This window comes from Mirounga angustirostris, unplaced genomic scaffold, assembly GCF_029215605.1.
Source record: "Mirounga angustirostris isolate CCGP_5_RB_7025 unplaced genomic scaffold, mMirAng1.0.hap1 SCAF_8, whole genome shotgun sequence".
Lineage (NCBI taxonomy): Eukaryota > Metazoa > Chordata > Mammalia > Carnivora > Phocidae > Mirounga > Mirounga angustirostris.
In genome coordinates, this window is record NW_026991716.1 from 13693767 (window position 1) to 13765855 (window position 72089).

General features: G+C 45.7%; 1 protein-coding gene across 2 annotated transcripts; it reads right to left on the reverse strand.

Moving 5' to 3' along the window:
- Positions 1 to 11118: 11118 nt before the first annotated feature.
- On the reverse strand, positions 11119 to 29884 carry CD83 (CD83 molecule). 2 transcript variants are annotated; one of them, XM_045866348.3, is made up of 5 exons: positions 29728 to 29884; positions 29521 to 29636; positions 15990 to 16200; positions 13529 to 13635; positions 11119 to 12281 (listed from the first exon to the last, which is right to left on the reverse strand). In XM_045866348.3, exons 1-5 carry the CDS (start codon positions 29762 to 29764, stop codon positions 12156 to 12158), a joined length of 597 nt encoding a protein of 198 aa, XP_045722304.1. In that variant the 5' UTR covers positions 29765 to 29884; the 3' UTR covers positions 11119 to 12155. The 2 variants fall into 2 exon arrangements, with proteins under 2 accessions (XP_045722304.1, XP_045722303.1); XM_045866347.3 differs by having other exon boundaries at positions 11119 to 12284; positions 29728 to 29883.
- Positions 29885 to 72089: the final 42205 nt, after the last annotated feature.

The following is a 72089-nucleotide window of genomic DNA, read 5'->3' on the forward strand; positions in this document are numbered from 1 at the left end:
CAAGAGTGTTGCTGTTCACCTTTAAATACACACCTGAGATCAGCGTTCGTAACAGAGCTGTACCCTCGGGTCATTCTCACACACAGAAAGGAGGAAAATCAATTTCAATCCCCGAAGGACAGAATTACTGGTGCAGAAGGTCAGTAAATGCTAGCACTGCTCAATGGGCCTGGAACAAGATCCTTGTCCGCACTGCTTCGCTGCACACCCAGTGGAGGGAGGAGGGAAAACTGGAGACTCTCGTCCTCACCAGGGAAGAGAAAGAAGTCATTTGTACAAGCCACAGGATAAATACTTTAAACCGCGAAGGGGAAGAGGCAGACACGTGCACGTGCAATGTGGAGTCGCAGACTTATGTTTGCACCTAACACTCTAGAGAAATTGGCCAAGACTGGCTCAACCAACTGAAAATATTACTGCTGTAATTCTGTCAAGGTCACTTGTCAGGCTGGGTTATCTACTCCCCAAGGGCTTGCTGCACAGATCAGCCTTACCAAAGGGACATAACTCATGGCTGTATCTCAGGGAAACCTCCCGGGCCTGCTTGCCTTTGTGCTCACACCCTTCCCTGCTCAGGTCTCAGATTCAGACCATCTGCAGTCTACAGCGGGTACAGGCAGAGCTTGGAGCCTGTACCAGTGGTCATGGCAGTCCTGAGCCCTTCCAGATGTCTATGGACTGGTGCCACTTCTGCCACCTCAGAGATTACTACAGATGTTTTATTGGAAAGCTCATGAACGGTAACAAGAGCTGTTGCTTGGAGGGGCAGCAGAGGGAGACAGCCAGGCCTCTTCTATAGTGATGTGTCAGAGCTGCATACCTGTTTCCAGGAGCACACACATTTTCCCCCCAGTGGGAGGAGTAGGGTTTCATGGAAGGAGCCAGAGCATGGAAGACAAATAGATCTGCAGACCCAAGTCTGAATCCTGGCTCCACTCATGAGCTATGGGACCCAGGGACATGATTTAACCTCTCTGAGGTTCAGTTACCTAATCTATAAAGTGGGGGAAAGCTAATGGATGTGAAGTGCCTGGCACAAAGCCCGTGCTCCTCCTGTGTGACTCCAGCGCCTGTTCTCACAAAGGCTTGCCATGGAGCGTCTGTCTTCTCCTCCTCCCTTTAATGCCCAGAATCTCAGGGCTATTTTGCTTCCTGACATCACATTCGAGGTTTGGCCTGGCCCTCTCTTTACCAAGCATTTGGGAATTGGGGACCACGGGATTGGATTTTCAAGAGGAAAAAATACCCAGATTCATGCATCACGTTCCCAGCCAGCATGAGGTTCGGCAGGGAGGCAGGGAGGAGGAATGAGAACAAAGGCACGTTTCTTCCTCTCCCTTGTCCCCTTGTGCCCCTATCTAGTCCCCAGGACCTGGGAAACCAAGAAAGCAGGCCTCCCAGCCACATTCCAGCCAGGTGAGCTGAGTCCTCAGGAGGGTCACGAAGGACATGCAGGCTCTGAGGCTCAAGGAGGTGGCTGGACTCTTGGTCTCACCTCCTCCCACAGAAGGGATGGTGTAAGAACCCCAGGGAATGTCAACAGTACCCCTAGCATGATCAGGAGCCCTAGTATACCTGAGCAGAAAATATGGAGACCTTTTCTTTTTTTTTTATTCTAATTCAATTAGCCAACATATAGAACATCATTAGTTTCAGGTGAAGAGTTCAGTAAATCATCAGTTGCATATAACACCCAGTGGTCATCACATCATGTGCCCTTCTTAATGCCCATCACCCAGTTACCCCATCCCCCCACCCACCTCCCCTCCAGCAACCCTCAGTTTCTTTCCCATAGTTAAGAGTCTCTCATGGTTTGTCTCCCTCTCTGATGTCTTCCCATTCCATGTTTCCCGCCCTTCCCTTATGATCCTCTGCACTGTTTCTTACATTCCTCATATGACTGAAACCATATGATAATTGTCTTTCTCTGATTGACTTATTTTGCTCAGCATAATACCCTCCAGTTCCATCTATGTCAATGTAAATGGTAAGATTTCATCCTTTCTGATGTCTGCGTAATATTCCATTATATATATATATATATACCACATCTTCTTTATCCATTCATCTGTCAATGGCCATCTGGGCTCTTTCCATAGTTTGGCTACTATGGACATTGCTGCTGTAAACATTGGGGTGCACATGCCCCTTTGGATCACTATTTGTATCTTTGGAGTAAATACCTAGTAGTGCAATTGCTGGGTTGTAGGATAGCTCTATTTTTAACGTTTTGAAGAACCTCCATACTGTTTTCCAGAGTGGCTGTACCAGCTTGCATTCCCACCAACAGTGTAAAAGCGTTCCCCTTTCTCCACATCCTCACCAACATCTGTCATTTCCTGACCTGTTAACTTTAGCCATTCTGACTGGTGTGAGGTGGTAGGGGGACCTTTTCTTAAACAAAAACTCGTATTCATTTGCTGGCAGTGAGAAAGATGAATTGGAATTACAAATGCCCATCCAAATCCAGGATATGTGACAGCCAACCTCAGTAGGGTTCCTGGGGGAGATTACTGAGAGTCCTTAAATCTGATGGGTCAGGCCCTTCCTGGATTAAGAGTCTCAGAGAAGAGACAGAAAGTCAATCACACCCCAGCCTGTGATGTCCCATGTGGGCCGGGCAGGCCTCCTGCAGTGACAGCTGGGGTGTGTTCAAGAAAAAAATTATGCCTGACCCCTGCTAAAGATGGTCAGGCAGCTCTTATTCAACGGGGCCTACTATAGTGGGGTTTTGTAGTAGTGGAGAGAGATTGGACTCAACTCTGCCTCCAGGGACTAGTGGGAATTTGCAGTGAAGGAGAAGAGTGGGGGTCAATGGTTGGAAAATTCTAAGAGGCGACATCAGCAGTAGGGGGGATTCTTGCTAGACCAATTCCATAGAATCCCTGCTGAAGACAGGCCAGCCTGATACCAGCATACTATCAAGAGGTCAGACAGCAGGTGGAGAATTTTCACTAAGCTGACTTTAGAGGATTTTGATCACTTTGCTCAAACTGGATTCTACAAGAACAGAGAGGGAAGCCAAGGCTAGGCCTAGTCCAGCAGAAGGCTCTGAGGAGCCTAGCCAAGCTTTGGTCAAAGGAGAGTCTTTGTCAAGTGCCTGGGCCCTACTGTGGGCTTTGGATAATTGCAGGGGGACAAGATGTTTCTGAACACAGCACCGGAGTGGTGGAAAGTGCCCCAGTTCTAGGAAGAGAGGAAAGATATTTCAAAAAGTTAACTTACTTAGGGAGCTTTCATTGGCAGGAGAGGCCTTTCCAAGTTTCCTGGCCTCAGCAACAGCAGCAAGAACAGCCACAAATAGCACCTGTCAGCCTCTGACAGGTAAGCAGCAGGTATGGGGGATGCAATTGCTGAATGAGTCCAGCAGGTGGCAGAGCTAGAGTAACATGGCCATCCAAGAGGAAAACATGGTGGTGGCCAAGGGTAATGGTGAGCCAATCAGGACCCACAAGGAGTTGGGTCGGTGTTTGGGATACCAGCCATATTTGGTGGGGGAAACTCGGCATTAAAGATATTCTTATCAGGTATCAGATATTTTTATCTTTTATCAGGTCGTGGAATCAAGCCTTGCATTGTCAGGCTCCACACTCAGCAGGGAGTCAGCTTGAGATTCTCTCTCTCCCTCTCCCTCTGCTCTTCCCCCAACCCCCCACTCTCTCTCTAAAATAAATAAATAAAATTTTTTTAAAAAAAGATATTTTGGGGGCACCTGGGTGGCTCAATCATTAAGCATCTGCCTTCAGCTCAGGTCATGATCCCAGGATCCTGCTCCGCGGGAAGCCTGCTTCTCCCTCTCCCACTCCCCCTGCTTGTGTTCCCTCTCTCGCTGTCTCTGTCTGTCTGTCAAATAAATAAATAAAATCTTAAAAAAAAAAAGATATTTTTATCATTATCAAGGCTGATACTCATGCCTTTGGCTGTGTAGAGCCCTAGGGGAGGGGGGATGGATAAGATGTCATACTCAAAACTTGTTAGCATTGTTAAAAAAAAAAAAAAAAAAGAAAAAGAAAAGCTGATGAGCCACTTGGCAAAGACCGTTTTGGTTTGGGTAAATTAGAGGTGACACATTTAACTGGGTCTCAGAGATCACTGTCCAAGGAGGTGAGGTTGCTGGTTTCTCCCTTGGCCCAGCCTGATAGGAGCAACTTCTACTTTTTTTCTTTGCCCTGCTTAGTGCCCGGCCTATGGAAAGGATTCCATTGATAGCTGGAGCTGCCTCCAGTGGCTGCCCATCTCCAGGCCCCTAGCGAGTAACGCAGACAAGGAAGCAGCCCCATTGCCTGCAGCTGGCCTACTCTCGCCCAGCAGCTCTGGGGGACCCTAGACAAGGAGGAAAGAAGAATCCTAGGAACAGGGTTAACCTGAGGCCAAGCAAAGAAGGGAGTAACTTCTCAAACCACAGTCCAACGGCAGACTCAACTATGCAGGATCGGTTGAGCGGGCAGTCCCCCGACCCCGACCCCGACCCCGACCTCCTTCTCTGCCCCTCCCCAGCCTGCCTCTCCCTCTTCATTCACTCTCCATGGGAAGGAGAGCCACTTACTGAGCAGACACATATACTATGTGTATAGTACTACACATACAAGATGGCAGGTTTTGAAACAAATACCAACTCATTGAATTCTCACAACAAACCTATGAGAATATCATGACACCCACTCCAGCAGAGAAGTAAATCGAGGCACGGAGAGGTCGAGTGACTTGCCTAATGCCACAGAGCTAGTAAATAACAGAGCCTGGATTCTGAGTCACATCTGTCTGACTCCAAAGACCGTTTTCTTTCCAGAACAGTATGTAGCCTGGCAGGATTGGACTGCTTTATGTGTTACCCCTCCCAGGACAGTCTGCATTTTTTAAAGAAGAAGCCAAGGCGGGTGGGAGGGATGGGGTGGCTGGGTGATGGACACTGGGGAGGGTATGTGCTATGGTGAGCGCTGTGAATTGTGTAAGACTGATGAATCACAGACCTGTACCCCTGACGCAAATAATACGTTATATGGTAATTTAAATTTTTTTTAAAAATAAAGAAAGAAAGAAGAAGCCCAAAAAGGGCAATGCTGAACCCAAAGGCAACAGATGGTCTCTTGCCCCAAACGTCAGCAACCTCACCCACAGCAGACTATTTTCCCAGACTTTGGATCTTAAGTCCTGTAGATTATTTTTCTTTCTTGCAACACTTGATCTGGCTTCTGATGCATTGCTTGATTTTCTTTCTATTTCCTTATAGGGGTTAAGAAATAGGATGCATTAAATACATTTGCACAATTGCAATTCAACACATTATAATAGACTGACCTGCCAAAACATCTAAGTTGGCTGAGAACCATCAGCGTGTGCCATGTCAGAGGACACGGTGATGTCCCTGTCACTGGCATTACCATGTACCCACCCCGTCCTTGCCTCCCCTGTCACCGCCAATCTCTCCTGGAAACCTTCCTTCACTTATTTACAATAGTGGGATGAGTTTTTAAGTCAATGACTATTTTATGATCCTACATTTGGAACTTCCGATGCTTAGACAATCACGTGAATTTCCTAGGGCCACCATAACAAAATACTGCCAACTGGGTAGCTTAAAACAATAGAAATTGATGCTCTCGTGGTTCTGGAGGCTCAAAGTCTGAAATTCAAGGTGTTGGCAGGGCCATGCTGCCTCTGAAGGCTCTAGAGGAGACTCCTTCCTTGCCTCTTCTAGCTTTGGTGGTCGCCAGCAAACCTAGTCATTCCTTGGCTCCTAGACTCATCCCCCCAATCTCTACCTCCACCTTCACATGGCCTTCTCTGAGTCTGTGTCCAAATGTCCTCTTTCTCTTGAACCCAGTCGTTGGACTTAGGACCCACTCTAATCCAATATGACTTCATCCTAACTTGATGACATCTACAAAGACCCTATTTCCAAATAAGGTCATGTGCACAGGTACTTGGGGGTTAGGACCTTAATGTATCTTTTGGGGGGTGGGGCACAACTCAACCTGCAAATAACTTTTCCCACTGACAGGGCAGATATCAGTAATTGATCATGGAATTCTTCTGCTGAGCAGAGTGGACATCACAGTCCTTCACAGCACTGTCCCCAAAGGCAACAGATGGCCTACTCTCGCCCAGCAGCTCTGGGGGACCCTAGACAAGGTTATCTGCACTGCAAGATAACCAGAAGCAGCATCTCTGGGGAACCCGACCTGCCGTCCCGAGTGCCACTCAAGGAATGAGTCTATAGTAACAGCAGCCTGGCGTGTGGTGATAAGCATGTGTCCACACTGTTCAAGCCCAGGGCAGGTGACATCCTGTTCACTTTGTGCACAAGGTGACTCCCACTGGAGGAGAGGGGTCCAAAGCTGCTCGGTTGCCAGACCATCTCCTCTGCAGCCCAGCAGGTACTGTGGTGCATGACCCTAGCCTTGGCTTCACGGGGGACGAGATCCTATTGCTATTTCTGAGTCCACAAGCCACGTGCATCGTCACATGGCCCGGTTCCAACTTCACTCCATGCATACCTCTCTCCTCCCTCCACCCCCTGCAAATTGGAAATACTGATACACAGCCATCTCATGGGGTTGCAGGGCAATTTAATTAATGTTTATAAAGCACTCGAGGTCTTCAGATGAAAACTGCTGTGTAAGTGCAAAATTATTATTAGTTCTCAGCCTCCTGTCCCTTGACTTCTGACACGGGCTTTTGTTGTTCCTGAATAGGAACCATTTATGGGCTGTCCAGCTGGTTCTTGCGGGGAGAGAAGCAAGTACATACACATTTGCAGATTTTTTTTTCCCCTTTGTAAAAAGCATTCCAACTCTGCGGGATATCTTGAAGCTTTTCAGTGTCTGAATTTCTCTCTACGTGTCTCTACTAAGTACCATAATCTACAAGAGGAGATTGTAAACAGGCTACTTCGGAAAAGAGTGAGTGGGGGATAATGGTCAATTTGAAGAAATCGCCCCTCCTACCATGAAGAATAAAACAGTATCTTCCTTGAAGACATGAATTTAGATTCATGCAGAATCTAAATGAACCATTAAGTAAGGTCTGTCTCCCTTGCCCAGAGGGATTCTGTACATGTTCGTGCATTGAAAGGAGAAAAGAAGAGAGATTTGCTGGCAGGGTCCAAGTTCTGCCTCCTCCCTTCACCCTAACTTCTCAGGAACCATGGGAACAAATACGGCCCACCTAGATGATGTTTTCCTGATAGTCCTTTGTTACCTAACTGTGTGCCTGCCTGGGATCCCGTGGGGTAGAATGACATAAAGAAGTGGAAAGGAAAGACTAGGTCTGCAAGTGAAATGCCTTGTCTCTGAACGACAGAATGGGGTTTGTACAGCATTTGTCAAGCTCTGAGACAAGCAGCCATGTTACGTGGCACCATTTTCCATGTAACTGTATTCATACCCACCCCACGCTAGCCACACCCCACCTACTGGGCTCCCTGGAAGGTATCTTTTTTGGTTTATCATTGCGCTTTGTTGGCGGGGTCTGTCCGTCCGCCAACTGCCGGAAGATTTTATTTGTAAAAATTTGCTAAGGAGCAATTATGTAACATGTAATCAGCCAGACAAAAGTCTAAGGGCTCGGACCCAATGAAAGAAGCCTACGTCCGCTATGTGGCTGTAAGCACAGGAAAACGTCCACCTGCAGAGCTCGGATGATGTACTCCGTGTTTCCTGAGTCAACCAACTGCGGACCAAATATAGTATCAGATTCCATAAGGGGAAAACCCCAGACTGTTCTGCTGGGACAGGGAAACTGAGGCAGGAGTGGGCGAAAAGAGTGATAAAACCAGCTTTACCCATGCAACATCTGGTACTACAACAACACCAGAGTCCTATGAGCTATCGCATCCGCTGTGACACACGAGGCCCTTCTCTGTGGTCTAAGATGATTCAAGTTCAACCTGTGATGGAAAGATCAGGATAGAAGGGATAGCTTCTTTCTTCCTGTTCTATAATCTTAAAAAAAGAAAGCAGACCCAAGTTTACAGCAGCTAGGATCATAAGCAAACCCAGGAGCGAAGATAGAAAAGACAACACATAAGAATTAGCTCATTTCCATTCCTCCCTTTCTCTCCTATCCATGCTGTGTTTCTTTGGGCTTCCTTCCCTTTCTTTGCCTTCCAGATGGTCTTCCTGCTTCCCGCCTCCTCCAACTCCTTTGTTTCATCCTTCAGGTTATCGTCCTGGAAATGGATCTTATCTTACGGCTGGCCGGCTCAGAATCCTTCGATACTGTCCCACCATACAAATTCTCTACAAAAATGTCTCTATCTTCCATCATTGCCTCCTCCCTACGTGACCTGGGCTCTGGGTGCCCTCTGCCTACAGAACTCTCATGCAATTCCCTGTTCAAGAGTGTGCTCTACCTCTTGCTTAGAAATCGTGTCTTTGCCATTCCTACCGCCCTTCTCCTCACCCATTATTACCATTCAAAATCCTGCTTATCTTTCAAGTCTGAGTTCAAATGGAATCAGTTCTTTAAAGCCTGCTAAGGAGCTCCCACATGAAGTTGGACCCTCCTACAGTCCTTTGTGTTCCCACTCTTCTTTGTTTACTTGCCTCATGTTAACAGGTCGCTGTGCTTACAGCTTAAGGCTCATTTCTCCCTCCACTAGATTTTAAGTCCTTGAAAGGAAGGGTGTTCTTGCTTTTTCTGAGTATTTCAGAGAATGCCTACAATAGTACTTTGTCCAGAGTAAATGCTCAGCAAATACACTTAATGTTTAACTTTACCCATTCAACACATACATACACTCAAGACACTCCAGGTGGTAGAATCCTACGGGTAGTAGAATTTGAACTTCAAATGCAATTTAAAAATGAAAATTACAAAATAAACACACTTCGTCTTAAGAGGATAATAAATAGCAATAATAGAATCCGACCGAAGAACTGATTGATTGTATCTTAACAACCAATTCAATCAAATCTGGCTCTGCACACAATCAGCTGCAAAACTATGAGGGCTAATTGCTGTTGAATTAAGCAAACAGCTCCTATCCTAGGATTTTTAGGCCTTTGGCTGTTTTTAACATAGAAAAGATGGAGTATAGACAATGATCCAGTTAATCCAGCCAAATAAAGTTGCCAATGAGGGAAGGGCGGGAGAACCAGACAGCATTATTCTGAGACTCTCACTGTCCCTGAGCTATGGGGTCGAACACATGAGCCTCACATACTCTATGTCCACAGGCTGTGGCTGGATCCCTTCTCCTGCAACCCCGGCAGATAATCGGGCTCTGTTGGGTTCTGTGAGTGCAGCTCAGTGTTTCCTGTGATGAAACCTGCTATGAATTTTTATGAAAAAAAAAACCACAGGCCTTCTTTTGGAAAGATGTGGCGCTGATACTCATGTTTGTACTGGTGTCTTGGGACATCCCAAGGTGAAATTATTTGAACCTTAGATCTAACTCCAGAGACCAAGGAGGGTCCTGAGAATAAAGCTTTCCCTGGCAGTGGAGACGAAGAACAAATATGGTTCATGATCATCTACCTTCCTCAATCAAGGCAGTTCACTCTCCTTGATAAATTCTGCCCTACCCACCTTACCCTGCTCTCTCTTTCACACACACACACACACACACGTACATCTTTTCTCATTCCAAACACTAGGTGCAAAATGTTGAGTCTGATTTCAAATCTCCATCATGTTTTTCGCTCGAGTCAGTTCAAGCTAATGGGGGCGGCCCCGTCCCTGGTCTTTCCTGAACTGCAATCCCAATGGCCACGAAGCTTTTGGTTTCACTGTGTATTCATCCTCTGAAAGCAACACGACTCCTACACCAAGTCAATTCCTTGCTTTTGACAAAACCACTTTGTCTGTCAAAGGTTCATGGTCACCTTCTCTGCTTTTTGTTCTCTCTTGCTCTGATATTACTCTAAGGCTTACTATTTGCCAGACCCTGGGCTCAGCTCTTAGACCTATTACCTCATTTAATCCTCACAACAAACTTCTTAGGCAGATGCTGTTCTTATTCTTATTCTAAAGATCTGCCAACTGAGGCTCAGACAAGGCAGTCCACGACCCCGAGTTTTACAAGTACAACTTGTTAAGTGTTGAGGCTGGGCTTCAAACCCGGCTGAGTAGAGAGCTTGTGATTACCATGCCAATGGGCTCCCCAGCGCTTCTAGGAAAGCATCTGAGAATGGAGTGGATGCCACTGAAAGGGAATCTACAGCTTTTACAGACATTTTATGAGCATTCATCTTTATAAAGAGCCATTTTCCAAAGAGGAGTCACCTATGATACTTTTACAACAATTACAGCCACTTGTATTAGACTGTTCTTATCATTTTGAGGGTAATGGCCCTATCTGCAAATCTTGAGCGAAACTCTAGGAATCCCAGCTGCAGAGACCCTGACTGTCCACATCCTTCTGAAGTCAAGACCCTCCTTCTTTCCATCCCTCACCCCTTACCAGCAGTCACGCATGTGGTCCAGCTGGTCATGGACATCCTCGTGGCAAGGCAACTCGAGGACGGATTCAGGGCATCCTTGGGCACAAGGGGGTGCTGTTTCATAGAGGTCTGCCAGCCATAAATGCCCTCTCTCTCGGAGGAAGGGCTCAGCCAATGTTACACCTCCAGAATTTCATCTTGGGTTCTGGTTCTCAAACTAGTTTACAGACATCCTAGCACTGATCCCAAAGTTTTAGGAGTAGTTTTAAATCTAAAAAAGAGAAACACTCCCTATTCACATGCAGTCACTTCATGACACGAAGGGTATGACAAAAAAGCAAGAACACTGCATTACCTTGGCTTCCCTCTGACTCCCTCACATCAGTGTGGGCAATGCACACACTACTAATGGGATAAAATCTCTTTGGAAAGCAAGCTGGGAAAGGGCCAAGTTTGATAAGAGAAACGCAACAACTGTCAAAATGTCAATGTAACATTTTCTGGACTCCTTCCTCCCCACGGCCCAGCGGTTCCTGTGTGTCCCTATCTTGGAGTACTTTCGGCTGCTGTGTCACTGACCTGACCTCCTCACTTCCCCAAAAGAACTCGCAGAAGACTATGGAAAAGGCTTATTTGTGGTCTTCTTTGTTTGGAGTGATGGAAAACATGAAAAATGAAAGGCATTCTCTCATGCCTAGAACACCACTGTAATAACAAGGATAATGACCCAACAGAGCTTCAAATTTTTATAGTGCTTTATGCTTTTCCAAAGCATTTTCACATACATTATTGCAATCAACTCAGACAACAACCTTTCGGTTTACAACTGAGAAAGTAGAAATCATGAGGACCCTGTTCAAGATCATACAGTCAGGTAGTGGGACAACCGGGGCTAGAACCCGGATTGCATGATTGGTCCAGCATCTCCAACAGATCATCACCTAGCTGGCTGTCCTGTGGTCATGCTCTCTGACCTCTCTGACCTCTCACTCACACTCCCTACTGAGGTCACTTGTCCATCAGCCCTGACACCTAACCATAGATGTAGATTTCAAAAGGAGAACAAAAGACAAATCCTTCTTTGACAGGTATCTGTGGATATAAAAATAAATGTGGCACTCTTCTTTATTGCTTCTTTATGGGTGTCTTTCACAGATGAAAAAGCCCCATTGGGGAACAGTTCATCAGCTTGTTATTTCTATGTACACACAATACTCCTTAGTAAGAGCAGAGCCTTCACACCGGGAAATTATCTGCTAAATATTCCCCACTGTCTCACAGTTTGGCCTGTCGATTTCTCCCAGACATAAACCATCTGGGCTAGTACAAGAAAACACAAGCAAATTCAAAGAGATGTTTCCCAGATGTGCAGAGGACAGTGGTCCTCAAGAGTCCATCACAGGGCCAGCTCCGGGCATCTGTATTTCCCAAGACCCTCTTCCAATTGCGTCTCACCATAGCTTGTATATGACTGAGAAGATTTCCAAGAGGTTGACCAGATAGCTGAGGAAAATGCTAAGAAAGGTAGCTGTGAAGCAGCAGTGCTAGGGACTTCCTGCAGGTGGCCCCATGCTACGTGGTCACGTAATGGCTTCCAAAGTCCTGCTCACAAAAAGTGGGCTGGGCCCCGCTGTCAGGGGTTTCAGAAGGACTTCACAGGCAGGATGCCTTCTTCAGTGTGGCGCTCATTCTTCTCTTGTCCTGGGGGACGTCCAGGCGTACCACTCAGCCTTCTTTGACTTTTGGAAAAACAACCTGCAGAAATCCTGCTCATACCAGTTCTGTCTTGTGAAGAGTCACTGGCTCCAGATGTTTCTGTGGGGAAGTGACTGGGAGAAAAGCTCGTTCCATGACAGGCTTAGAAAAATCTGGAAAAATATTCTGTTGGTGTGCAAACTTCTGAAAAGTAAAAGAGGCAAGTCGAGAAATGAGTAATCGGGAAAATGCATTGTTCCCTAAGAGCTGGCTGGCCAGCTCATTCTGGCAGCCTCACTCAGTCTACAAGTGGGCTCCTACTATTTCACTGGCCGCTCCAAACTGACCACGGGATGCCCTGACTACAGGCTGGGGCCACTGCAAGCCCCTGCTGTTAGTTACCTGCAAGGAAAATCAATGCCCATAGAGACAGGCATTTGCCAACAAGAAACTAAAGTCACTCAACTTTAATATTGCTCTCCAGTAATTCTAATTATCTTGTGTGCAGAGAACTCTAATGACCAAATCATAAGCTCCTTGAGGGCAGGAGCTATGTCCTATAACCTTTTTATGTCCCCTATCAGTGCCTAGCTTAATGCCTGTACGGTAGGTGCTTACTGGACTGGCTGACATCCAAACTAGCACCCAAGCGATGAGTCCACGGCCAGAGAGGCAAGGATGTAAGTAGAGGGGGCCGGTAAGTGACAAGAACTGGCCCTGGGACAGCTCTTGGGTGAGCTCTGTCCTGTGCCCTAAGTAGGCTGTCCTTCCTGATGCTACTGGGACACATGGGACAGACCACTTCCTAGTGCGTCAGGCCCAGAGCTGGCCTTGCTCCCCTACAACTTTGGTCAATCCAGGCGTGTGGCCATGCGGAAAGAGGCTCAGGGTCTTGAAGCTGGAGAGCCTGCTACCAACAGTTCAAGGGCATGTCAAGGACACTTAAGCACCCCAGGACACTCCCTGTATACGCCCCACTATCCTGACTTCTCGGGGTTAATTCTCAAGGAGTGGGTGGAAGTTCCGAAAATGTAAGAGGCGAGAACCCCACCAGGGGGAAACAGTTCAAGGTCAAGAGAAGGAGGCTGGTCTACCACCGTGGCTACACAGGCTCACAAGCCTACGGCAAGAGTGGTGCCTTTGCCCCAGGATGGTGGAAGGTGGGTGCTGCACTCTCCACCACCGGCCCCACCCGGGCCTCCTCAAACCTCCCTCGCACACCTTACTTTGTTTTCTCTTCGCAGTGCTCTGCACAGAGCAAGCAGACTGAAAACAAGCCCGGCGCTTCCCGCAATGAGCTCACAGTGAGGGCGCCTTGGCAAGTGCAAGGTTCAGGGAAGGACATCTCTCGCCACCATTAAACGATTCACGCTGTCTACAAAATATATTCGGATTGGTGCCCCAGGTGATCTTTTCATCATAATCGGTGTTTTTAAAAAGATACTTACACAAGTGAAAATAATGAGTGTTAAGTAGAAGACAACCAGCGCCAACAGCAGTACAATCTCAGCTCGGTATTTCTGAAAAGTCTCTTCTTTGCGTTCCTTAGGGCATCCTTAAGAAAAACAAAACAAAACATGAGGAACATGTGAGGCCGTTTAACAGGACTTTGCGACCATGATAAGAAGCTAAGAATGCTTTGCGCCGGCTTTTTTCGCGTCCTGCTTGTCTCCCACTCCTAAGTTCCCGTCTGGGCCATCGGGAACACGAGCGCGAGGGACGGCGGCAACAGCGGTGACCGTGGCAGCTGGCGCTCACTCGCACCTGTGCCTGGCCATGTGCAGCCGGCCTGGCCTACGGATCTCACTTGATCACTGGAGCAGGTGTGAGTACCCCCATCTTACAGGTGAAGGGCTCGGGGCGCGGAGAGGCGGAGGGAGTGAGGCCGGGGGCAGAGCCGGGAGTCCGAGGCCAGACTGACCCCGTGGCCCACCTGCCTCCATTTCAGAGGCCCGGCCTTTCCTGGCTTCTATGATGCCTTCACACTGGGTGACGCACCATTTGTGAATCTGTCCCGTGGAGAATACTAGGTGCTCTACCCGCAGGAGGCCGGGGGATGAAGGAACGAGGCGGGCGAGCTGCCGGGCTACGAGTGAAGAAGTCAGCACGTCTCTATAGAATCCTGAAAGCTCCTCCGCCAAGGCCCGCCGCAAAGGTGGGCAAAGGGGCTCCCAGGGGACCACCAAAGGCTGTGGCTGCAGCATTTGGGGACACAAAGGCAGAAGGAGCCCAACAGCCCAGGAGCAGACAGAGCAAGCGCGGCTTCTCCTCACTCAGACGTGACATCCAACATGTGCTGAATCTGCTAGAAGGCCCAGGCAGGGGCAGGTGGAGTGCAGATGACTGGGGAGGTCCTCCCCTGGGGCCGGGATGGGCCTGGAGATTGCTGGCAACCCCTGAGGCTGGATTCAGCATCTCCTGAGTATTGGCAGGGATGTGTTCCCTCCAGGGTCTGTGACTCGAGAAAAGAAAGGTGGAGAGCCATTTTCCTAACGGTTCCTAACCTTCATCCCGCACTCAGTGTATCCCAGGCATGGGGCTAAGCATTTTAGTGCGATATCCCCCTCAACCGTCACCATAAGCACATGTTGGAGATGCAGTCGCTTCCGTTTTAGAGATGCGAGGACTGCGATTTGCTCAAGGTCACACGCTAATGAGCAGCATTGCTCTGAGCTGAACCTGATCCCAGAGACTCTGGAGTCTAACCAACTAACTTGCAGGCAACGTGGTCGGGAGAGGAGAGGAGAGGAGAGGAAAGCAGCTGTTCTCGGTTTCTCGCGGCTCCGCTCCCCACACAACACGCCTCCTCTCTCCGCTCTCCCTCCATCACTCGTGTGAGCGTGAATATTCACACGCAGCCGACCGTGTGCTGGCTACCACGGACACCAGCAGAGAGCGTGCCGTGTTGGATGTAGCAAGTGCATGAAGACCAACAAAGCAGCCTAAGGGGCTCAAGATTGAGAAGGGCATAAGGGGGGTGTGTGTGTGTAACAGTGAACCAAATCCAAACACTGAGCCCAGCACAGTGATCCTGTTCTTGTGAAAAAAGGAATATTCTCTTAAGTCAGATTCCTTTTAGATTCCCAATAAAAGGAAAAAGTCGTTATGGTACAAAAATCAGGAAACTCTATGACAACAACAGTTTGTCATTTCAAGCCCCCACCACTAATAAGCGCTAGGCAAAAGTCAAATGCAAGGTGTATTTTAAGCTCCATAAAGAAAAAGTATGGGAAAGAAATCCAAAGAGATAATCCTCGTCCTGGAGCTCAATTCTTGGTATTACTGCATAGAGCAAAAACGTGTGTTCTGTCACTGGAACATTATTTTCTCGCTGTGTCCTTTTTCTTCGGCCCTAGTTGAGGTGTTGGGCAAAGTCACCACCAAAATGGGATGGAGATGCTGTTCTCGTGGTAAAAAGGTGGCAACATGACGCAGCCCCCTTAGGTCAGGTTAGAAAGGCCCAGGTTAGAAACGCCCTATAGTAGCCTGATGTATTCAGGACTATACCCTTTCTCCAAAAATTAGTCTTGGATACTTCCTATTTGCTTCAAAGGACTCTCGTATGAATAAACAACACCCTGATTAGTGGTTTGGCTACATTTGGCATTTATCTGACTAGGGTAGATCTGTCTTTATTAAGAAGGAAGGAAAAAAGGAAGGCAGGGGGAAGGAGAGAAGAAGAGAAGGAAGCGAGGGAGGGAGGGAGGAAGGGAGGAAGGGAGGAAAGAAGGGAGGAAGGAAGGAAGGAAGGAGCAGAAAAAGTTCTGACATTCTTGTAGGAGAATTTAGCTTTCAGGCACGGATGCAATCCAAAGCTCCCAGTTAGACTCCAGTTGAGAGGGGTTTAGGGCCTAGTGCAAGTGCACACGCATTTTGCAAGGAGGAAACAGGTGCAGCAGGTCACCTCACCTGTCACTTTCAAGGTCACAGTGCCGCTTTGGTTTCTTTGCCCGTCCAGCTCCTCCACAGTGCACCTGTATGTCCCCGTGTGGCAGCGACTAGTGTTTTGGATCTTCAAGTACAGCCCCTCACCGGGGGCCTCCAAGGAGCCTTCCTTCTGCCAGTGGTACTGGAGACCCTCCTGGGGCACCTCAGCCCACTCCTTGCCACCCTCCATCAGCTGTTGAAAAAGAATCACACTGCATCACGCCGTGACAGAGCCTGCAAACACGCCCGCCTCCCCCCGCCACCATCCAGGTTCTGCCTCTTGTTTTCATAACATCCATCCTTGGCTAGTTTTTTTAAGACAAATATTATGCATGTGTGACCTTCAGAGGAGGAGGAGAAAACCTATGAAAATTCTTTCAGGCTCTATCTTTTCTGGAATAAGATCAGGCCTGCATTTTATGATTCTGTGTAGCCCAGCTTCCAGCCTCCACAGAGGACAGAGTGTTGCCACGAGCAAGAACGACATGTGGACGAGGGTGACGAGATGAAGTGCATGAATCACACTGAGTCATATTTTGTGGCCGATTGTTCTGTATTAAACGTTCTCTTGTTTTCTTCAGATACCAACTCACCCACTGAATGATCCTTAGTATCTCGGCCCTTTATCTGGAACTGTTCCTAAACTGGAGACTACGGCCCGACGACTCAGCGAAAAGCACGGAGAGGCACGAGCCGTGCCTCCTAGAAATGGGCACCGCGTCCTTCCAAACCCGCGGCAGGCGTGGGGCCGCGCGTGACGCCGCAGGCTGGACCGGGCTGACTCCCCAGCGGGGCAGGAAGGCTGTGGGCACACCGTGTGTGTCAGATCACGGGCTGCTCATGCCAAGACGCACGTGGAAGGACACTGACAGCTTCAGTCTTTGTACCCGCACAGAGCAGCCTGAAGGCGGGAGACGCCAAATCCAGCCCCGCGCAGCTGGCTGGGTCGCTCTCCCTCAACGGTCTTTTTGGTCAAATTGGTGGGCTCTTTGCATCATCTAGTACTCCAAAGATTGGGCAACCGTCCCATTATTCCCCCAGATAGATGTTTAGTTTGCCTAACGAGCTTGCCCGCCGGTCCTCCACTGAGATGTTTTCAAGCTTCCAAAACCGAGTGACACAAACGGGAAGGCAAGTCACTGTTCTCAGGGCTCGCGGGGGCAGCCCTCGCCCTTGGCCCTGTGGCCGGGGACCAGCAGGGAACCCGGGCCTCAGTGGCATTCCCTTCCTGTCCCTAGCGTTGGGACAGCACCAACGAGCCACCTCCGGGAAGGACGGAGCGGTCAGCAGCGGTCACCGCCCTGCCTTCACCCCCCTTTCCCTGTGTTTCATCGGGGCTGGCAGCCGGCCAGGGGGAGTCGGCGGGGAAATCAGGAACCAAGGAATTGGGGGGGGGCGCCCAGGGAGCCCCAGGCAGCTCAGGGAAGAACACGCACACACACCACACACTCGGCGGCTTCTGCTTCATTTACAACGTGAGGGAATGCACCGGGAGGTCCCCAGAAAGCCAGGGCTCCGGCCTCCCCCACCCCGGTGCTCGTTAGCATTCTGCGGAGCGGGCTGCAGAGACATCTGGTGGCAGATTTACGGCTCCCGCAAGAAACCCCGCTCCGTTCACTGCCGGCACCCGGGGCTGAGACGAAGGGCTTTTCTCAGGCAGACTCTATGAAAGTAAACCCCATTTCTTGACGGCTCTTCTTGTGTTGAAAGGTTCCTTCCTAAATAATCAAGGATCTACAGACTGCGGCCTTCAGATGTTCAAAAATAAAGCAAAAAAAAAAAAAAAAAAAAAACAAGGAGTGCCCAAGGAAACTTAGGGGGGACTCAAGCCATGCAACTGATTCTAGAATACATCTAATTTAGCCCAGTTTTCCCCTTTTCAAGCCTAATTAAACCACGAACTGCAGTCTCATCGCGTGCTCACGCCCTGCCCCCTTCTCCACGCCTGGCTGAGGGGCTCCTTCCTACCAGAGCTTTTGAGGGGCAGGTGCCCAGGACCCTCCAGGGTCCGTCTGTCCCGAGAGCCGCCCTCACACCTCCACGAGGCCAGTTTGAAGGAACGCAGCCCAGTGTTTGCTGCCTCCCTGTCTCATCCTGCCTTTCTTCTCTGAATTAACATCCAAATGCGTCAACTCGGATTTATTTCTAATAGATTTCACCAGAGCCTGTCTTGCTAGAAATCCTGCATCTGAAAGGACGGAAACTTGGTTGCAACAATCATTTTGAGAGTATCCATCTCCGGTTTTCTCCCTGGGGGCCGCTGGTCCCAGCCAGTGACCCCTCCCCTCAACTCAGAAAGATCCATCTGAAAGTCAAGATCCAAACCGCGGAGCCCTCTGGAGAGGGTGGAAACAGAACCTATTGCGCTTATTTACAGAAAGGTGGCCCTATTTTCCTGCCGCTGGCAAACCGGCTGGAGTGAGTGTGTGCAGGTGATGAGAATAGGCTGGCGAAGGCCTTCCGCCCCACCACAGAAAAGAATTCACTTTAAAAATCAGCAGTATCAACAGCGAAGGCATTTATTCGATGGTCAAATTTCCACGGGCCCATGGCAAAACCTCCAGTAGGCCTCTAGTTAGCTTCAAAAGGCAAAACAAAGAACCCCAAAGCAACCTGCAGAATTTTTTTTTTCAAAGATTTTATTTATTTATTTGATAGAGACACAGCGAGAGAGGGAACACAAGCAGGGGGAGTGGGAGAGGGAGAAGCAGGCTTCCCGCCGAGCAGGGAGCCCGATGCGGGGCTCGATCCCAGGACCCTGGGATCATGACCTGTGCCGAAGGCAGACGCTTAACGACTGAGCCACCCAGACGCCCCAACCTGCAGAATTTTGATTTACTGACCCATCACAGCCATCCGTGGGATCATGGCAAAATATCTCAGTTCTCATGGGACCAGCTTCCAATGGCCTCTTCCTGGGTCTTCCTGAAAGGCCCAGAAAACTGAGCAAACTACGGGCTGAACGTGGGAACCCTTGCCCAAGTCACGAGCAGCGGTCTTTGCCTGATGACCAACCACAGCAAAATCTTCTGTGAATTCACACAATGCACTTGGAAATATTTCAGAACACTCCCTCTAGCTTCAAGCTGTAGGTACACACAATGCCTATTCCTCCTTCTTTATGCCATTTCAAGATAGATCTTCTCATGTGACTCCATCTGGGGAGTCTGGGATTTGCCTACAGCTGCAAAAATCGTTGTCGATTTTATGTTAACGTTGCATATGCTCAAAATACAAGCAGGTACCAGCAGCACCAAGAGACTCTTTATGCAAAAGTTCAAATCATCAACTTCAGTTCTGTGGCCAAGCAGCTATCAGCTGAGTCCACTGTGGCGAAAAGCAGCACCGTTAAGAACCAAAGGAGAATTTCAGAAAGAGGGAAAAGAAGCAACCAGCAAATGGGCCATCCTCAACTTTGCTTTGTTTTATGAGTTCTTATAAACAGTTGAGCTGGCTCAAAATCAACCACTGGCAAAGAACAGCTCTTTAAACATTCCAAATCTGAAAGTGTTTCATTGCCTCTCTGCAAAAGCATTTTAGGAAATAGTAATTTATAACAAAAGGAACCCTCGGATTCATTCACAGCCAAGCATAATTGATGGGGACTATTTAATGCGTACTTTACAAAGCTAATATTGTAGTGCGCTAAACCACAACAAGATTTGGGCAAATTAACTCCTCAAAACACTCATCCCAATTATGTTTTAAAAATCCACGCTCCATGCACTAACTCTTACGCTGACAATTCTGTATTTTTGACTGGATTAGAGAAGGGTAAAATACAGGACATCTCATTTTCAGAAAGCCGTGGGACATTTGATTTGTCTCAAGGCCCTCGATGTGACTAAATAATTTAAGTAAGATATTCTTTCTCTAAAATGGAGATTTGACCTTAAGGAAACCACAAGCCCCAAATTAAATAAACTCTTTAATTTGCTGAATGCTAAAGCAAGCAAATACAAGTATGAATTTTAAGGGCAGGTGAATTAAGTGTTTATTTTAGTGATGGATAAATCTGAACTAGAATAAAAGAAATTAAATAAAGAATTAATATGTTTTAAATTGAACCGATATTTCAATCAAAAACCCTGTTATTGCTGGAAGTTTTTTTTTTTTTCAGTTTAAATAATTTTATCCAAGTACATGCTCACCTCCAAATTACCATATTTGAATATAAAAGAGCAATAGTTCCATGCCTGTTGCAAAGACAGAATTGTGATCACAAACCTGGAATTCAAATTTATCATACAGGAGATCTCTTAAGAATGTGATAGAAAACTAAAAGAAAAGGAAGAGATTTTTTTGAGGAGCAAAATGTGTGTGAAATATGCATTTAAATATTTAATCCAACAATTTGATTAAACGTATTTAAAGGTATGGACTTTATGTATTTAAAGGTGGTATGAAAGTAATCTGATATATTCCAATCACATTGAACAGCTTTTCTTTATTGCATTTCTCATGCACTAACTTTCATGTACCTTGGTTTCTAACTCAATCAAAGTGCCAATATAATCCTCATTCATCATAAAAACAGCTCTTTATAACGTGCAAAATAGTTTGGCTCGGAGGTTGATGTCATAATGAGGGTAGAATGTATGCGCATTAACATCGTTTTTTTCTACGTGTAGTTTTATTGGAAAAATGATTTTCCACTTCGAAATTTACTGGGTCTACCAGACAGAGCTGAATTTATGGCTTCTAAGAGAGTTATGAGTCTGGCAGAGGCAACGTAATTAAGAGCGCAGGCTTTGGAGTCAAACAGACCTGGAAGCGAAGCCCAGCCCTACGACGGCTAGTTCTACTCTCAGCCAACTGACCCTGCAGCTCCCATCTGCTCTGCGGACACGGGGGGAGTTGTATCTCACGAGGGTGGTGTGAAGACACCGTGATGATGGGCGTGTATCACAGGCCACAGCGTCTGTCCATCACACAGAGAGCCCTAAACGTGTTACACTTCTCTCTCATTTTCCCAGCCCACATATTTCCCATCCCATTCTAAATAGTTCCCGGCACACTGGAATTATTCCAAAGGCATTTGCTGAGGGAACAAGTAAATTTTAGAGAAAATGTGGGAGTTACAAGGGCACTGGCTTTGGCATCGAAGGCCCAAAGTCCAGATTCACGGTCAATGAGCTGGGTCGTCTTTGGTAAAGCACCCCATCCCTGAGTCTCATTTCCCCACCTGTGACTCTCTTACCTGCCACTCGGAGCTATTTTAGGTATCAAAAGAGAAAATACATGAAAGTACAGGGAATGTTGGTCATAGCAGCTGTTGTTATATCTGATAACTTGCCACTCTATCCACGCTCTCGGTTATTCTTTACTGCTGATAACTTCCCGTTTCCTCCCTGGCAAAGTTGTTCTAGAAGTCCCAACCTCTGCTCCAAAGAGAAATTATTTTCAACCCACAATGTGTCCAAAATATCCACAACATTCTGAATTTTCTAAAGCATCATGATAATAAATGTGGCAAAACCCGCTGGAACTGGGATTTGCCCATTCGTTGTTCACGCCACGCGTCCTCCTTCCATTCGCATCTCATGGGTCCCGTGGGACCTGGAAGGGGCAGTCTTATGAGCGCTGATTCACGTCCTTCAGAGGTCACTACACCTGGTTCTGGAGGAGACACACGTAACTCAGGCCTGACATCTGACCAGAGAGACCGCTCTGATGGCCACATGACCCAATCAAAGCCACTTAAATATAAGCAGACATTTGTCGACAGATTAGAAGAGAAGCACAATCTTTTCCTTTGCACGTGATCCTGAGAGGCTCCGCAAGACTGCAGTTATCAGCCACAGTCTCCCTGCCATGCAGATGGAGGCTGATGATAAAACCAATATGAAGAAAGGAAGAGCTGAGGGACAAAGTCACCAAGCCCTGGGGATATTCATGAACCTCTAAATCCAGCTCTATTTGTTTCCTACTCAGCCATAACAAAGCGCCACAAACTGAGCGACTTAAAATAACACAAATGTATTTTCTCAGAACCCTCGTGCACGGTTGGGGGGAATGCAAACTGGGGCAGCCACTGTGGAAAACAGTATGGAGGTGCCTCGAGAAATTAAAAACAGAACTACCCTATGATCCAGTAATTCCACTACTGGGTATTTACCCAAAGAAGAGGAAAAGGCTAATTTGAAGAGATGTATGCATCCTTATGTTTACTGCAGCATTATTTACAATAGCCAAACTATGGAAGCAGCCCAAATGGCCATCGATAGATGAACGAAAAAAGCAGACGTGGTGTGTGTGTACATATACACATACATATACATACACACAATGGAATATTATCAGCCACAAAAAAGAATGAGATTTTGCCATGTGCAACAACACAGATAAATCTAGAGGGTATTACGCTAAGTGAAATAAGTCAGAGAAAGACAAATACCATATTCGTCTTTTTTTTTTTTTAAAGATTTTATTTATTTATTTGAGAGAGAGAGAACACATGAGAGGGGATAGGGTCAGAGGACGAAGCAGACTCCCTGCCGAGCAGAGAGCCTGATGCGGGACTCGATCCAGGGACTCCAGGATCATGACCTGAGCTGAAGGCAGTCGCTTAACCAACTGAGCCACCCAGGCGCCCCCATATTCGTCTTTTAAGAAACGAATGAACAAAGAAAAAAAAGAGACAAACAAAAAACAGACTCAACTCCAGAGAACAAACTGCTGGTTACCAGAGGAAAGGTGGGTGGGGGGACGGGGGAAATAGGTGAAGGGGATGAAGAGCGCACTAATCACAATCAACACTGAGTAATGTACAGAACTGTTGAATTGTTATGTTGTACACCGGAAACTAATATGACACTGTATTATAGCTATACTGGAATTAAAATTTTTAAAATAAAATAAAAAATAATAAAGGGGCGTCTGGGTGGCTCAGTCGTTAAGCGTCTGCCTTCGGCTCGGGTCATGATCCCAGGATCCTGGGATCGAGCCCCGCATCGGGCTCCCTGCTCAGCAGGAAGCCTGCTTCTCCTTCTCCCACTCCCCCTGCTTGCATTCCCTCTCTCTCTCTGTGTCTCTCTCTGTCAAATAAATAAATAAAATCTTAAAAAGAAATATATTTTCTCACAGTTCTGGAGGCCAAAAGCCCGTAAGGGGCTGACAGGGCCATGCTCTCTCTCTGAAGGCTCTAGGGAAAAATCTGTTTCATGCCTCATTCCAGAAGCTTCTGGTGTTTGCCAGCCATCCTTGTCATTCCTTGGCTTGGAGACACATCCCTCCAGTCTCTGCCTCCAGCTTCATATGGTGCTCTCCCTGTGTGTCTATGTCTGTATCTGTTTTCTTATAAGGACATTGGCCATTGGATTAGGACCAACCCTAACTCAGTATGATCTCACTTTAAATTGATGACTTCTGCAAAGACCCCATTTCCATATAAGGTCACATTTGCAGATACCAGGGATAATATTTCTGTGGGACATAATTCTACCCACAACACCAGGTATAATTGAAGTGTGAAATAATTTTAAAGTTTCTGCCCTTTCAACTATATAAACCAATATATTCCCTTTACTTTAAGCGAGTTTTGACTGGATTACAACGCTTCGCAACCGAAAGGGTCCTCACTGATAGGGACACCTCGAACCGCCCCATAAATTAATGTGGCATGGAGGGAGCTCTCTCCACATGGTACAGCCTGTAGACCAGCCCTACTTGTCCCGTGGGCTCACATGCTCCCCTCTCCTCAGGGAATGAGACATCCAGGCCTAATCTGATTTAGAACTTTTGTGCTCCAGAACTGACCCAGAGTGTCTGGTCCAAGGTGATTATGAATTGCTTATGGCAACTGGCATCCTGTTTTCTCCTGAGTTTTCCCCACCTGGACCTATAATCCTAACCAACTACCCCCTCTTCTGGAATCTATCATCTCTTAGAGATTTGGGACAATAACATGCAGTAGACCAATAGTTGGTGTTCCACAAAACACCAGGTGATAGAAATAAGCCTTGGGCTCCCTAGTCTGAACAAATACTACATGACCCACACAGGAATTTTAATCAGCTACACCTCAGTGCAAAACCAAAAATCCAAAGTCGGTTTATGGGTGTTCTTTAAATCTTAGGGAAGTACATGGGTCTAGCTTTGAGCTAGGGCTTTTGGTAGAAAATTTGGGATCATCACTGGAGTCACCAGGAAAAGCTTATGCAAACAATTTTAGATGAAGAAACCCTTTTTTAGGTAATGCATCTCTTTTTAGCCCTGCTCTACGCTAGACCTTCCCTTACATCACTGAGACCTTCTCCTAACTTCCTCTTCTTGGTGTAGTGGTATAACCAAATACAGAACTAAGATAATGTTGTTTCTCACATGACCTAGGTTTCCCCTTTTATTCACGAAAAACAAGTGTTTGATTTCTTTCTGTTTAACCCCCAGCTGTCTTCTTCCTCCCTACACTCTTGCACCCTGCAAGACTGTAGCAACTTTGTTCTGACTTGTCACTGTCCCCAAAATCTCAGTGCTGGCCCGTTCTCAGCTGGCTGAGACTTCTAGAGCCCCTCTGAGGCAGCCACGTGCTGTGTTGCCCACCTGTTTGTAGAACCATGGGACACGACGGGTGGCCAAGAAAGAAGGGAAGGTGAATCTCAGAAATGTGCTGAGGTCTTGGCTGAGTTGACCTGATTGGATTTTGCTGTAGTGAAAGAACAAGGCCCCCCTCTGGGACTCATCTTCCAGGATGAATCAGAGTGGGTCTTTCACCACAAGAAATATGCTCTTCTTTACAAATACGTGTCATTAGGTCATCCTCTTTGCTTAAAAACTTTCAATGACTCCTTGCTGCCAAAAGGAGTTCAAGCCATTATAGTTGGGCATTCAAGGTTCCTCACAACCTGTTTCCAGCCTTCTCTGTAACATCTCCCCGCCCTCTCCTATATAATTCTCCCTTCCAGATCACTGGTCACCCCAGTGGTTCCCCAAAATGCTTGTGGATTCCTTTGTCACACCTTTGCTCAAGATAGTCCTCCGGCAAAATTCCCTGCTGATTTTAAGATGGCCAGCACGAGGCCCAGGACTTGGAACACATTTGGGACTTCAGAAATATTGACTAATGAAAGTGTAAATACAAGAGACCTCTGAAAACCAACTTTATGTCCTTTGGGGTTTGACCTAAGGCAAAGCCCATAAAAGTGATTCCACCAGGTCAAGTAGCATAGGACTTTCCTTTGATGTTAACATACACACACATTGTTTTCACATTTCAATGGTTAATATAGGAAATGTTTCCTTTCTCTCCTAAATATATGCTCTTAAATCTATCTTACAGCAGATAAAATTCTAGAATCAAGGAAGTCTAGTGAGCGGCATACGCTGGCTCCTTCACGGGTCCATCAACATTTGTGGCCGAACAGATCACATCTGCCCAGACTGTTCATCAACTCCAGTGCCTACTAATTAGGATTCTGCTTTCGCAGGGCTTCTTGCTTTGTGATGCATCATCACACACGACAGTCAAGACAGAAAATACAGCTACACTGAAGAGGAGATTCGCAATATACACCGAAGACAGCTTCATAACAAATCAAGAACAAGCAAGATCTGCGTGGTGACTATCCTTGAACTTTGGAAGTTGCTTCATGCAAGCCATTAACTGCCTCTCTGCCAGCCCTGTTGGGCCAGGGGATAGCCCATGATCTGCCACAGCTGGGGGCTTTTCTCACTATTCCAAAATCAAGACTGACCTCTGAAATCAGTCTTACTTCCCCTTTCTCCCTTCCGTTGGAAATAATCTGAAAAGGGCATTTGTCTTGTGACGAGTCTCTGTCCTCACCCCCACAATATCATCCTAGGTTGACACTATATATCCTCTTTCGTTATGCATCAACATAGGCTTTTGGAACTCCTAGCATGCTACAAGATGGTAGTGCATCTCTCTGATAAATAACCACTTGTTATTATTAGTAGCGAACACCACTGTGCTCACACTCCATCCAGTATCATCCTCTCTCTCCAAACTAGTGCAGCTTCTTTAAAAGAGACTGTGACCCCACTTACACTCAGCAGGTAGCACAGGAGTAGCCCTTTTTTTTTTTTTAAAGATTTTATTTATTTATTTGACAGAGAGAGCGCGAGAGAGGGAACACAAGCAGGGGGAGTAGGAGAGGGAGAAGCAGGCTTCACGCCGAGCAGGGAGCCCGATGCGGGGCTCGATCCCAGGACCCTGGGATCATGACCTGAGCCGAAGGCAGACGCCCAACGACGGAGCCATCCAGGCGCCCAGGAGTAGCCCTTTAATGGATGTGCTTACTCCTGGCAGACATGGGATGATGCTATGCCTTCTGATGCCAAGATGCTTGCAGCCAATGGGAGAAGAGTGCTGGACCAAAGTCTGCTTGCATAATTTCTCAGAATACCTCCCTAAACAACCACAATCAATTCACAACTTTAAATGCTAAATTTAGCTACTATTCTAATGGATATGTGAATGCACATTTCTATTTCTTCTCAACCACCTACCGTGCCTTAACAGGTATGTGCAGGAAAAGATGAGAGGAGGACCCATTGATGGATCCCAATTAGAATGACACTGGTCCATGGGAAATAAGAGTTGGGTTAACAGGAATTGGGCTATCTCTGCCCACCCTTGGCTCCTCCTATGACCCCCTGTGCATGTCTGTATTAAACCTCCCCCAACCCCCTCTCACTGTGCCTTTGAAACAGAAGATAAAATGGACACTGCTTCTTCCCTACCCGCCCTAATATTACAAACACTAATTGGATGCCCTCTGCTTTGGGTCTTTCCATAAAAGGCACATGATAAGAAACACATGGTTTAATGGGTCCTTTGGTAATCACTAGTAATCACTGCCAATTGGACAGTGGCAGGATGCCCTATGGTGGGGGTGAACTGAGTGGTACATGGAAATTTAAATTGTGAGTCATTACAACCGTAATTGTGATATGCAGAAGACCTGTGAGAATGTGAATCAATCTGGTGGATGGTAAAAACAAAACAAAACAAAAAACAACAACAACAAGAACAACAACAAACCCACTCCAAGGGACTCTGCTTCCCTTGTCCAGCTCAGAGCCCACAGCTGTGCAGAGTCTGACAAACCACACTAGTGATGATGAGGGAGGTGACGGGAGCGAGACCAGCTGTGGTCATAAGGTTTAAAGTCCTCTTTCATAGCCACTTCTCAGTCTCCGGAAACATTTTACAAGAAAGTGGTGTGGGGAAAAAACGACAAGCTGCTCAATATTCTGTAAAACCCAAGTATTTCAGTATTTCACCACTGACCTGATTTCCAGAATACTCTATCCACTTTTGTTGTACAAACACAATCAGCACAAAAGTATAATTACTGGGCTGGGAAAGAATAAATATCTACAGAACATGCTGAGACCTGTTAAAAAGCACTTGAAGGAACAATGCATTTCGTTTTCAAGGGATCTGAATCGTTTATCAGCATCACAAGGCTCCCCTCTCCACCGGGACCTGATCACCACTTCCCTCTTTAAAAAAAATAACGACAGCATGATTTTGCAGTGACCCTATTCCATGAACCAACAGAAAAAAAGAAAATGCCAAGAGACCGTCGTCTTATTTTTTTTTTAACAGGGTTTTGGGACACCTTCAGGGTAAATCACGAAAGAACCATGCTCAATAAACAAGCACATACATTACAGAGTTACATCATCGGCTGACATCCAAGGAGAAGCCAAAGGTTAATTGCTATGGTTTACTGCATCATTCCAAATGACCTTGTCCAAGAAGATTTACCCTGACTACTGTTGGAACTTTACAGTCTGAAAACCCATCTACTTGTTTCATGAATACTTTTTAATGACTCCCCTGGGAATATTAATATTATTTTCTTTTTTAAATTTGTCTTGGGAAGGGATCATGGTTTCATGCCTGCCCCCCGTTCTTTAGGATAACTAAGTCCCTGCCTGACCAGACCAAGGACACTTTTATTTTCTTTACTTTAAGTAGCTGAGGTAGAAAACAGAGACATCAAGTTAGGCCTCTGGGCACTCAGTCTGAGGAATCAGACTACTTAGTTCAAATCCCTCCCCCATCATTCAGCCAGCCGCGCAACAGTGAGTGGGGATTCCTTCCCTCCCTGAGACTCAGTTTCCTCATCTGTAAAATGGGAACAGCAGTAGCAGGACTGATCTCTTAAGTCCATTGGAAGAACCAAAACAGATAACGTAGGTAAATATTTACCTCAGAGGCTGGCATAGAGTGAGCACTCAAACGATCATGTTTTTACAGTATTTTTGTTTGGGTGCTATTGTTTTTACTACAAGAACCATTTTGGAATTGCGCCGTTCCCTGATCCCACAGTGAATAAAGCGGAAATGAAGTGGGAATAATCACGAACCTACTTTGCTACACAAGACAATGCTCCAAGGCTGCAACAATGTAGCCAGTGCGCGGAACTCACCAAGTGCCAGCCTGGATTCACTGGGCACGTTCGCAATTAGCAGGGCAAACACTGGGTGCTGCGCAGAATACACAAAAGCAATGGTGCAGCACGGTCCGGGAAACTGACAGTCTGATCAGGAGAGGACACACACACACACACACACACACACACACACACACACACTGTCCCCTGCTGCCTTGCTAAATGGCCAGATGCAGCTGCAGGTTCTTAACGCATCTTTTTTGGAGGGCAGAAGAAAAGCCTGCGCTCTGAGATTTCCTCTAAGGTCAGATGCTGCAGAGTAAGGCTAGGATATCACATGCACTTGGCTGAAACTAGAGGTGCTGTTGTGGGTAACCTCATGAAAGGAGGTGAGCGAAAGACCAGAGACCGCTTGGCTTGGCAAAGCCGCCAGAACGGCGGTTTTAGCATCTGAAAAGGTTCCAGTTGAGAGGCATCCTTTAAAAAACGCCCCAGAGCAACTCACTTCTCTTACTGGGACGCAGCCCCCGCCCCCAGATGCCCCCCATGCTGGGCCTCTCGGGACCGCCTGCCGGAGCGCCAAGCAGCAGCGACCAGCGAGGGGCCAGGGGATGGCTGACAGACAACTCCCACCTGGGAAACAAGCCGAAATCATCTCGAACAATCTCTTAGTCCTTCCTCTCCAAGTGCCTATTCCTTCCCTCCCTGCCCCCAAATTCTGGGCATCACAGCCCCCAGACACCAGAAATCATAACTCTGGGGACAGGCCTCCTGTCCGATACCCAAATCTGCCCTAGCTGCTTTCTTCGTGGCCTGCTGGCCACAACCACAGGTGGCCTCCAGAATTCATCCAAATAAAGAGGGTCTCTGCGCTTCCAAAGCGGCTTATTTGGATCGTTCATCTCAGGCCACCTTTAGGGGTAGGAAGAGGATTAGGTCCTTGGGGAACAAAATCTAATCTAATCTAATCGCCTGGCACCTAGATGGGGGAGGAGGGGCGAGGTGGGAGGAAAAGGAAGGCGTGCGGGAAGATCGGCGACTTGGAGGCCGGCCGGGGCTACACAGGGTCGCCTGCCCAAGGGAGGTGGTCCCCCGCTGCCTCCAGCGGAGCCGGCCGAGCCTGCGCCCGCGTGCATCGCCGCGCTTACCTTGGCCCAGAAGACTTTGTAGGGGCCCTGAGGGTCCACGTGGACGGTGCACGGCAAGTCCACAGCCTCGGAACAAGCCACCTTCACCTCCCGCGTCGCGGGCGCCAGGCTGCAGACTGCAAGAGGGACAGAGAGAGCGGCATGAGCCAGCGAGAAGAGGAGGGGTATCGCCAGGAGCGGCGGCGGGGAAGGCGTCTGGGGCCCTACCGCAGCTCAGGAGCAGGAGCCGGAAGCCGCGCGACATGACTGGGGTCCGCCGGCCTGGGGCGCGCTCGGCGGCGCCGCGCTCTTATACCCGCGCGCGCAGGGACTTCCCCGGGCGCCGCCCAGGGGAAAGCCCCGGCGGGCGGCCGCAGCGTGGGGCGGCGAGCCCTCCCCCGCGCCTGCTACCCGCGGGGCGCCCCCGCCCCGGCCCCGCCCCCGCGCACGGCCCCGCCCCCGCGCGCCCCGAGGCCGCGCGGCGGCGGGGCCGCAGCGATCGCCACCCGCGCGTGACGCGGCGCGCTTGGGCTTTTGCAAACGGCGCGGGCGCGCGTGACGGCGCCCCGCTGACCCTCCCCGCAAGCGGGAGCGAGGCCCGCCCGGGGGGTGGGGGGGGAGGCGGCGGGGAGAGGGGGTGTGTGCTCCTCTCCCCCGCCCCCCAGAGGAACCCGGATTCGGAGAGGTGGCGCAGCTTCCCCAGTCGCCCAGCGTCGGGGTGGTGACGCCAGAGGTGAACTCAGGACGGACTCTTCTCCAGGTTCTATTGTAGCCGGAGACTCTTAGGCTTCCCAGGGAACTCCGCGAGTCTAGTGCGCGGCTCCCTGCCTTCTGGCGTGGGTTATCAGGCCCTCCTGTCGAGATCATCTCAGCCAAAGGAGAGCCTCTCCTATTGAAAACACACAGGCACACGGTTTGGGGGCTAAAGACCAAAACAAAACAACACAACAGAAGAGAATAGAGATCACCTTCTGGTCATCCAGAAGTAACTTCTGTTGACATGTCGGTGTCTCAGCTTGGGTGCGTGTCTAGGTATTTTTAATGGGACACTCTACACACTATTTTGTAGCCTACTCGCTTTTAGCTTAATATTTTGCAAGAGTTTCCACATCATTAAAAAATTGCAGTGGCTGAATCTCAGATCTGTACCTCTGAAACAAATAATGCAATATATGTTAAGAAAAAAAAAAAAGATAGCAGGAGGGGAAGAATGAAGGGGGGTAAATCCGAGGGGGAGACCAACCATGAGAGACAATGGACTCTGAAAAACAAACTGAGGGTTCTAGAGGGGAGGAGGGTGGGAGGATGGGTTAGCCTGGTGATGGGTATTAAAGAGGGCACGTTCTGCATGGAGCACTGGGTGTTATGCACAAGCAATGAATCATGGAACACTCCATCTAAAACTAATGATGTAATGTATGGTGATTAATATAATAATAAAAAATTTTTTAAAAAGATTGCAACAGCATCATGTTGGTGGCTGCAGAATATTCCATCATGCAGTTCCATCATAAATTAGAACCAATTAGATCATGTGAGACATGATCAGTCTAATGTTATAGTTAGTAGACTATCTTTGGTGGTGGTAGGTTGTTTCTTTATTATCAGCATTACAAACGGGGGCGCCTGGGTGGCTCAGTTAGTTAAGTATCTGCCTTCTGCTCAGGTCATGATCCCAGAGTCCTGGGATGGAGCCCCACATTGGGCTCCCTGCTCTGCGGGAAGCCTGCTTCTTCCTCTCCCACTCCCCCTGCTTGTGTTCCCTCTCTCGCTGTCTCTCTCTGTCAAATAAATGAATAAAATCTTTAAAAAACACACACACGTTACAAACAGTGCTGTGATTGCTATGATGAACTTCCTTGGAGATAAACCTTTGCTCTAACATTGCCTAACTTTCTTTGAATGAATACCTAGAGGAAATTGTGCTAAGTCAAAAGGAATTTACAATTTTGTTAAATATTGCCAGAATTACCACCATGGAGGTGTTCTCAATCTGTATTCTCACCTGCCGTGTATGAGGGTGCCTGTTTCCCAACACTCTTGCCAACATAAATAGTTATCAAACTTCCACCTTGCCCTTGGAAGAGGTTATAGCAATTGACTGTGTAAGTGCCTTTTGCCCATAACCCTCGCCAACCTAATTTTCTTTAATTTTTTTTTTTTTAAGATTTTATTTATTTGCGAGAGAGAGAATGAGAGACAGAGAGCATGAGAGGGAGGAGGGTCAGAGGGAGAAGCAGACTCCCTGCCGAGCAGGGAGCCCGATGCGGGACTCGATCCAGTGACTCCAGGATCATGACCTGAGCCGAAGGCAGTCGCTTAACCAACTGAGCCACCCAGGTGCCCCAACCTAATTTTTTAATTAGGAAATTTTTAGGCATACACGTACAGAAAATAAAAGTATCAAACACATCTGTATGCAATATATTCTTAATAAAACATCTGTCCCTTGCTAAACCCCATACTTGAGCATTTAAGATTTTTTCCAGTTTGTCACTGTGATAAACAATGTTGCCTGAAGCTGGATATGGTCCAATCCTCTGGCCAAGCATTCCCACCACCTTATTAGACATTGATACCTTACCCTCCAAAATACACGTGCCCATTTATTCTCTCTTCAGCGGGACTTGGCATCATCAGATTTTTTTTTCCATTTTCACCAATCTAATGAGTGTGAAATATCAGATCCTTTTTGTTTAATTTACATGACACTGATTACAGGAGGAAGGAATGTCTTTTCTTACGTTTTGAAGCAATTGGGTGTCCTCTTTTGAGGATTGCCGGTCATATCGTTTGGCCTTTTCCATTGGAGCTGTTTATAAATTCTGGGCCAAATCCTTTCTTGGTTACATGCATGCCAAATATCTTTTCCAAGTCAAAGGTTTGTGTTTTTTACTGTTTATGATGTCTTTAATGTATAAAAGGTTTTTTTAAAAAAATAATCTAATGTAGTCAAATGTATGGGTCTTTCATTTATGGTTTGTGCTTCTGGTGCTGTGTTTAAGAAATCTTTTCCTACCCTGAGAACATAACAACATCCTCCTTCATTTTCTTCCAAAACTTTTTAAGTCATGCCTTTTTGTAAGCCAGTTCTTTAATCCGCTTAAATCTGGTTTGGTGTAGAGATTTAACTTATTTTTTCCATATGGATAACCAGTTTTCCAGTGCTGCTTGCTAAAAGTCCTTATTTTCCCCATTGATTTGAAATAGCATCTGTTATATACAAATTTCCGTATGTGTTTCTCTAGTCCATCTCTCCCTGTACTAATACCACTTTCTTATTACTTAAACTAGAGTTAAGTCTTGATACGGTGGTGGAGATGAGTGAGTCCTCAAATGTTGATCTTCCCCTTCATAATTGTCTGGAATTCTTGGTTCTTTGCTCTACCTTATACATATTATAATCAACTTGTGAATTTCAAAAACCTCTTTTGACTTTTAAAAGGAACACATTCAAATTATATATTGCAGAAAACTAACATCTTTAAAAAAGTGATTCTACAAATCCATCAATATTGCTTATTGTTCCATTTGTTTAGGTCTTCAAGAATTTTTAAATTTCATACATGAAAGCTTTCTACTTTTTTTTGGTAGATTTATTCCTAGGTAGCTTTATATTTTTGGTTGCTATTTTCAGATAAAATTTTCTAAACTAAACTAAATTTTTCTAGTTGCTCATTATAAGTGAATAAAAACTTACTTTGGTGTAGTGGGCAAACTTGTTGAATTTTCTGGTTAATGTGAGCAATCCATTCTTAGATTCTCCATTATGACATGTTTATAGTCATGAATTATTTAGAGGATTTTTTCCTCCCAAAATCTCAAATATGTAGGTTGGATTTAACTCTTGCTACTGATCTCCAGCAGTTGAGGGTACTCGAGAATGTGGTCTATATGATTCTTTGCAGATTCTCAAGAAATTGTTGTGGCCTAATATGTGGGCTTTTAGTAAATGTGTCATGTATTCTTGGAAAGAATGTGCATTCTCCACATGGGTGTCTCTTTTTATTTTTTTTAAAGTAGGCTCCGTGCCCAGTGTGGAGCTCAGCGCAGGGTTTGAAATCGCTCTGAGATCAAGACTTGAGCTGAGATCAAGAGTCCCACGCTTAACCGACTATGCCACCCAGATGCCCCCACATGGGTCTCTTTAATCAAGCTTGCTCATTGTATGATGGGTCTATATCTGTCCTAACTTTTCGTCATCTTAAACTACCAATTACACTGAAAGAGATGTGTTAAAATTCCCCCTGTGACTATGATATTGTCCATTTATTTTTGAAATTTTATCAATTTTTTTTGCCTCCTATAACTTGATTCTATGTTTTAGGTGACAGCAAGATATCATTATTTCTTCCCAGTGAATTGTTCCTTTTTATCTTTATTTTGTGACTTTTTCCCCCCTAATATTCCTTTTATGCTTCAAAGAATTTTGTCCACTCTTATTACAACCACACCACTTTTTTGGGCTAGTATCGTGCCAGTATTTTTTTATACTTTTATTCATTTTTTATACTTCTGAATTCACTATTTCTTTGCCTTTAAATTCTAAATGTCTTTTTTTAAGCATATAGTTAAATTTTTCTAATCCAATATAACTGGCAATCTTTCTAATTCAAAGTTTAATTTTACATTTGTCTGAATTCTGCTATATTGAATCTAGTTCAGTCATCTGATTTCATGTTGTATACTTAACCTGCTTTCCATCTGATTCTTTTTTTTTTTTTTCTGTCTTGCATCTGTTTAATATTGACCAATTTCTTTGTATTCAATGGTGTTCTTTCTACTGATTTGAAAGATAGAGCAATGCCTGGGTGGCTTGGTCAGTCAAGCATCTGACTCTGGCTTTCAGCTCAGGTGATAATCTCAGGGTCATGAGATCGAGCCCCAAGCTAAGATTCTCCCCCTTCCCCCGCTCGTACAGGCCCACACTCTTAAAAAAAAAAATTGTACATATAATTTCTCATCTGACATGATTACCTTTACATAATTTTAATAAGCATAGTTGATTTAATAAAGTTAACCAAATTGCCCCACTTCTCCCCAGAATGTCTAAATACCTGACCTATGTCCATTCCCTGCCCATCTTGAATACTGGTGTGACCACCTTCATTCTGCCCTGTTTCTCTACTCCCCAGTTAGTCTTTTTTATATATTAAATATTTGTTCAAATCTATCTGATATCGTAAGTCTCACTGTTGCTTTTTAGGGTCATTTTCTTCTCAAGTATATTCTTGAGTAGTTCTTGCAGCAAAAATCTGTTAGCAGTAAACACTTCATTTTCATTTGTCTGGAAATATTTCTTTTGCCCATATTCTTAAATGATAATTCAGTTGTAATGTAAGGGGATTGTTACTTTCTCCTAGAGCTTTGAATATATTATGCCATTATCCTCTGGCTTCTGTTGTTGGTGTTGCAAAGTTCTGGACAATCTGATACTCATTCCTTTGTAGGCAATGGGTCTTTTATCTACAAATGCTTCCAAAATCTTCCCTTTCTATTTGGCATTGTTATATCTGGTAGAGAATGTGGTATTCTTTAACCTGCTAAGGATTGTAGCTTTCATTAGTTCTGGAAAATTCTCTTTTATTCTCTTGGACTATTGCCTGATCTCCATTTGCTCTGCTGTTTCCTTCTGGAACATCTGATAGATGGGTGTTGGATCCTCCCATTGCATACTCCATATCAGTAAGCCCTTCTTCCACGTGTCACCCCATTCACTTCTCTGTGCAGACCTCTGAACATTCCTCTAATCCATCTTCCTGTCTATTAGTTATTTATTCAGTGGTATGTAATCTTCAGTTTAACATATTAAATTTTAAATCATGTATTTTTTTAAATTTCTGAAGTTAGAGTTGATTTCTTATTTAACTCAAGTCTGGTCTTCTTTGATGGTGTGTTACTCTTTTATGGTGTTCTTTGTTACTTCTTTTGTGACTTTCATAATTTTAGGCATGTTTATTTGATAATCTGCCTGACAATGATATTGTCTGAAGTTCTGTAATATGGATTTTGGTTTTGGTTTGCTAACTCCTGTTTTTGATGGATTGTTTTTTTCCTATGTTTTGTAATATTTAGTTGTAAATTAATCTCTCGTTGGGACTTCACATATGGGAATCCTGGACACTCTGGGTGCAGGGTGTGGACTCCCAGAGAGATTTTATGTTTGTTTTAACCAGATGCCCTAAAGGCGTTACCAGCCCATGACAGCATTTTCTGTTAATTTCTTGGTGGGGTGTGTGCTAGACCACTCTGGTAATATAAATTTAAATATCATATTCATGTGAGGGCATCTCTATGATTATGAATTTTAAGGGGAGGCTCTTGTTTAAAAAAACTGCAAGTTTCCTTGTCATTTCGGGTGTGAGTGGGCAGCTGCTTTCAATTCATCCTTCTACTGGGGGGACAAAAGGCTTGGGGGGGCCTCGGTTTTGTCTTTCTACTCTCCTGGGGCCCAGGTGCCTCTTGTGCACCTGCTGGTCATTAAAACCTAAGCTCCTTGATTCCACAGCCAATTCCCAAGCCTGGACTGCTGCTCTTCCCCACCTGCACCCCCCTGTTCCCCACTGCCCACCCCTGCCCCCAGGGCAGCTCATGTGGGTTCATAAACTTTCTTCGTTCTGCCCCTTCAGATTGCCTTTACTCTCTCACAGGTACATCTAGACATCGCTTAGACTTTATTCCTTAGTTCTAGAAGTTTCCAAAAGGGTTTTTTTTTTTTAATCCCACAGAAAACCATATTGCTTAAAATAGAAGTACGCAACCCCATTATTTAATAGCCTAACAGTGTGACTTCACAGCGACTCCCTCTTAACTCACTGAAGTACCCAAGTATATTTTCACACTTATTTTTCCGCATCTTCTACGTAGTCCCTCGCACGGAGGCATGAACTGTATTTCTGAGACGGCCATTCCCCATGAAACATTCTCAGGTTAACTGCAGGCCACGTTCCACTGAAAAACTAGAGTGCCCCACAGCGTGGATCTGAAGTGGTGGTGAATGTGGGAAAGCGACAGCTCTAAGCACCAGCTCGGGGTCTTCTTTGAACAAGTGAGAGAAGTTTACAAGCTGCTTGAGCTCCCCTTTGACCAGAGACAGAAAAGGAAGTGAATACAAAGTGCTTATTGTCTTCCCGAAACCACTAGCTGTCGCCTTCACATCTTTCTGTTCTGTTACTTTAAAAAGAGAAAAACCCTAAATCATTAGAAGACGTCCTGCTTACACATCCGCACTGCCACTGGCAGGCATTCATTAACCGTGGGCAGAAAACGAAGATAGCTCGTGCCCTTCGCCATTTCGGCTGACCCTCACAGCCTCCTTTCTCCTTGCTCCTTACGTCAGGACTGCGGCTCTGTTATTTTATTTCTCTCAGAGAGCAGGCCAGTAAAAGCATGGCATAACATTTGGAACTCAGACATTTGAGAGCCTGGTCAGAGATTGGAGACCCTGAGGAGAAAGTTCTAGAATATTCCATGAGTTCTTCTCACCTACCCCTTCCAGGGCAGGGACACGGGGAGATGGGCAGGGCCAGGAGGAAATCATGGCTCACTGTTAAACACTTACTAAGCAGCATGGAAGTTGTGCATAGAAAGATTGTTCTCAAGAAGTTGACGTGGGAGGACATGACTTCTTAAGGTGGACCTTGCTTTGTCTCTCAATTCTACACCATTTCTCTCTGAAAGTCTGAGGCTGGGGGCCAGGGGGCTGGTGTCCAGGGACTGAGGGCAGTTCTACAAGGAGGGAAGGAACTAGTGAGGACAGCATTCAAGGAAGGCAGAGATTGGATAATGGGAAAAAGAAACTGAGAGGAAGGCATATCCTTTAAGGAAAAGTCCTGCAGGAGCGGCTGGTGAGCACATTTGTGGTATAGCCTCTGGGTACCTCTCAAATGCTGAGCACATCACAAATTTGCAAAAGATGCTTGAGGTCGACTAGGAGTAGCTCATCTGGTGACTGCTTGCTGGTTGATGGGGGGCAAAACGCAGCGTTAATACTCTGTGCACCCATCTGTCTCCAACCTTTTGCCCTTGGGTTGACAGACCTGGTAGATAAGGAAGTCCTAGAAAAGGGGAAGACGGGGTTCCCCTTTGTCCCAAGGATGCCTTCTGAAGCTTTCCAGAGAAGGGTTTTTGAGAGAAAGGAATACACTTGAACTAATTCTGCCAACAAATCTGCCACAGCGGCTACCAATTGTTGAGCCCTGTCAAGAGTCAAGGTTTGTGGTAAGCACCTTCTGAATCTCAGCCCCCAACACAGCCCTATGTGGGGAGCTCTTATCAGCTGGCCACAAGGTCCTGGGTCTCACTCCCACGGTCCTTCCCTCAAGCTGAAAGGAGCTTCATGCACACCCTACACAACTCATTTTTTTTCTGGCATCAGCCCCTGCACGGCCACCACCGCCCCCCACCCCCGCCCCGGGGGGAGGGGTTGAGAACCACAGAGAGGCTGAGAGGGAAGCCCAAAGTGTGGATATGTAAATTATGCCTTTTTAAAAATTCCCCCATTAGGTTTTTCCCTTTGGGCTACTTTTTAGTCACCCTGTACTTTCCAGCTATGTGCTCATTTGTTCACTTAATGAACAAAATAAACAGAAGTAACTTGTATTCCTGTACTTTTCTTGCTTTCTTTCTTCTTCCCCTCTGAGAAACTAGAAGCCTCTGGAGACACTTGCTCATCCTCTGTGAGGGAGGAAAGAGGCAGGTGAAATGATCCCCATGTTGACCATGCAGAAGAAACCACACCGCCTAAGCAAGGTGCACAAAAACAAAACACAGAGAAATTGGCCTCAGGCTTGACTTGAGACACTTGGGAGGAAAGCCTTCAGATGCAACACAGTCCTCCAAGGACACAGGAGGAAAACCTTCCGTAGGATGAATTCCTTGTGTCACAGTAACATCTCTGCTGGAGTGCCCTGTTCACATGCTCCTACTTCCTATGTCATTGGGCTTGCCCATCCATCCTTTTAGAACCTTCTTGCCCTGAATCATATCCCAATTTTCTCCTTCATTTCATCCAAGTCTATCCAAATGTCACCTTTCCAGGACTTTAAGGGTCTTTCTTTTTTTTTTTTTTTAAAGATTTTATTTATTTATTTATTTATGAGAGGAAGGTGGGAAGAGCAGAGGGAGAGGGACAAGCAGACTCCCTGCTGAGCACAGAGCCTGACATGGGGCTGGATCTCAGGCCCCTGAGATCATGACCTGGGCGAAAACTGAGAGTTGGACGCTCAACCGACTGAGCCACCCAGGTGCCCCTTTGGGAGTCCTTCTTAACTACTCTATATAAGTAGAGCCAGCCACCCTCCACCACCTACTGAACCCTGCTTTATTTTTCTCCATTGTATGTCTCAAATATTTGTGTGCTTTTTTATATTTTGTCTCCTCTGCTAGAATTTAAGACTCTGTGTTACTAACTTCTTTTAGTCTCAGATCCTGGAATAGCATTAGACATATATAGTAGGTGCTCAATAAATGTTTGCTGAATGGATGAATAAATGGATAAAGACGTACTTGAGAGGGATATTGTGGCGATTTTCATTACTAGCTTGGATTTCCATCCCTTCTTATTTCTGTGCTGTGAGTTTAGGCCAACTGCAAAGTTAGGGAACAGCTCACACAAGATGGCTGCCCTCACCTCTGACACCAATTCAACTTCAAGGGGGTTCCCCAAACCATGCTCAGTTCTGAAAATTCACCAGAAGGACTCACAGAACTCACTGGCAATCTTTACACTCATAGCTTTGGTTTATTACAGGGGGAAAAAAATGCAGATTAAAATCAGGAAGAGGTTCTGGGCAAAGTCTGGGAGGCATCCAAGCATGGAGCTTCCAGGCATCCTCTCCCTATATAGCCATGGACGGCATCACCCCCATCTAGCCATGATGTGCAACAGTGTGCATGGAATGTTACCATCCAGGGAAGCTCACCCAAGCCTGTGTCCAGAGGTTTTACTGGCTTCTATCACATACTACCTGTACGGCTCACCTTTAGTCCCCAGTCCCTCCAGAAATAACATGGATAACACTACCTCCATCACAAGCCTCCACCATAAATCACATTGTTAAACCTTTCGTCCAGTAGCCAAAGCCCCCAGGCCGACAGAGACAATCCTATCAAGCAGGGCATTTCAGGCTATTTCCCAATAGCCAAGGGCAAAGGCCAGATCTCTTTTGGGGTAAGGCTAACTTGTACCTATACATATGTCTTGTAACCTTGCCATACCCTTGAGCTGTGGGTGGGAATGCTCCTCCACCTCTTGACTTGGGTTTCATCTTATGACTTGTTGGCTGGTAGAATGAGGCAGAAATCAAGGTGTGCCGATTTCACTCTCTCTCGTACCTCTGCTATCACTGTAAGAAAAACATGTCTAGGCTGGCCCCAAAATCCCAGAAAGAAGATAAGAAATGTGGAACAGAGCCATCCCCCCCTCCCCTCCAGCCTAACCCAACCTGGAACAGCTGACCTTCATCCACTAAGCAGACCTTCATCCACTTTATCATGATAAACTGATAAAGTTATCAAACCATTAAGGACCATTAATAATGTTCTGTGAGTTTGCTGATCCAATTAGAGCTTCTTCGGTTGTCACTGAAACAGGAGAGCTTATGGAAATGGGCACAACTTGACAAGGTTTGTATGGAAACAGGTGAGGAGGTAGAACGCTCAGAAGATCCAAAGCAGAGACTTCAAACAAACACCTACAGGACCAGGAAGGGAAGTGTGAGTGAATAAAAAGAGCCAGTTGCCTGACTATAAATTTGAACTAAGTGAGAATGAGGCAATAGGGAATAATGGGGACTATGGTAAACTGAACAACAGCAGCCCGTCTAAAAGGAGCAGCCGCTACTCAGCTCCAGCCAATGGCTGCTAATGTGAAATTAACCCAGGCTTGCCAACTCTTTCAGGGTTTGGGTGTGCATGTGTGTGTGTGTGTTTGTGCAAGCGTGCACATGCTCAACACAGGCATGAGAGAGAGAGAGAAGCTGAGAATTTAGATATTTACAAAATCTCTTAAATGCTGCAAATGATAGATTTTTGTCCAAACACCATGCAAGACCAACCGAACACCTCTATGGCTGTCCCCATGCAACCTCTCTTTTATGTCATGGTGGGCAACATCTGGTGGCAGCAGGCTTGTCTGGGACCTTACAGAGAGGATCCTTGATGGCCTGGGATTTCAGGTGAGAGGATTTCATGCTGAGAGGAGAGAAGACATAACAAGTGGATGCCAGAGACAAAGTTCTCCATCACCCTCTGTCCCTTTGTTACTGAATGATTCATTAATATTTTTCTTCTTTGGGGGTAAAACCCCCATAAGAACAAGACAAGGCATAAAGCATCTGTCTTAGTCATTTACATACATAACTCTGTAGGATGCTGGAGAACGTCTCAGGAGCTCCCAACTACCTTGGCACCCACAACGGGAATGGTCTCAGTCAGGACAAGGGAGCAAGACCAGAGACGCTCCCGGGGCTCACATGAGCTCACCCTCCACTAGGCACCCCTGCAAATACTGACCCACTCTCATGCTTCTGTGCCTGCAGAATTCTGCTCTTCAAACCACAGAGCAAGAGGTGGGCTTTCCGTCTGGTGTGACTGAAATCTATGAACTTTAGCACCTGCTCTTTCTTCCAAATTTAGCTTTCTCCTGGAATTTAGCTGTAGACACAGCAGAGCTATCAGTAAGTCCTAGGACTGCCTTTCAGGTGTTGATTCTCTAGTCCCGGGTCCTGGTGTTGACTTCCCTCTGCTCTACATATTGCAAGAATCGTTATCCCACAGACAACTCATTTGTAAGATGATGGTATTTGTTTAGCACCAGATGTTGCTTGCTTTCCCTCATTTCTTTGCTGTGTGGAGGCCTGGGGATGCTGCACAAATGATGGTTCTGTGGAAGGCCAGGAAAAGTCTCCCCCACCTGAACAGACCTGGGAGCGGCCGCCAGGGGAAGAGCTGATATGTCAGAATGTTTGTCTCCAATTCTAATGGCAGCAAAAGTGTTCGTTCACACACAAAAACATCTAAGGTTTCTTAAGGGTTTTACTGTCTTTTTTTTTTTTAAGATTTATTTATTTATTCGAGAGAGAGAGTGGTCAGGGGCAGAGGGAGAGACTCTCAAGCAGACTCCTGCTGAGCACGGAGCCCGACGCAGGGCTCGATCTCACGACCCTGAGATCATGACCTGAGCCGAAATCACGAGTGGGACGCTTAACCGACTGAGCCACCCAGGCGTCCCGAGGGTTTTATTTTCAAGAATATATGTCAGCAGTGCCTCTGAAAGCCCATTCCACTAGGTCTAGGAAGAGAAAAGACCTCTCCTGAGTGGTACTCACCACACACACACGGAACACCAATTAATCCTTACAATGATTCCCATAGGTGATATCAAAATGTCTGCTTCTATGCCTGAGGGAATTGATGTCCAGCTAGACCTGACCCAAAAGACCACAGTTGGATATGGTAAGCATATGTCTTGAACTTTGCAAATTTGAATACTCTCTTCCACGCTTAAACCTGGTCCCTGGCTGGGACTTCAGAATCTGTGCTCGCTCCTTTGCTCCACCAGTAAGGAGCCCCATGGCCCATGTCTCCTTAGTGCCCCACAGAACTTACTCTATAACCGCCCTCTAGGTAACTCAAGTGAGCATCAAGCCAAAAGAAAAGAGATAATTCAAATTTGTCTGTGGTCACTTATGTAATAGAGATGCAGACAAGCTAATGAGGGCTCCTCCGGAACGCACACACAGTAACCCACTTGAGCGCAAAGTAGTAAGACGTCACTAAATTACAGGCTTTCTCATATCTCACAGCAAACAGAATAGACCTTACCTAAAGATCAAAACATGACAGAACACTCAACTGTCCATTATCCCAAAGACAGTCTTGTGTGGGGTCATGAGTCCAGAAAGTAAAAGGAGGTCTGCCAACCAGGAAAAAGAGAGGTGGGATGTTTGGGGGGCAAAAGCCAAGATTTCAATGGGTTCTGAAATACGGTAAGTTGGTTTAAGCTGGAATCGGCAGACAATGTATGCATTTGTGTATATGTTGCCCAGGGTGGCGGGGGGGAGGTCAGGAAGGCAGATGATTGGCATCAGGGGATGTGACTCTGTGTGTGTGTGTGTGTGTGTGTGTGTGTGTGGCAGGGACCAACACCACAGTTTGGGACAGGAAAGTCAGGCTGGGAACAGGGAAGACCCTTGATCCTGAGGACTCTGGGGGCCCAGAGTCAGGCAGGACTAAGAGTGCCCCAGCTGAGCAGAGCTTCTTACCCGGGGCCCCCAGACTTGTTCCTAAGCCCAGAGCTGGGTGTTGTATATAGGCACATAACCCTCAAAAAGCCATGGAAGGTGGAGGATTTGGGGAGTCTTTATTCCTCAAAGGGCACAGCCACTGATCTGTACATTTTAACAAAGTGTGGCGCTTGGGGTTCAAAACACATTTTCTATATGATGAGGCTCTTCTCTCTTACCCAGGACCTCTGGTTACTGAGCAAATAGAGGGTATGCAGCTGCCTCTGTCTGAGGGGGAGAAATCACAACTCTGAGTTTGTGAATTTGAGGATATACCTACGTGGGAGTGGGTATGTATGTGTTCCTACAAGATCTGAGGCATTTCTTTCAGATGCGGATTCAGGGCTAAGAATCCTGAGGCGCCATTTTCCTCTGAGCAAAGGAACCACCCTCAGCCCTCCCACTTTTCTACCCCAATCCAGGCTCCATCTGTCAACCTTGGGACCCAATGCCATTGGCAAAGCACAGCCTGAGAGTAAAAGCTGGTAGGACCTTGCCCCTCCTCCACACACGGACCTCCTAAGACACGGCATGAAAGTAGACGTTAAGTTCTTACCTGATTTCTCTGGTCCATGTGAGCGTGAGTCTGGAGGCCCCCAAGTCCAGTGTGCACTTTTCTCCTACCTCTACACCAACTTCCAAATTACTGTACACGACTGAAAATAACATCGATTTGAATTTTATTTCTAACATCTTAACTGGGCACAGACCATAATCTTTAATTCTTTTTTTTTTTAAGATTTTATTTATTTATTTGACAGAGAGAGAGACAGCTAGAGAGGGAACACAAGCAGGGGGAGTGGGAGAGGGAGAAGCAGGCTTCCCGCCAGGCAGGGAGCCCGATGCGGGGCTCGATCCCAGGACCCTGGGATCATGACCTGAGCCGAAGGCAGACACTGAACGACTGAGCCACCCAGGCGCCCCCATAATCTTTAATTCTTAATAAAGATCTAGATCGTACATTTTCACGTGTCCCCTTGGTCAGACAGGGACCCCATCCTAACTCCATTGATATGCCGATTCCCTTAAAGGTTAATTGTTCAGACATTACCTATTTTTCCCTCATGGAGACCTGGGGCCCTTCTTATCAACAGGCCTCGGGTAGAGTGAGCCTCAGCTCCGTGTCTGAAACCACACTGGGGTCACCGCTTCGGCCAGAGCTCATTACAGCTTTGGTCCTTCTGAAGGGGGCCGAGGTCCAGTTTACTTGGCTGGGACACATCATCTTTCAGGAGTGACTTCAGATGCTTGGGGATTCTCAGGAAGTCCGGATGAGAAATGAAGAAGCAGGTTGGTGGGTCTTGGCACTTAGGAACTTGAAGAAAGAGCTAAGGCTTTGGTTTTGGAGCCTGGGTGGGCTGACCTGAGGGTGTACAGTATCTCCTCCTATATGCAGGGCTCCCCCGGTTTCCACAGGGTTTTGCCTATTTGACTCTTTGAGCGTTTGAGCTTGAGTTCCTGTATGACAACAAGTAGCATCTCCATTCACCTGGTCTACACTGCAGGGGAACCCCAGGACCTATGATGGAACTCACGCCAGCCCTTCAGAAAGTGCTCCACTTGGCTCTCCATCATCTCCCTCAAGGCTCCCTAATTGCCTCTGAGTTTTAAGAAACATCAGGTTCTACAAACTTAAAGACAAATCTCTCAGGCAAGTCCCTTAGACTCAGACTTCACAGCTAAATCCAACCCTGGAAGGTTACCAGGAGAGCAGACTGAAGAGGATCCTGAAGAGATAGGGGTGATGGGGACTAGAGTTTCCCCATGCTGCAATCCTGCAGGTCCCTGAGGAATGACTCACAGAGACCCTCCTGCTACCCCTCTCACTGCAATCATCTCCAGCCTCCCAGCCACCGTCCCTTCCTCACGAAGATTTCAGGATCTGGCTCACTGTCTTCTCTGTCACTATCACAACAGCAAAGACAACCTACCCTGCATTCTGGCCTCCTGGTTTTTTTATGTCCTGGTTGACGTCTTATCCACCCATTCCCAGATCAGACTGTAGATCATTACCCAGGATCATTACCTCTCCTTCCAAAGACCCCAACATTTCTTAGACCACTTCCATCTTTTTGCATCCATTCCACACACCAGCGCCCCCCAGCCCCAATACCACTGTCCTCATCCCTCTCTTACCCAGCTTGGATCCCTGGCCCAACCTTTTGCTCCCTTGCATCCAGGCTCCCAATACTACTTAACCCCTCTTTCCATTTGTCGTATCTGTTCGGCTAAATCCCAACTTCATTTAAATTCAACTCCTCGCCCACTCAGCTCCCAAACTCAAGCCATTGTATGAGGCTAGAGAAAAACACACAACTATGCTGACAGGTTCTGCCTGGTATTCATGACCACAAACTTCAGGTGGGCCCTCTGAGTCGCCTGAGCAATTCCATAGTCACTCTGCAACCGCCTTCTGCAAGATGACTCCTTCTCTTCTTCATCCCTCCCCTACTCTGAGCTGATGACCTTGGTCCTTATTTCACTGGAAAACAAAATCAGAAGAGAATTCTTCTCACCAACAAAGCTACCGACTTCCCGAATCTGTATTCTCTGCCTATTCAAGGACACTGAAATATTTCCCTCTCTCTCCTGACTCATCTGTCTACATGGTCATTGCCATCAGCCTGCAAATATTCTGTGAACTCTTCTCTCTAAAAAAAGTCTGCTATGAAAGCGGACTGGTCTTGTAAGATATTAATATACACCATGAAGTCTTTATCATCACAACAGCCTAATACCAACACCTAAAAAGACAGACAGATGAGGGGCACCTTGGTGGCTCAGTTGGTTAAGCATCTGACTTTTGATTTCTGCTCAGGTCATGATCTCAGGGTCGTGAGATCAAGCCCCAAGTCCAGCTCCACGCTCAGCAGGGAGGTCTACTTGTCTTCCTCTGCCCCTCCCCTGACATACACACAGCACTCTCTCTCTAAAATAAATAAATAATATTTTTTTCTTTTTTTTATTCTTATGTTAATCCCCATACATTACATCATTAGTTTTAGATGTAGTGTTCCATGATTCATTGTTTGTGCACAACACCCAGTGCTCCATGCAGAATGTGCCTTCCTCAATACCCACCACCAGGCTAACCCATCCTCCCACCCCCCTCCCCTCTAGAACCCTCAGTTTGTTTTTCAGAGTCCGTCGTCTCTCATGGTTCGTCTACCCCTCCAATTTCCCCCGCTTCATTCTTCCCCTCCTGCTACCTTCTTCTTCTTCTTCTTTTTTTCTTAACATATATTGCATTATTTGTTTCAGAGGTACAGATCTGAGATTCAACAGTCTTGCACAATTCACAGCACTTACCAGAGCACATACCCTCCCCAGTGTCTATCACCCAGTCACCCCATCCCTCCCACCCCACCCCCCACTCCAGCAACCCTCAGTTTGTTTCCTGCGATTAAGAATTCCTCATATCAGTGAGGTCATATGATACATGTCTTTCTCTGTTTGACTTATTTCGCTCAACATAATATCCTCCAGTTCCATCCACGTCGTTGCAAATTGCAAGATCTCATTCCTTTTGATGGCTGCATAATATTCCAATAAATAAATAAATAAATCTTAAAAAAAGAAAAGACAGATAGATGAATGGAATAAAATAGGAAGTCAAGAAATCAGCTCAAATACTTGTAGAAATCTGGGTTATGATAAATGTGATAAAGGTGATAAAGTTGATATTCCAAAATCAGTGGGGCTAAATGGTATTAGGCTGACCAGATAGTCATTTTTTTTTTTAATAAAATTAGATCAAGGTACCTGGGTGGCTCAGTTGGTTAAGCATCTGATTTTAGCTCAGGTCATGATCCCAGGGTCCTGGGATCGAGCCCTGAATCAGGCTCTGAGTTCAGCGGGAAGTTTGCTTGTCCTTCTCCCTCTGTCCCTTCCTCTGCTCATGCTCTCTCTATCTGTCTCTCTTTCAAATAAATAATAAATAAAATCTATAAATACATAAATAAGTAAATAAATAAACAAAATTAGATCTATTTCTCTTTTTTTTAAGATTTTGTTTATTTTTGCCAGAGAGAGAGAGAATAAGCATGAACCGGGGGTGTGGGGCAGAGGGAGAAGCAGACTACCTGTTGATCAGGGAACCTGATGTGGGACTCAATCCCAGGACCCTGGGATCATGACCTGAGCTAAAGGCAGACTCTTAACCAACTGAGCCACCCAGGTGCCCTAGATCTATTTCTTGCACTATCTACAAGAAAAATTGCCAAAGGTATCAGAAATCTAGATGCAAAATGAAATTGCATAGGTACCAGAAAAGAACAAGGATGAAATTTTATGTAATCTGAGCAGGAAAAAATTTTTTAATATGACCAAAAATCTAGATGAGAGATTGGTAAATTTGACTACAGAAAATGTTAAAAAAAAAATTTTAACTTTTAAAATAGTCAAAACACGGATGAAAACTGGCAGAAAAATATTTGCAGCATTGATCACAAAGAACCAGTATCTAATATTTTAAAAACTTCTAAAAATTAAGGAAAAAGATTTTTAAAAATCCAGTAGAAAAGGGGACAAAAGACATGAAGAGACAATTGATTAAAGAGATGTAAAATTGCTCACTAAACATGTAAAAAAATGATCAATTTTACTCCAAATAAAGAATGCAAATTAAATCCACATTAAAAACCATTTTTAGGGGCGCCTGGGTGGCTCAGTCGTTAAATGTCTGCCTTAGGTTCAGGTCATGATCCCAGGGTCCTGGGATCGAACCCCGCATCGGGCTCCCTGCTCCGCGGGAAGCCTGCTTTTCCCTCTCCCACTCCCCCTGCTTGTGTTCCTGCTCTCACTATCTCTCTCTCTCTGTTAAATAAATAAATAAAATCTTTTTAAAAAATCATTTTTTACCCATCAGATTAGCAAAAAATTTTTCAAGAGCTTCATAGTACCCTCTGTTATTGTTAATAATTAACAGTTGTTATTTTGTTATTGGTGATGCTAAAGAAGTAGGCACCCAGGTCCATTGCTGGTAAGAATGTGATATGGTGCCATCCCCACGGAGGGGAGCTCAGCGATATCTAACAAAGCACCATATGCATTTATCTTTCCACCCAGAAATTCCACTTCTAAGAATTAATCCCAAATATATACCTCCAACAACATAAAAATACAGGTACCCAAGGTTATTCATTGTAGCATTATTTAAAATTGCAAAATATTGGAAACTACCTAAATGCCCGAGCATAGGAGATTGGTTGAAAAAAACATGGTGTGTACACATAATGAGGTGCTGAGATATAAAAAAAATTAAAAAAGGTACAAGGAAGAGTTCTATGGTTCTTTTTGATATGATTTGATAGAGAGTGATTTCCAGAAGAGAGTGTTGAGTAAAAAGGCAAAGTGCAAAAGAGCATATGTAGCCTGCTATCTTCTGTGTAAGAAAGAAGGAGAACAAGAAGATTTGCATACATATTTCTCCAAAGAAGCACAGGATGAACAAATATAAAAATAATGTTGTTGGTTTCCTACAAGGAGTATGGGAGAGAGGGGTAAAAGCATTATGGCATGGGGTGACGCTTCTCTGAGTGTACCTTTCTGTATTGTTCTGACGTTGCGTAGAATGTCAATGTTCTATATTACCAAATCATATTAAATCACTAATGAAGTTTAACACCCAGTACCCGTTTGCCAGGGCCTGATTTTCCTTAGGGAAGAACTACTCCCACGTGCTCAGCCCACACGTGTTTCAGGTGGGGCAGGCAGAGGACACAATTCTGTGTATTGCACTTCTCTGGCCGTAGGGACTGGCCCAGGGTTGGGCACCCAACACAGACGGAGTCAGTCATATGCCACAAGCCTCTAGCTGCCACTGTTCAGAGAAAGGCCACCATTCTCTTTTTCTCTGGACTGGAATCCAGGAGGTAGTAGATCTCTTGCCACCTTGAACTGAAGCCAAAATGGAGGAGAACAGAGCTGAGAGACATCAGAGACCAATTTCTGGAAATAGTGTTCAAGCACCTGCTATTTTTATTTAATTACGGGTGGGGACAGGAGATGCTCTGAGGCCATCGTGCGTGGCCCCCAAGACTCCAGCTGTGTTGGAGGAGCTTCCCTGGAGAACACTGACTTCTCAGCACAGCCCAGGGGTCTAGTAGACACAGTGTCCACAAGAGTAGAATGAAAGGTCTGCTATCCTGGCATAGCAACATCAGGGAGTGTGTTGAGAACCTCAGCAACTGGGATAACAGTCAGTCACTGTGGCAGCCAGACCCATGGACTTGGAGCCAGAAGATGTGGGTTCAGATCCTGACTCTTCCATTCACTCGTGCAGATATGAAAGGAGAAGAACAATAATGCCCCAAGTAGTCAGAAAATTGCCGCTTACGAAAGGTGTCTATAAGCCAGAGTCCTTCCACACCAGTAGCCAGCAGACCTGAACACAGCCCACCGGTCATTTTAATTGGCCAGCACAGAGGATTTTTGTTGTTGGTTTTTGTTTTTTTTTTTAATAAGCCAGCCAGTGTTGAAAAATGCTGGTATTTTATATGCAAATCCAGATTTTTGCCTTCTCTTAAATATAAAACAAACAAGACTGGGAACACTGGCTAGATTTGTGGGTAAAGACCCCTTTATCCATGCATGAGAGGTTGATGTGACCACCAGTTCCCCATCCCCCACCTGCATCTGAACCTGAGGCTGGGCTCACACCCTTTGTCTCACGGCAGAGAACTAGTGCTCTGCACCCATGTGTGTGTCCTCCAAAGTGGGAAAGCAAAATAGTACCTGCTTGAAGGTCTTTGTCATTCCCACCGCACCCCACCCCCACTTCCACACTGTCCACCCGCTTCACTCATGACATGATCTTCCAGAAGGTGTCTGAGTTTACAGGCACAGCTATAAAAAAAATTGCTATATAAAGTTCATGGGTTAAAGAAAGGAAAGGAGGGGCGCCTGGGTGGTTCAGTTGGTTAAGCGACTGCCTTCGGCTCAGGTCATGATCCTGGAGTCCCCGGATCGAGTCCCACATTGGGCTCCCTGCTCAGCAGGGAGTCTGCTTCTCCCTCTGACCCTCCCCACTCTCATGCTCTCTCTATCTCATTCTCTCTCTCAAATAAATAAATAAAACCTCAAAAAAAAAAAAAAAGAAAGGAAAGGAGAATTAGGACTCAAGTTCAAGTTCTGTTGGTTGAGATACAAAATCTAGGCTGTCTACCCAGACAGAGGGAAAGCAAGTGATTGGCAGGTGGACTGGAGAACTTGGTAGGTCAGTGCAGGAACGGGGTCAAGGACGGAGAAACTCAAGTTCAGAAGCAAGAAAAAAATCCAGCCTCGGGTACCTCACAGGGAAACTAGTGATGCTGATGGCTGTCCACGTCAGGCCTGGTCTCCTGGTAGTGAGAACAGGTACAGCTGCCAGAACAGGAAACCAGGCGGAAACTTACAAAGGCTGGGTGACATTTTGATGGGTTCCCATGTGGAACCCACAAGAGGCTGGGTTTGGTCTTAACACTCTGATGAGGAAGTTCCCCTGAATGGAGTTTTATGCTTGGACAGAGGAATGAAAAGTTCTCAGTAAATTTGATGAGAGGTCTATCAAAGCTTCGTGAAATTTCAGCCAGAGGCCCCCAGCCGATGAGGCAGCCAGGATTCATTATACATCTCATTCAGTGCGAAGTCCTTGTTCCCAAACTCAGCCGCTGGGATGGTCTCATAAGATAGAACATCTCCTGTACCATAAGGTATAATCATATAGTTCATGTTAATTTTGAGCCCATAATTTGAAAATCGGTGGAGCACCTGAGCTGATGTGGGTGGTGGATATGCACTGAGGATATAGGTTGATTCTGGATTGACTCATTCACTCAGCAAACATTTATTAACTGAGTACATGGAGTTTACCATCCATTAGGCTTAACACTATGGAGCCCACGGTAATGGGTAAGATGTCACCTTCACCTTGGAGCAAGTGACAAATCAGTCGGGTCATGTGTGTGTCTGGGGTCAGAAAACCAATGAGGGTAGGGAACGCCTGCCCAAATTACCTACCACGCTTCAGCAGTGGGGCCCAAGGCCAGATAATGTTGCCTATTGATAAACAGTTCTTGGGAAGCGATTTTTTTTTTTTTATCAGACTTCCCTACATGGGAGCGTCTGAGGAATTTTTTTACTAGGATCTCAACCTACAGCTGTCACTACTGCCTAAGGCTAGCAGTGTCTATATAATACCAAACTGAATTATAAAAAGAAAAATATTAGGGTCACCTGGGTGGCTCAGTTTGTTAAGCATCTACCTTCAGCTCAGGTCATGATCCCAGGGTCCTGGGGTTGAGCCCCGCATCGGGCTTGCTGCTCCACAGGGAGCCTGATTCTCCCTCTCCCTCTGCCCTGCTTGTGCTCTCTCTCTCACTCTATCTCAAATAAATAAATAAAATATATTTTAAAAAGAAAAAGAAAAACATTATCTGATTGTTTCCAAATAACGAGATTCTCTTGGTGTTGTCTTGTAAAAAAAAAAAAAAGAAGAAGAAGAAGTAGAAGAAGAAGAAGAAAAGCTACCATTAGCAGATACCTACCATATGCTGGATGCTATGCTGGGACCTTTACATCTATTTTTCTGTTTAACCTGCATCGCCCTGTGAGGTAGTTGGTCTAGCCCCTCTGCTCATTGAGGATACTGAGGCAGAGTGACTTTCAATAACTTTTTCATTCCCCCCCAGATGACTTCTGAGGGCCCTAGATCTGTATGAAAACTCTGGAAGTGGAACCTGGCCTTCGATGAAGTCCAGTCCACACAAATCAGACATCTGTGATTCCCCACACACAACACCCTTGAGCACGGGGATGCCGCCAGAGGTTGGCAACCAGGCGTCCAGATGTGGCATCTTGGTGTCAATGAGCCAACCATCCTGAGACCACAGCCCCAAAGCAGACCTCTAGCCTTTCACTCCTCCTCCATCAGACTCCTGCCAGAGAAACCAAAAGAAGAACTCAACAAAGACCGTCACGGGTTTTGTCAGTTGTGGCTTCTGACACTCAGCCACTGCTGGGGGTTTTGGGAGAGGAAATAACACTGACATCACAGAAACACGGAACTGGAAAAAAGACTTGCAAGGGTCATCGTGTCCACGCACCTTTACAAGACAAGACCCAGCCCCCTCTCCCTGAAGGGCCAGAAATGGATGTTCTACCTCCTCTAGTACTTTCTACCAGTGTTTTAGTTCCCAAGTGGAGAAGAGTTTCTAACAAGTCAAATTCTTATTTAACCTTGGTCTACTAATATGTTTTTCATCCAGGATGATGAACTAGTCAGCCTCAGTTCTAGCACAAATTTCCAAAATCTGGAAGAGAGTGTGACAGTTAGTCTCTCCATTCTGGGGCTAAAAGCACAATGATCTATACCCGTGTTCTTCCCTTGGGTCCTAGACTGTGAGGGGTTCTGATCTGTACTGTCTACAGTTTTGCCACTGTTTTTCAAATATGTGACTGGGCCAGATTGAATTACTGTTTCCCATTCTGTTACAGAATTCGACACCCAAGACCTTGCCCTGTGACTTTGAGCTAAAGAATCCACCTATTTAAAATACCTATGAAATAAAACCTTCTGAAAAGCAAACATGCCCCCCAAAATTTGGCAGCTCTGCATGTTTAACTTTTATTAATAAAAACGTCCTTCTGTGTATGAAAGCCAATAATCTTTGATTTTCATATTCTATATTTAGCAGAGAAAATTCTTCAGAATCGCATTTTTTTTCACAATTTAGTTTCAAATGCAATCTAGTTCCTCTTTTTATTAATGTAAGCAGAAAGACTTGTTTTATATTAAAGCCTTCAATGAACTTTTTTTTTTTAAGACACATATTTACTTTTCATATACAGCAACTTTCCAGATGACTGGTCAAATTATATTCACCTAGTACATCAATCTGGAGGTAAAAAAAAAAAAAAATTGAACAATGGTGTAAGCTAACATTTCCTCCCATTTATGGGCAACTATCAAAGCACCATGACTGATTTTGTGACATGCCAGAAATTATACACCAAAATGTATGCTATTCCTTCAAATCAGTCACCTTATCCACTTATTCCAAGGAAATTCCAGTGCTCAAAAGTGTGCTGAAAATCTTTTTTTGTAAATTTCTGTCAGAGCCGACTGTACACTTAAAAAATATGTATATCGACTATAATTCAACAACAAAACATATTGTTAAAGGCAGCAGTCTCTGTCCTTTGAGAATCCATGTGATTTTGGAAACAGAAAAAGCCATTTCAGAGCAAGTTTAGTGAACAAGAGATGAGATTAAGCTGAGTGATATAAAGGAGAAATTCAAATGTGCCAATAATCTTACAATCCAGAGATAAGTACCATCAACACATTAGTGTATTTTCTTCCAGCAAGTTGTTTATGTATACATTTTACAACAATTGGGATATGCCATATAGGCAGCTTGGATCCCCCACTTTGATCTCCAGTCAGTGTTCCTATTATTCCCATTTTATGAGGTTCGAAGAAGCTAAGTAACAGGCAAACAGCCATACTTCAAGGGGTATCCAAACTTCCAACGTCTTTCAAAATGGGCAGAGGCTGAAAAAGATGAACCACGAGAATGCTATCTGTTTTTTCTCTTTCCTTGGTGATATTATCTCGCAAAAATAATATTTGGGTCTACCACCACAATGCATGACAGCTGAGAGAGAAACCAAGAGTGAGAGAGAAGGATATTATGTGGTTTTAACAGAGAATAAAGAGAATGGGGTGTCTCACCCAAGTCAATCATTTATGTAGATAACCCATGTATGTGTGTGTGTGAACATGGCTTTCATTACAAGTCACAAAAGTCTCTTTTCTGGTGCTTGGCAATGGAATAAAATCTCTTGTGATGGAGGAAGCACCACCTGTAGCAGAGATCAGAGAAGACAGAATGACTGTTTACATTCACCAGGTCCTTTCCAAAAGTGGGAGGAATCATGCCATGTGTAAGCAATGTTCTCTCAGCACATAGAAAAAAGCCTGTTTTCCAAACCCCAAGCCTGAGCAGTTATTGAGTTAGTGTGGCCCATCGCTATCCTGGACCCTTGTGGATCGAGTTCTAGAAGAGGGAGGAAACATCACCTCTTACTCTCTCCATCTGGACTGGGTTCTTTAGACTTAGAAACAAGAGCTGAAAATGTGCCATTTTGAAACTTTGACACTTTGCCCCAACAACGGAGACATCTCCCACCACCCAACAGAAGATCCTGAGTTAGAAATGCTGTTTGGTTTGGTCCTACGCATGTCATTGCAATCTTCATACTGGAGATGTCAAAAGATCCCCCATTTTGCCCATTTTTGCTTAAAAAATGTCTTTGTCTGCAGGGCCAGGTCAACCTGGGGGAGGGATGGCAGACTTTGAATCCCACAGACCCTCCTTAGTTAACTTTGGAAAGTCAACAAAGTCAATTCAGTCAACTTTGGGACGTGACTTCATCTGCCTCAAAATCAATTTCTCCACCTGTGACAAAGGTGAAGGAATCAGAGCATAAAATTATGCCCTAAAAACACAGTTGGGAAGACTCCCTGAAGCTGGGTCAGCCAAGCTGAACCTAGACAAAAGCCCGTAGGTTGAGAGCAGAGGGAAACGGATAGAAGTCCAGAGAGTTGGTAATTACAGTGTGCTTCCAGAAAGAGCCCTGCCTCCTGCCCCATCTCAACCGCATCTTGGGCCAAGCCCAGGGAGGGAAGATGACCAAAGGAAACCCCAACTAGCTTTAAAGACCCAAGAACATATATAAAATGTTCAAGGTCCAGGAGACCTCAAAGTCCCTTGAGCCCAGCATGATGGGAAGCAGTAAAGCAGATATTGGTAGGTGGCCTATCAAGGAACAAAGGGACTATTTTCCATGATCCTAAAAAAGGCAGAGGAGTGGCTGGGCATGGGAAGGGGGGAGATGGGGCACACCCAAAAGGTCTCATCAAATGAGATTGGTGAAGCGGGAACGCCACACACATCACTGACTGGAGGCCAGCTAGGAATAAGGATGCTCAGGAGCGTGCCAGTTCTGATAGGCGATAACCCACCACACCCCACACCACCTGCTTTACCCCCAAAGTGACTGAGATTAGGTTTCTGCAACCCTTTGGAATGGGAACACTAAACTGAATGCTGAAACAGAAATTCAGTGCAGACATACACAGTTGCATTGTTTGCAAAGCCTGAAATGAGTGCTCACTGTATGAATATACATCAAGTACCTACGCATGTGGTGGTTGTGTGAATGATTCTAAGTATTACCATGATTACTATTGACCCGGTATATTTCAGTTTGCCTTCTTTCTCTGGAGAAGTTAACGCACTAACCGGGCGCACTGAAAAATAAGGGCAGGGCCTCCAATGCATGATAAAAGCTGGAGAAATATTTGATTTTATTCATAAAACATGATGGAGAGATCCCTGCACTTCACACCCTCCCGTACTCCCAATAATTCAAACAATATTCATGCTTCTTGCCCACACTCCCGAATGGAGTATAGATCCTCATTCTCTTGACGTTGGGCTTGGACACATGACTTGCTTTGACCAGTGGAATGCGGTAAGCATGGTAGCATGCTAGTCCTAAGAAGAGACCGGAGGCAGGCATTGTGTCTTTGCCCTCCCCATCTTGCATTCCTACCATCCTCCTTGGGCGCACAATGCCCCAGGGAGCCGTTACTCCTCCAGCCTGGGCCTCCAAATGAATGACATAGAGCAGACTTGAATCTGACCTGAGGCTTGGAACCAAGCCTAGTCAAGTCCAGAGATGTCCAGCCAAGTTCAAGCAAGACACGCGGAGCCTCAGCTGAACTACATGCCCAGTAGTCCCCCCCGACCCATACTAATGATGAGAAATTAATGCTTGTTTTCATAAGCCATTAAAACTTGGGGTTGTTTGTTACTGCAGAAAATACTTCTACATTACCAACTAAGACCACTCTTTAGCATATGGAAGCAAAGACAAAGAGGATGGATAGGTAGAAACAAGGTCAAGGAAACTTTAGAAAATGGGAACAACTTATCTTTTGAGGAATCTTGCCCAGCAATGCTAGTATGGGGTGGAATAACCATGTAGCTGGTAAAACGGGGGGTATGGGCAGGGAGAGGAAATAAAGGGTCCTGAGGATGTGTGAGAGCCTTAGGGACCCCAAAGAGAAGGATGAGTTCAGGAAAAGACATTTCTTCCCTGTCAGGCTCTCTCCTCCTTCACTGCTCAGCATTATAGACCATTCTTCTCCATTTCAAGGAATTTAACTCCCTTCTGAGCTTTATGCTTGGTAAATAAACTTTAATGACTTGCAATGAATTCTACATTGCTAGATCTCCTATTTCTATTTAAAATGCAGCAGGATGTACGTTTGGTATTGATTTGGGCTTGTGATTTGAATTGTTCTTGTGTAGGTATTTGTCAAAGAACAGATGTTTTCTCCATGTGTCATTTGAGATGCGTTAAGTATGCCCAGGAGGGTATGGTGATATAGAGGTCTCCCCCTGAGCAGACGGGTTGGTTATAAATTGCTCTGTGGTTTTTTTTCCTAACCCTGTAATGGCTGAAGTAAAACCTAGCAGCTGAACAGTTAACCCATTTATTTAATTTGATTTTGATCTCCCATCAAGCTCTCGTGATTTATTTAAATAGGTTCTGAAATTCCAAATTGGAATGTGAAGTATTTGGCATACAAGAGGGTTAGGAACCAAAATATGAATAGAATAAAGTCCATTTTTGCAAATCTCCAGACCTGCCCAATAAATCGCTTGGGAAACCTTCCCCAAAGTACTCCTTAAGTGGCTCTGAGCATCAATATTACATCTGTGTTTCGTAAAACATGGGTTTTCAAGCAATAGCTTTTCTTCTTGGGCTGGGCTTCAAAACTCCACAATTAAAGCCTGAAGCTCGCTCAGGTGTAAATGCCAAGGTCTCCTCTAGAAACTTCCAGAATCAGTGCTCCAGAATCCTCTGACACCAGGTCCATTTCCAGGGGGACTCTCTCCATAACAGCTTCACCTTACCCTTCCTCCAGAGGCAGCCCTGAGCTGCCCCCCTCTCTGCGCCCATCTTTCTAAGGACGCAGATGAGAGCTTGCTGGTTTTTCCCCATTAACATCCATGGTTTCCAGCCCGCCCCAGCACGTTTCAGGCTGCCTTTTCCACAGCCCCACCCCCTCCCTTCCTGCACACACCCTATGCAGGAAATACACTGACTGGCACGTCACTTTCTATTTCCCCATCCTTTCTAAATTCAGCTCTGTGTTTGCATAGAGGCAGGACTGAGTAGTGGTTAAGAGCAAGTGTCTGAAATCAGGATGTCCTGGATTTAAAAACAGGCTCCCCTCTTTCCTAGTGGTGAGACCTTGGGCCTGTCGTTTTACCATCATCTGTCAAATGAGGATGAAACCAGTATTCACCTCCAGAGTTTGTTTTTTTTTTTTTAAGGAAACACAGAATCAGGTCCCTGGTAAACCCTCAATTGCAGAGAGAGGTTAATGCTCTTCCTACATTTGTTGACTCTTATTTGGTCGACAGAGAGATTTAGTGAGTGCTGTGCAGGGGCCCTGCACCGTGCTGGGTGATGGGAACAAGGTGGCGATGAGATGCAGTCCCTGTCCTCAAAGATCTGACAGGCTAGTGAGGAGAGCAGCAAATACTAAGGCATGGGAAGTGTTACTGCTGGATTAACCTAAGGGTGCATAGGAGGTGTTCAAGCCAAGCTTGGCCAGGGCCAAGGGCACTGGTGGAAGTGAGGTCTCCCCTGAGACCCAGAAGATGAGCTTGTGTTAGGACAACAGTAGCCCAGCAAAGGGGCCAGCACATGCAAAGACCCAGAGGTGGGAGGTGCACCTCTAGGAACCGGAAGTAACTTATGGTGGTTGACTCAGATAAAATGCACAAGAGGAGAAAGAATGGGAGCCAAAGCAGGAAGGAAGGGGCCAGTTTATGAAGAGCTTCACAGGGGAAATCGGAGGGGTAGACAAACCATGAGAGACGATGGACTCTGAAAAACAAACTGAGGGTTCTAGAGGGGAGGGGGGTGGGAGGATGGGTTAGCCTGGTGGTGGGTATTGAGGAGGGCACATTCTGCATGGAGCACTGGGTGTTATGCACAAACAATGAATCATGGAACACTAAAATAAAATTTAGAAAAAGAGCTTCAAAGCAAAGACAATGGGTCTGGATTTTCCTGAAGCAATTAGACAGTGATTTCATTATATTTCCTTCTTCCAAAGCTCTCTAGCTATAGAGGGGAGGCAGGATTAGAAGTAAGACCAGGGCGTCAGGTTGTGCAAGGTGTGCCCCACATGACGGTGCCACAGCGGGATGGTGAGTGGGGTGGAAACCGGGACAGCCGTGCTCACCAGGCTGGATGCCCCGGCCAGCAAGAAGTCCACAGGGCCCAGTGGCTATAGCAGGAAGACCCAAAGCAAACTCAGATGTATATCTCGCACTCCACCCAAGAGAAGTTGTCAACTGAATGTGAGATCTAGATGCAAAATGAAATTGTGTTAAGAACAGAAGAAAGCATGGTTAAAGAAAGTCACGTGAGAGACGAAGTGCCTGAAAGCCCGCATGGTGGCCTTGGGGACTGTGAGAAGCAGGTGGCTTCCATACGGGAAAGATGGAAGTAATGCGATTTAACGGTTGATTGCGTGTGGGAGAAAGAGGAGGGGTCAAGTACAAGACCCACTCTCTGGTTTCTGCAACTGAGAGGATGATGGTGTGCTTTGGTTAAAAACCAGCATTCAATTGAGTGAATTATAAAGATCTTTTTGGCTTTATTCAATGATTCGTGAAGGGGGCAGCACCCCATCCAGCAGATAGAAGGGAATTCCAAGAAGCTGTACAAATGAGAGACTTTCATAGGCAGAAGGAAATCCTACCAAGCAAAAAAAGTGGGTTGGTTACCTTCCTTTAGGGGATGGCAGGGGTCTACCAGGCAGATGACCTAAGTTGTGCTGATCAGGTGATTCCTGATTGCCTGGTTTAAGACTCTCTTTCTGGAAAAGCCAAAACTATAACTAAGTCTCAGTTGGATGATACAAGGCTTAGCATAAGTGACTCCATCTGGGGCCTGTTGTCTTGCTTTTAACAGGTGTAAGGCCTAAGACAATTATGAGCTGCCTTGACATCTGGTAAAATCGGAAGGACCTCAAATGCTCTAAGTGTAAGTTTCCCTCCCCATTCTGCTCCTGGGGATAAGTTCCCTGAGCTCAACAACCCTCCTTTTTAAGGGGAACAATGCATTTCTTTGAGTAGTGGTCCTCAGTTCCCTGACAGCCTGTGGAATTATTCAAACAAGCCAATCAGACTCCCCCAAGCCAATCAGACTCCCCCATGGCTACTATCAAGCCTGTCCCCAGAGCCCCTGGCTATTGATTCTCTCTCCAGAGGCAACCACCCTGTGGTCCTGCCTGGTGTATAATGTCCTCGCCCAGGCTGTGAGTATATGTGGTTAATAAGCTGCAATTGGTCTCATCCATCCGGCGTCTGGGGTTGTATGTTCTGCCATCCCCGTAACCCTAGGATGGGAATACCTCTTTCACCACGGAATGAAGAGGAGGTGATTAAAACAGGTAGAAATCTATTAAATCAGGGACCACAAAGGGAGGAATAAATGTTAAAGGGAAAATATTTATAATTTCCCTTCTGGACCGGTCCAGCCCTTCACATCTCCCCTGTCCCATGCATCTGGTAAAATCCAAAGACCCCTAGCTCAGAGACACCTTCTATGCTCCCGCAGGCTGGGAGTTTCTCTTTGTTCAAACTCTGCACGCGCCTCTGTCACACAGCTTGGACTGGTGCACGATGACGGAGTGCAATCTCTCCCCTTCTCAGCTGAAATCCTCACAGGTAGGAGCTTTAGGGATTTTAGGGACACAGATGTGCAGAAAATCCCGGGTACTGTGAGCGGAAGGTAAGGTGGCCTGGGTGGCTCTGTCTCATTGTCAGGAAACCAGGACAAGGGCGTGGGTGCTGGATGAGTGAGGACACACGCGTGTTCTGGGCTGAGCCGATAGTAAGCTGGGGTGCGCCGGACCTGCCGAGCCTGAGAAATCGATGGAGCAGCCTGGCTGGCGGCGGTCTGACCTCGGCCACTCTGTGTGTCCACGCAAGTGTCACGTGCGGGAGTGTTGCGGTGGGGGCTAGCTGGGAAGGTGAGCCATTTGAATGGAACATGCCCAATCTGAAACCTGGTTCTCTCCTAGCCATCCTGATGTCACATCTGGGGCCACAAGCCAGGCCCTACAATGGGACATACGTGGACTTCTAAAGAAACCACTTATAGAGATGGTGTGGGTTGTTTTGTTGTTGTTGTTGTTTTTTTCCAATTTACTCTGATACCCAGGAATCTGAAAGAATTGCTGTTAAGGGTGTCAGTAATAATAATAATAGCATAAGCATTTACTGAGTGCGTTTAAGTGCCTGATACTGTTCTGTTTCTTTCATGCATTTATTCGTGTGTTCTTCCCACCTCCAGGAGGAGATTCTATTAAATTCTTCATTTCATCAGTAAAAACACCAATGCACAGAGACATTAAGTAACACGTCCAAGGCCACACAACAGCCTGGTTCTAGAAGTTATGCTATGCTGCCTCTCAGACCTCAGAGCCGTGTTCTTTGCATCTCCACAGCCCTGGGGTCTGCCGATGTACGCGAGCTGAGGGTGTGTGAAGTTTTTATTTTATTGAATGAATGAACGAACAAATGAGTGAACAGCACCTCCTTTGCTAAGCCATCTACAACCTCTGAGTGGCCTTTAGCCAGCCTTACACAAAGTCATGATTTGAAAGAGTAGCAACAGGTTCTGGGCCCCAAAACGTCACGCCTCTCTCCTGTCACTGTGCTTTTGTATGTAGGTGCTTTGTTTTGGTTTGTCCTGGGGGCTTTTCCCTCTTTAGGAACCACTTATTAAAGGAGGGGAGGGCTTACAGTGCCCCCCAAGGCTGAGGATTGATGAATTCACTCCCATCTGCTCACCTTGGGCTTGAGTTATAGAGCAAACAGCGACCTCTGTGGTCAGCATCGTAGTGGCAGGTGGGGCACCACACGGAAGCTCCTTCCAGCCCTGCTCTCCAGCGCTGCTCTCCAGCCCTGCTCTGGGCAAGCAACTTGGATGTCAGGGGAGAAGCCAGCCTTCAGGGCTTCGTCGCTCCTCACCCTAGAAAGTTCTCCATCCAGCATCCAGCTTGGGAGTCTGGGAGCCCTCTTTTTACTTATGGGATCATTTCTTAGGGTTGGGGCACCCGATAGGAGGAATGTCCATTCCAGACTGTTCCCGGTGGTGTCAATCCACTGTCCTCACTCTCAGTTACCCCTCTGCAGACCCGTGCTGATGGGGAGCGCTAGTCAGAGCCGTCTCAAGGGCCAGGGAATGGGGGTACTCATCAGGGAAGGAGACAGGATTCCAAGCTGAGGAAAGGGAGGGCTGTCCATGCTACTTATTCTAACCTGATTTTACCCAAGGGCCCTGGAGTGTGTGCGTGGTCAGTTGCATTGTAGAAAGGCATCGTCTACACTGCCCTCCCCGCGCCCCCTCCCCCGCCCCACTCTGGGGTTCTGGATGGTATTTTTCCCCCCAGGTTGTCCCATCTTTTGGTTTCTCACACTCCACTTACTTAAGGCTCCCTGCTCCACTGTCACACGCCCCCACAGTCCCTTGAATGTCCTCGCCACACTGCCAAAGCCTTTATTAGTGATTTAGAAAGACAGTTGGAAGATCCCTTTAGAAAGTTCTTGCCAATGAGTCAGTAATGGTTTTGTGATTTTTCAAGGGATTGTAGAAAATTCTAATAGCTGGGCGCCTGGGTGGCTCAGTTGGTTAAGCGACTGCCTTCGGCTCAGGTCATGATCCTGGAGTCCTGGGATCGAGTCCCGCATCGGGCTCCCTGCTCGGCAGGGAGTCTGCTTCTCCCTCTGACCTTCCTCCCTCTCCTGCTCTCTGTCTCTCATTCTCTCTCTCTCAAATAAATAAGTAAAATCTTAAAAAAAAATAAAAAATAAATAAATAAAATAAAATTCTAATAGCTATCTACTGTCAAGTCTTCATCTCATTTACTTTCTTTAAGTCTTGGTCTGGTGATCAACAATAATAATTGCCATGATAATAATACTGGACATTTTTAAAAGCCATTTATGTTACTTCAAGGGATCCTCACCATAACTTTATGGGATAGTATTTTTATCTACACCTATACTCATTCTCTCATCCCTGAAGGCTTGTTTTTATGCAAATCCCAGACATCTTACCATTTTATCTATAGGTACTTCAATATACAGTGTTTTTGTTTGTTTGTTTTTGTTTTTTTTACACGGGCCCCATGCCCAGTGCGGAGCCCAACCTGGGACCCGAAACCACGACCCTGAGATCAAGACCGGAGCTGAAATCAAGAGTCTGACCCCCAACCGACTCAGCCACCCAGGTGCCCCTCAATATATATTTCTAAATAACAAGGATTCTTTTAAAAACACATCCAAAATAAAATTATCCCACCCTGAAGACCCTATAATATTTTAACATCATCAAAGATCCAACGGAATGTTTTTATACGGTTGGTCTGCATGAAGCTGCATCCAAGCAACGGTCATATAGCGCTTGCTCTTAACATGGGTCTGGACTCTCTTTGAATCAGTCGGTTTCTATTTTAGTTTCCCGCAGCTGCCGTAACAAGGCACCACCATGTTGGCTTCAACAACAGGAATTCATTGTCTCGCAGTCCTGGAGGCCAGGAGTCTGAGATGAATGGGTCTGTCCACAGGCGGAATTGGTGGCTTGGGAGGGCCATAAGGGAGAATCTGTCCCATGCCTCTCTCCCAGCTCTTGGTGGTGTCTGGCATTCCTTGGCTTGTAGAAGCTTCCTACCATCCCTGACCTCTACCTTCAACTTCCCACTGCATTCTCTCTTGTGCATGTCTGGCTCCGAATTCCCCCCATTTATAAGGACACTAGTTATATCAGAATAGGACCCTACCCTAATGACTTCATTTTAACTTGATTATCTCTAGAAAGACCTTATCTGCAAATAAGGTCACCTTCCAAAGTAAAGGGAATTAGGATTTCAACATATGGATTGGAGGGGTGGGGCCCAATTCAACCCATAACAGTTTCCTTATGTCTTTTTTTTTTTTTTTAAGATTTTATTTATCCATTAGAGAGAGAGAGAGAGAGCTCACAAGCAGGGGAGAGGCAGAGCAAGGAGCCCGATGGGGGATTCAATCCCAGGACCCCGAGCCAAAGGCAGACGCTCAACCGACCGATCTACCCAGGCACCCCTCCTTATGACTTTTTTTTCCCTTGTGGTTTAGTTGTTGAGGAATCCAGGAGGTCATCCAGTTTCTTCTGTATTTTGCTGATTTCTTCTTCAAGATCCCGTATGTTTCTCTGTCCTGCTGTATTGCTGTAAACTAGGAGGCAGACCTAAACCCATGACCAGATGCAGGTACGGTTATTTTACCAAGAGTATATCTGGTGGCCCTTAATGTCTGTGTCTCTTTTTCGGGAGGTTATGACTGACTACAGGCTCAAGGACAGCAGCCTGATCCATCCATAGACGTGTCCACCAGCCTCTCATTTAATGGCTGTAATAGCCATTGATGACCACCGCTGAGAGACGTTATTTTGTTAGGGGTCGAAAAATATAATTTTGAATTCTCTTCATTCTTCTGCATTTATCTGAAATTGTCCATAACGAACTGACATCAGCTACTTATCCTGAAATACAGTTCATTCAAGCAAGACAGAATAAATGTTTCATTCATGTCCTTTATTAATTGGCTTTCAAAATAATGAGTTGGTTCCTGAGCATCCTCAAAAAAATCGACAACAACCAATAAGGATTATTTTTTACTATTATAATTAACATCATTTTAAAATTATTTTTGAGCTCAAAATGTCTCATTTTTCAGAGTGAAAGCCCCTTCAAGTTGGCTCTGAATTGTTTTGGCATAACCCAAAAGTCTTTGATGATCTCCTTGCTTTCTGGTAAATCATGGTGTTCCAGGTTCATCTTGTACATTTCTTGTCCCAAACTTACACTCAGCCATTTCTGCAAGGAATATTGGTTCCTTTTTATTGGAAATTGGTACTTTAAGACAAATATTTGATATTTTCATATAAAAAAAATAGTCATAGCCTTTCACTTACTGTTCTCAAAAATATTAAAATACATAAAAATTAAAAAAAAGACAAATATTTGAGTGCTAGGGATGCTCACTGCTAGATTATTTCTAGACCTTTCTGTGGGCAGTGGTGGGAAATACTTTCTTAAGAGAAAATATATCAGGAGTTCATATCAATGTTTTCAACTAAAATTGAGAATGAAAGGGTTTTTGCTTATTTTTTTAATTTTAGATTTGCATCTCTTTTAAACTGAAAACCTTAGTTCCTAATAATTTTTTTTTAAGATTTTATTTATTTATTTGTCAGAGAGAGAGAGCGCAAGCAGAGAGGCAGGCAGAGGGAGAAGCAGGCTCCCCGCTTAGCAAGGAGCCCGATGCGGGACTCGATCCCAGGACTCTGGGATCATGACCTGAGCTGAAGGCAGACGCTTAACGACTGAGCCACCCAGGCGTCCCGAGTTCCTAATAATTTTAATGTTAATTACCCATTTGCATATGTGGATACATACACATACATACACACACATTTCGGGTGAACAATACCAATTTATTACCAAATAAACATATGATTAGTAACTGTTATTACTAACACTGTATGAAATTTATTAGTAGTTTCTAGTCCCTTAAGGTATATTACTAACACAATATGAAATTTATTAGTAGTTGTCTAGTCCCTTAAGGTATAACACACTCAGGATATACCATTAAGTCACTGTGCTTTAGAGTCACATGCAGTAAGTCCTCTTGGTGTGGTTAAGCCATCTACTCAATACATGGTCCAATTAACTTGTTTCATTTTGCTCTCAATTTTTAAGGATTGTTTTCTATTTTGATTTAATATCATTTTGTAATTATATAAAGCATTTCCGTAAGTCCAAAGTCAAATCAACAAATTCAGGAAATTTCAGAGAGGCTGGCTTCCATTCCCAATTCTCCAACCTGCCCCTCCCTCCAACAGGAAACATTTTTATTAGTTTTGGCTTTATCCTACTGTATAAAAAATTCAGCAAATAGGACTCTCTCTCTGTGTATATGTGTGTTTCCTCTCTTTCTATATATTGCTTAGGATTTTATCTTTTCTAAAACTTGCTTTTTTTTTTTCACTTAATATATCCTACAGACCATTCTATAGAAACAGTTGAACATTGAGATCTTTCTTTTAATGATTTTCATCCTCAAACACAAAAACATTTTCTTACCCTAATAACTCCGAGGTCAACAGAAAGATGGAATGTCCCTGTTGGCGTCAGAAGATTTTCATAAGTTAAAAAGAAACCGTTAACTCACACTTCCTTAGGCAACTTGTTAAAGTTATCTGGGTCTCCCAAATAAGTGTGTAAGTAACTGTCTAAATTCTAAGAGAACAGGGCACCTGGGTGGCTCAGTTGGTTAAGCGACTGCCTTCGGCTCAGGTCATGATCCTGGAGTCCCTGGATCGAGTCCCGCATCGGGCTTCCTGCTCGGCAGGGAGCCTGCTTCTGCCTCTGACCCTCCCCCCTCTCATGTGCTCTCTCTCTCTCTCATTCTCTCTGTCTCAAATAAATAAATAAATAAAATCTTTAAAAAAAAAAAAAAAAAATTCTAAGAGAACATTATCTAATAACAATACCACCCAGTTGTAGGGTGCTGGAGCATAGCAGAGTTTATGGGAAGGAGCATGGGTGAGGCCAATTGGGGTGCAGTCCTGGGGTCACCACTTCCTGGCAGTGTGGCCGTGAATGAGGGGCGAGCCAGTGCCTCGTCAAGGGATTAACATAAGAATGAAATGAGATGAGGTCTGTTCAGTGGGCAGACAGAGGGTCAGCATATGCAACGTAGCGCTTATAATGGTTGAATGAGCTCTTTCACAAACATTACCCCACGTCAATTTTCAGACCAATCTGTTGAGGTAATTATCATAGTTAGTTTCAGGTTAAATTTATAACACAGTGGGGTTGTATTTGTGTGTACCCCCTCTTCATTCAATGGAAGTTGAGATACCTCTTAGATACTCCGTGTGTAAAATACATTCTGCCCTTGTACTGGATTTGAATGGCGGTTTACTATATATAATAAGGATATTTTAACCAATGAACACCTGCTTTTTCTGATAGACTACTACTGGTATCACTGATTGATTTATGTGCTACTTGGTCCTTAATCAAGAGTCAACCAAGGGCCAAGATATGGAAGCAACCCAAGTGTCCATCGACAGATAAATGGATAAAGAAGATGTGGTGTATATATACACAATGGAATATAACCCAGCCATAACAAAGAATGACATCTTACCACCTTGCTACAACATGGACGGACCTAGAGGGTATTATGCTAAGTGAAATAAGTCAGACAAGGACAAATACCGTATGATCTCACTCATATGTGGAATCTAAAAAAGAAAACAAACAACAAAAAGAAAAGCAGATTCATAAATAGAGAGAGCAAACTGGTGGCTGCCAGAGGGGAAGTGAGCGGGGGGGGGGGGTGAGGGTGAAGGGGATTAAGAGACACAAACTTCCGGTTATAAAATAAGTCACAGGGATGAAAAGTACCCCATAGGGAATACAGCCAATGATACTGTAATAACATATGATGAGCATTTCGTAATGTATATAATAGTTGAATCACTATGTTATACATTTGAAACTAATGTAATATTATACGCCAACTGTACTTCAATTAAAAAAAAATGTATGGTATAAACATACACGCAAAACCGACAAAGAAGACTCCAAATTTCCAAGATAAAAAACAAAGTCAGTCAACAATGAGAGCAGGGTCCCTGGGAGAAAATACAATCCATTTGTGACCGTCTCTTATGTGATATAAAATGCAAGACAGAACGGGGGTCGGGGTATAAACCTCATTTATAAATTAGACCGTGACTTTTTCTTTAGCTAGTCCCTTTAAATTATCATCCCCATGATTCAGAAGTCATTTTCCTTTGACGAAAATATTCTGCCTGTGACCTTTCATACAATGAGAGACGAAATTATCAGATGGTATTTTTGAACAGACGCATTTCAAGACATTAAGTCTAGTGTATGTCTGTGTCTGTATGTGTTTCCCATTCGTCTTCTCAGTACATTTCCTTTAGTCCATTGGTTCTCAAACTCATCGGGACAGTAGAAGCCCGGGAATGAGGGAGCTTAAAAACTGGACCATGGGTGCCTGGGTGGCTCAGTCAGCTGGGCATCTGACTCTTGGTTTCAGCTCAGGTCATGATGTCAGGGTCGTGAGATAGAGCCTCGAGTCGAGCTCTGCTCTCAGTGTGGAGTCTGCTTGGGATTCTCTCTTCCTCTCCCTCTGCCCCTCCCGCCTGTGCTCTGTCTTGCTCTCTCTCTCTCTAAAAATGGATAAATGAATCTTTAAAAACTGGACCAATAATACCAGACTCCCTCAGGTGGCCCCCAGGGCCTCAGCATTTTTCTGGCCCCTGCCCCGGTCATTTCAAAGTATGAGCAGAGTTAAGAACTGATTTAGTCAGTCAGCTTGCTTAAAATTGCAGGGAAGGATAGAGGGGATAAAAAGTCTGGCTTTAGGGCGCCTGGGTGGCTCAGTTGGTTAAGCGACTGCCTTCGGCTCAGGTCATGATCCTGGAGTCCCTGGATCGAGTCCCGCATTGGGCTCCCTGCTCGGCAGGGAGTCTGCTTCTCCCTCTCCCGCTCCCCCCTCTTGTGCTCTCCCTCTCTCTCACTGTGTCTCTCAAATAAATAAATAAAATCTTAAAAAAAAAAATACTTAAAAAAAAAGTCCGGCTTTACATTGCTGTAAGCCCCCCAAACTCAGGGGCTTAAGACAATGGTCATCCATCTGGCAAATTCCAGCCCGTGGGGGTTCGAGGATTTCAGTCCTTTCCAGAGGACTCTGCGGGAAACAGTGCTGAGCAAACGACTCTCATGAGCTAGATGCAGCCTTTGTGGCCTGAAAATGTCAACGTGCTGAAAACAGCACCCCCTCCGAAAGCCCCCACTTGTGGCTGACAGGGTCAACATCTCCCCCGGGGCCTCAGGGAGGGGGCAGCGGGCCAGGCCAGGCCTCCCTCCCGCTCAGGGCCAGGCTCTCGGAGAGGCACTGCTGGGAATGGTTGGAGCGTGTGGAAGTCCTGGGGACCTGTGGGACACGGATGGGACACAGGGTGACAAGTGTCTCTACACACATCCCTCATAATGACAAGCACCGTGCCACCTTCCATTTGCTCAGAAAGGTCTGTGCTTGTGGCTCTTTGTGCTTTTAAAGCCCAGAATCCTTTCTTCAAAAAGAAGCTTCCAGGGGCACCTGGGTGGCTCAGTCATTAAGTGTCTGCCTTTGGCTCAGGTCATGATCCCAGGGTCCTGGGATTGAGTCCCACATCGGGATCCCTGCTCCACGGGAAGCCTGCTTCTCCCTCTCCCTCTGCTGCTCCCCCAGCTTGTGCTCTCTCTCTCTGTCAAATAAATAAATAAAATCTTAAAAAAAAAGGGGGGGGGCGCCTGGGTGGCTCAGTTGGTTAAGCGACTGCCTTCGGCTCAGGTCATGATCCTGGAGTCCCTGGATCGAGTCCCGCATTGGGCTCCCTGCTCAGCGGGGAGTCTGCTTCTCCCTCTGACCCTCCTCCCTCTCATGCTCTCTGTCTCTCATTCTCTCTCTCTCTCAAATAAATAAATAAAATCTTTAAAAAAAAAAAAAAAGAAAAGAAAAGAAGCTTCCACACAAGCCTCCATGAAGTGAAGGTGCTCAGGTGAGTTCAGTGACCCGCTTCTATCTTCTGTGTCTGGTCCCCCCTCCTCCCAGGGGTTCTGGAAAGGCCAGTTTGAAGAGCCCTGAGCCAATGCAAACATATTTTTCTAGGAAGAAAGGGAGGCTCTGGGGGACCGAAAGCCCCAGTGCGAGTTGAAATCCTGAGTGGTGTGGTGAGAACCAGAAAGCAGGGTTCTAGCAGGACTGGGACTAGAACCAGTGTCAGGCCTCTGCCTGGTAGGGTGCTCGCAGGCTGATTTTCTCCAGGCGATAACTCTAACTCCATGTTAGAGCACGAAGTTAATGGTCAGCCGGCCCCACGACAGACCCGGGAGACCTGCCACAGGGTCGCTCGCTCACGTGGGCTGCCTTGCTTCTCTGGGCTTCTGGGGCACAGAGACTCCCCGTGACACTGGAACCTGGGATTCAGCCTGTTGTCTCTTCCGGGCCCCCAAACCTAGAAATAAACGTCTGCCTCGGTTTTTCTTCCTTGGCCTCTAATTCCCTACAGAATAGTTGTTTATGGAGTTTGTAGGCTAGAAGCCACGGAATCCTATTGAAACACCTCCCTTTTACCAAGGAGAGGGTTACTCCTCGTGCACGCGACATATCGCTGAATACCCCAGATGATCCTCGTCAGCCGGTCCCAGATCCTTGGGGTAAAGGAAGCCTCAAGTCCCATCTATCTGGGTAGCCCTCAGGAGCAAGTAAAGATATGTTTTGCCCCAGTCCTACAGGAGGTGGATCGAGGACAGGGGCTGAGTCCTATTGCCTTTCCATCCCAACAGACAAGGGGACAGAGGAACAGACAAAGTGTTTTCGGTGTCGAATGAATGAATGAGAACAGTTGCCCACACTTTCTATGGCACCTGTCCCATGCCAGGCACTATTCTGAGCATATTAATCCTCTTAATAGCATATGAGATAAATAGTATTATCATCCTTACTTGACAATGAAGAAATAGAGGCTCAGAGGGGTCACATCACTTGCCCAAGGTCATCCATCTGGCAACTGAGAGAGAGAGCCAAGATTCAAATCCAGTCTGCCTTTTTCTCTGCTGGGCATTAACAAGCGTCAGGTCCCTGCCTAGTGAGGCTAGAGAGGAAGGCACGCAGGTTCCTTCTAAGGTGGGGTGGACAGCCTTGCTCCTTTGGTGGGGGCAGGGTCAGGAAATGCATTTCAAAAGACACCACTCTTTTTTTTTTTTTAATGTAATTCACACGCCATAAAACCCACCCTTTGAGAAGTGTACAATTCAGGAGTTTTTAGTATATTCACAGAGCTGTGCCAAAGTCACTACCGTCTAATTCTAGAACACTTTTATCACCCTAAAAAGACACCTGCACCCAGGAGCAGCCGCCCCATACCCCTCCCCACAGCCCTGCAATCAGTCTGCTTTCTGTCTGTCTGGGCTGGCCCAGCCTGGACATTTCACCCAAACAGAATCACAGGATGGGAGTCAAAGGCAGAGCTCCTGGTCTACCTTCCCTAAATGTCTCATGCTCCTACTTTCTCCTGGTTTTTCCCCAGCTCGTTTTGCCATAGTTTGAACAAATGTCCTGGCCATCTCCTATCTTAAAATTTCTCCTAGAAATGTGCTCAGAGAGAGCAGCTAGTCCCCCCCGCCTCTGTGCCTCCAACCTTGGGTGTTTGCAACTGAGCTCAGGGCACAAGGTTGAAACTGAGTGAAGAAAAAATCGAGGAATCAGAATGACAGAGGCAGGGCTCTGAGGATGGAGGTGGAAGGGGAGGCTGGGAGCGGGACTGGGGTGCTCCTGCCCCAGCTTGGCTTCCTCTAATTTTCAATCCTCGCCCAGCTTGTTCACCACAGCCTCTGCCACTGAGCTCTGGGTCAGAACACTTCCAAGGCTCCAAAGCCAAACTACAGACCTGAACAACAGAATACAGAGGTCAGAAGCAGACACTATTAACATTTCCAAAACAAAAGATGGACTTTTCCCTCTATGGACCACCCACCTCCATGACACTCACCCATCCCAGCACCCCCACACCTTCCACCAGTGTGGATCGCTTGACATGCTTATTAAAGACCCTTGAATCCCATCTCAATATATTTTTTTAAATAAACTTATCTGAGAATAATTTTAGATTTATGGAAGACTCGCAAAGATGGCCCAGGGAGTTCCCATAGACCCCTCACCAATGTCATTACCTAATGTTATTACCATGGGACTTTATCAAAACCAATTAACATTCGTGCATTACTATGAACTGAACTGAGACTTGATTGGGAATTTATCAGTTCTTCCACTGATGTCCTTATTCTGTTCCAAGACCACATTGATTTAGTCATCCTATCGCCTTTGGCTTCTTGGGTCTATGACATTTCTCAGTCTTTTTCTTGTTTTCGGGACCTTGACTGTCTTGAGGAGTACTGGTCAGGTATTCTTCTTGAGGAAAATAGCTAGGTATTTTGTACAATGTCCCTGAATTTTGATTTGTCCAGTGTTTTCTCTCATAATGGAACTGGGGCCACCTCAATAGTTTCTGACTCAGTCAAGCTAGGATGTCCAAGAATCTAGATTGTCAACATGTACCCCAAGTGGTTCTGATACAGATGGCCAATATGTGAGAAATATTGTTAGTCACCACAACAAACTGCAGGAGGATTAAAGAATTCAATATACAAAATATTTTTTAAGATTTTATTTATTTGACAGAGAGAGAGAGAGCACGAGCAGGGGGAGCAGCAGAGGGAGAGCGAGAAGCAGGCTCCCCACTGAGCAGGGAGCCCATTGCAAGGCTCAATCCCAGGACCCTGGGATCGTGACCTGAGCCGAAGGCAGACATTTAACCGACTGAGGTGTCCCTCAATATACAAAATATTAAAGATTGCTTTAAAAATCCAGAATGAGAATAAAACATGAAATGAACCTGCAGGATAATACTTTTCTAAGATTTGACACATTGGGAGAAATCACAGAAATACAAAGATTGACACATTTGACCATATAAAATATATGAATTTATAATAAAAAATTATTTTTCTCAAATATAAATAGCAAAAGCTTAATTTCGTAAAGAAGTCCTTCCAATGTAATGGGAAGACATGAAGTACCCAATAGATGGAATGGGGAGGTAGGGACAGATAATTCCCCAAAGGAGAAAATATAAATAGGAAATGGATACTTGAGAAAATGTCCAATCTCACAAGCAAGCAGATAAAAATTAAAAGAAGAGCTATTTCAGGGCACCTGGGTGGCCCAGTTGGTTGAATGTCTGACTCCTGATTTCTGTTCAGGTCATGATTTCAGGGTTGTGAGATTGAGCCCCACATCTGGCTCCATGCTCAGGGCAGGAGTCTGCTTGAGATTCTCTCCCTCCCTTTCCCTCTGCCCCTCCCCCTGCTCAAGCTCTCTAAATAAATACTAAATAAATAAATAAATAAATAAATAAATAAATAAATAAATAAGTCTTCAAAAAAATAAGAAGAGCTATCTCATACCCTCTGAAATAGCAAAGGTTTTTTTGTTTGGGTTAGTTGTTTTGTTTTGTTTTTTTTTTTAAGATTTT

Excerpts from the sequence above, each read along its gene's own strand:
- CD83 (XM_045866347.3), bottom strand. The coding sequence starts at position 29,764 with ATGTCGCGCGGCTTCCGGCTCCTGCTCCTGAGCTGCG. Across the intron at positions 16,201-29,520 it reads ACAAAGTCTTCTGGGCCAAG|CTGATGGAGGGTGGCAAGGA; the intron begins GTAAGCGCGGCG and ends CTTTTTCAACAG. Across the intron at positions 12,285-13,528 it reads CACTCATTATTTTCACTTGT|AAGTTTGCACACCAACAGAA; the intron begins GTAAGTATCTTT and ends TTTACTTTTCAG.